Source organism: Mercurialis annua, linkage group LG3 (genome assembly GCF_937616625.2).
Source record: "Mercurialis annua linkage group LG3, ddMerAnnu1.2, whole genome shotgun sequence".
NCBI lineage: Eukaryota > Viridiplantae > Streptophyta > Magnoliopsida > Malpighiales > Euphorbiaceae > Mercurialis > Mercurialis annua.
The window spans coordinates 8,763,689-8,835,777 of NC_065572.1; the positions used below are offsets into that span (position 1 = coordinate 8,763,689).

Below are 72,089 nucleotides of genomic sequence, written 5' to 3' on the forward strand. Positions count from 1 at the left end.
AGTTTGAAAATATCCCTAAATTTTTATTTAAAAAAATAAAATATTTTTTGAACTTAAAATGAGGACATGTGGAAAATTTTATCTGCAATATTAAAGGATATAGAAATTTCTCTTAGGCATGAAGTAATATCATAGAGTGTTTCGTTATCGATGTTAAATAAAGGGGCTTGGATGTGTTGATTTTGAAACTTCAGGGGCTTAATTGAGATCCAAAAATCATAAAGGGCCTATATGCTCTCATTCTAAACCATAGGGGCATATTTGCTCCCACTTTTAACCATAAGGGCATATTTGCCTCCTTTTGGACACGTGAAATATGACATGGACATTCCATGTATGCGGAAACCAACGTTTCATTAACGTTGTTAAAAGCAGGGGCTTATATGGTCTGTTTTTGAAACGTTAGGGGCTTAATTGAGATCTGAAATTTAAAGAGTGTCTATTTGCTCCTTACCCTAAACGATAGGGGCATATTTGCCCCTTTTCCCTTCATGAAATAATATATAGGTGACCTTTTTTATTTTAAAATATTTTAGTATGTGCCCATTAAAAAGAAACACAAACCCTCTAAAAGCCGAACAAAAGTCTTTTTTTTTTAACAAAAAGCTAAATTGAAACATCAATATTTTCCAAGTTAAAGAGTGTAATTGAGCGTTTAGCACAGTCTGATACTTGACATAATTTCATCCATTTTATTCTGGAGGCGACGTGATAGACAGAGGGTAGAGTTACAAAACGTCTTAATTAAAGCAAACTAATTTGTGACTCTGCCAATCTGTTTGGTTATTTCTATATTTTCTGTATGTTTACTAAATTGTATCAATAATTTTAAGAAGTGTTAAGTTTCTACCATGGATTTTATTGATGTTATTGGTTTGAATACTATTGCTTCCGACGCTAACAAACCATTTAGTTTTTAGAGTTTGCACTTCAAGTGTTGGAAGCAGAAAATTGAGTTTTTTCTAATAATGAAAAAAGTTGTTTCTGTTTTAATTATGGATATGCCTGTTGTTGATGATTCTACTGTTGATGAAGCAAAGGACAAATAAATGATAAATTGTAGCAGTGGATGATCGATGACTAATGGTGCAAGAATTATATTTTAATGCACTTTGTAATTATTTGTAAGACTATTATAATGACAAGACATCAAAGGAGGTTTGGGAGGCACTGCAGAAAAAATAGAACACCGAGAAGGCTGGAACAAAAAGATATGATGTCAACTGCTACCTAAAATATCAAATGACAAATCTGTCGAGGCATAGTCCAACGAGGTGCAAAAAACCGCTCATGAGATTATTTTAGAAGGTATGGTTTTTGCCGTACAGGTTCAAGTTGATGTTTTAATTGATAAACTACCTCATTCGTGGAAGGATTTTAATAAATTCCTCAGGCACAAAATCAAGAAATTCTCATTGGTTAGTTTGATTGTGCCTTCGAACTGAGGAAGAAGCGAGAAAACAGGACCAACAAGATTAGGTGCTTGTTGTTTCCAACAACATCAGAAAGTTCAGTTCTGCGAATCTGAAGCCCAAAGGAAAAAAAATTAAGAATCGGATTTGCAACTCGAACACGAACCAAAATATGAGTTGTAACAATATTAATCAAAATGGTAATCCTTCAAGGAACCATATTGTGAGAAAACAACCAACTATCGGAAATGACTTGCTATAGTTTCAGTGTTTTAACTGTAGAAAATCGAGTCATATGGCACGCAAGTATCAACACATGCCAAGTGTTATTCTGCATGCTAACCTAACTGAAGAGCTGTTCACAACTATGATTACTGAAATGATATATGCGATTAACCTAGTCGGTGGATTAGATGGGTGGTGGATATACGCCGACGCTTCTTGTCGTGTTTGTCGTGAGCGTGCTATGTTTAAAACATACACTGCTATTGATGATAAGAAAGTGTTGTTGGGTAATACCCACACCACTACTGTTGTTGGAAGTGGAATTGTCAAACTGAAGTTTACTTTGGGGAAAATATTAATTTTGAAGGATGTCATGCACACTCCTATGACGAGAAAAAATGTGGTGTCTGCTATCTTCTTAACATGGCTGTGTTTTTTCAGACTATTAGTGGGTGATTTGTACACCATCACTAAGAATGGTATTTTTGTGGGAAAAAAAGTTATGCTTATGAGGGCATGTTTAAGGTGAATGTGGACATTATTAATAAAATTTCTGCTTCAGTTTGCATGTTGTCTGATTTTAATATTTGACATTCTAAACTCTATCATGTTAATAAAAGGACAATTAGCAACATGAGTATTTTCGGTTTAATTTCTAAAATGACTCAAACTGAATTTGAAAAATGTGAATTTTGCAGTAAAATAACTAAAACATCACACAAAACAATAATTAGAGAATTTGAACCTTTAGGTTTAATACATTTTGTTATATGTGAATTTGATGACACTTTAATAATAAATGGTAAATAATACTTTCTCACTTTTATTGATGATTGTTCTGATTTTACATATTTGTATATGATGAAAAAGAAAAGTGATGTACTTGACATGTTTAAGTTATTTGTAACAGAAGTTGAATATAAGTTTGATAAGAAAATAAAAAAGTTTCGCAATGATAGAGATACTGAATATGAATCAAGCATGTTTATGGAATTTCATAACCTTCACGGTATTATACATAAAAAATTGCACCTTTTTCATCTGAAATAAATAGTAAAGCCAAAAGAAAAAGGTCAAACCTTTCATAAAAGTTTCATAAAAATCCAAATCTTTCAATTTTATCCAATTTGTCCTAAACGCATGATTTCGTTACAATTTTGTTCAATTATGTAATTTTGCTCATGTGGCGCCTACGTGGCGTTGATGTGGCATGCCATACTTCAGCTCCACATAATTAAAATTGTGTAGTTGGACAAAATTGAAACAAAATCGTGTGTTTTAAGACAAATTGGATAAAATTGAAAGGTTTGGACTTTTATGAAATTTTTATGAAAGGTTTGGCCTTTTTTAGTTATTTGGCCAAAGAAAAATAAAGCATTTATAGAAGTTGTTGTGTCTATAATTCAACTCTGGTGCTACTTCTTATTGGTGAAGTGAAATATTGTTGATTGTTTGCTATATGGTTAATAGAGTTCTGAGACCTAATAGTAAGATTTCATCTTATGAGAGTTTGAAGAAAAGACAATCAGACTTGTCTTATTGGAGAACTTGGAGTTGTTTCGCCTATGTTCATATTTCTGATCCGAAACGAATCAAATAAGCAAGTAGAGCCTATGAATGCGTTTTCATTGGGTATGAATATTTCCCCTTTACTATGCTTACTAGGTCATAATCCTAGGTCGATGTCATTAGTGCGCACGCAGTCCTATTGATATCAATATGTAGCATGTTTTACCAGATTTATATTGGTTTCAAAAAAAAAAAATGTAATTGGAATCATAAAATATTTATAAATATAAAGTAATGCAATTTTAAATATTCAAAAATAAATATATACAAACTCACATTTTTTTGTTAAATTTCAAAATATTACGCCTTTACTATTGCGGTTGCACAGACCCCGAGATTCTCGAACTCGTCGGATTTAATGTAGGATTCAAACGTTAAAACATAATTCACATAATGAATCCTAATTGTAGACTTGACTCTAGACACAACACATTCACATATAGAATTAAACGAATCCCAACATTAAACCTTTCTTTCAAAACACGAATCTCGGTTCCTATATAAATTTGTAACATCTTTTTTAATCGATTTTAATAATCAATAACCTGATTAAAAAACCATATCATTTTGATAAAAAGATTATGTATCATACCAACATTCTTTTTGATCGTCTAAGACATCCACATTTATGTTTTAAAGTACATTTGAAATTAATATCGAATGTACCGTTCGAAATTAGGGCCCAAGTTCCCTCTCACTGTCGATGTGTGCTCGCACGGCACAACCTTGCTGTGTGTTCGCACAACAAAACCTTGCAATGCGATCGCACAGCTTAGCTGTGTGTTTGCACAACAGGTTGTGCGTCGCTTCTCGTGCCAATCCGACCTCCTTTCAACCTCCGAGAACAAATAATTTCATCAATTCGACTAGAATACAACTCGATTTTGTATCAAAAACACTTAAAATACCAAGAAATTCCACAAACCGATACGATTAACTTAAATAAACCAATTTATACAAAAATGAATCCAAATTTGTAATAATTACCTTAAATACTTGCGGATTATCGAAGAAATCGAAGTTATAACGTAAGAATTTATGAATTGAATATCTAGAAAACCTCACTTCATCTCATTTTCCCCCCTCTGGTGGCTGTGAAGTGCGACGACGAGGAGGGTTTCTATATATATATATATATATATATATATATATATATATATATATATATATATATATATATATATATATCTGTGTGTGTGTGTATATGTGTGTGTGCGCGCGCGTGTGTGCGTGTGTGCGTATTTGTATTATTGGCTAAAAACACGTTTTGATCCTTAGGTTTATCCAAAGTTTAAGTGACAGTTTGATACCCTAACCCGGATATTTGATGATCTACGGTACTTAATTATTAAAACTATCTCACTTTTTAATGAAATTTTCCCGATAAATTTCTAAAATTACATTGCAGATAATAATCTTAAAAATGTTATCCCGGGATTTATAATTTATTTTATATTAGTTTTTTCAAGATTTTTCTTAGTCCTACTTAATCCCACTTTAACGAGTTATATTTTTCAAACTTAATTATTATAGCCCGATAATTAAAATAGACCCCCCCCCCCCCCCCCCCACAAGTTGAATCTTCCTAAGAAACAAGATGCAACTTAGAAAGTAAGAACTGGTGTGTAGCTGAGCCAAGAAACTTCGTCAAAATATCTACGAGTTGAAGCTTTAAAGGAGTGAAGCTTGGGAGGATGAAGCCTATCTTTATAATGCTGAGAACCAAACGATGGTCGATGTTAAGATGTTTAGTGCACTCGTGAAAGACTGGATTGGCAGCTATATGTAAAGCTGCCTTATTGTCACAATGATGAACAGTGGGGGTAGACATTAAAATTTTCAAATCATGCAATAGATAACTAAGCCATAGTAATTTACAAGTTTTAGAAGCCATAAATCGATACTCAACTTCAACTAAGGAACGTGACATAATGACTTGTTTCTTGCTTTTCCTGGAAAGAAACAATTTTCAAAAAAATACAAGATCTAGTAAGAAATCGCCTCCGGTCTATGCATGATGCTCGATCTGAATCACTGCAAGCCTAGAGCTTTAATTGCCGATGTATGCACTTTCTTTTATGACGATTGAATGCAAAACATATCAAAAACTTCAAGATTGATAATCATCTTCGATTTAGATGATATTTTGAGATTTTAGGATCAGATTTCTATGACTTTGATAGCATATTGAATTTGGATTTGAGAGACAAAAATTTAGTAATTCTCATATGTGAACTTTTTGATAACCATCACTCACGATTCTCGATAAGGTATATTACACATCACCACAATTAAGCTACTGCCACATTATAATACAGCTGGAATAAAGATAAATATATATGTTAACGTTGATCCTTCAACTTTATATAAATATCAATTAAGAACAAATTTATAATTTTGAATAAAAACACCCACAATTTAACTAAATTGGCTCATTTTACTTCTTTAAGTGGACTACTATTTACCGCCCCAAATAACCACCCACCGCCCAACTTTTGACCAAACTACCCCTAACCTATTTTCAGTTTTTTTTTTAAATCAATTCTTTCAATTCAATTAAAAACCCAACGAATATTCAAGCGGATTTATAATAAAAATGTTAAAATCGACGAAAAATAAATCTAACAATTAATCGGTTTTAAATTTGTTCATTTAAAAATTTTTAAATTTTTTTTTAAAATTTTTTAATGGACAATCGCCCTAAGATGGCGATGGTCCAATGGACCATCGCCATGTCCTGGCGATGGTCCATTGGACCATCGCCATCTCCTGGCGATGGTCCATTGGACCATCAGCTTTGGCGATGGTCCAATGGACCATCGCCAGGAGATGGCGATGGTCCATTGGACCATCGTCCAGCTTTGGCGATGATCCATTGGACCATCGCCAAAGCTGGACGATGGTCCATTGGACCATCGCCATCTCCCGTCGATGGCCCATTAAAAAATTTTAAAAAAAAAATTAAAAATTTTTAAATGAAAAAATTTAAAACCGATTAATTGTTAGATTTATTTTTAGTCGATTTTAACATTTTTATTATAAATTCGTTCGGATATTCGTTGGGTTTTTAATTGATTTGAGAGAATTGAATTTTTTTTAAAAAAAATGAAAATGATTTAGGGGTAGTTTGGTCAAAAGTTGGGCGGTGGGTGGTTATTTAGGGCGGCGAATAGTACTACCCTTCTTTAATTGGAGTAATAGGAGAGAGAGATGACAAGTTGACAACTAAAGATTTATTGGCAAAAAAAACTTAAAAATATTTATAAAAAAAAAACGGAAAAAAGAAAAGCATCCAATCAAACCCCATCATTGATGAACACGAATCCAAAATTTTAAAAGGAAAAAAATAGATTTAGTGAGATTGGTTGATAAATAGCCACATGGCAACGGGCAAAAAAATGTCGGCAAGAACAAATAATTACAGAAATTGCCACTACCCGCCATCTTTAATTTGCTTCCTTTAATATCCAAAAACAGTCAACAACACATTACACACTCTCACTCTCTCTTCTGTAAAGAAAAAAAAATGGAGGGTCTGATCAAGGGCTTGATGGACGTCGCACTTGGCCGCGACGATCAACCCGACTCAGATCAATCGCGAGATGAACGGTCGAGATCCTCCAGCTGGGCTCAAGTAAGAGTCTGATCTTCAATTATTTTGTTTTAATCTGCTGTGATTTTGTTTCTTGATTTTTGCTTAAATGCGCAGGTGGTGTCCGGGGATCAGGATAAAGATGATGGCGGTGCTGATCAAGTGAGGCATCCTCATCGTCCCGCAAATCAGTGGGCCAATCAGAATGAAGGAGTCCAGCCTGAGAAGGAGTGGAATTCAAGACCTTCAAGCAGACCTAATAAGGTTTCCATTTATTTATTTATTTTTAACTGTTATTTTATTTTAATCATTTTTGGTAAATTATTTGAATCTTATAATTACATGTTATTGATAATTAGCCTTTTAAGATGGATCTATTTGTCTCATTATTGTATATGTGATTCTTGAAAATTGAAGAACATAATTAGACATAATTGTTTTTAAGAAGTAAAACAAGATTCAGATCATGCGTATAAGTGTTTGGAAAAATGTAAAAAAGAAGGAGTTCGATTTGATTAAGTTCGATTTTGCAAACTCTCGTGATTTCCAAAAGTCTCGGTTTCTATAATTCAATTCTTTCAATTTAAAGCATTTTGAAGGAAATGAATTCATCATGATATAAGATTTTTGCAAATGTGATTCTTGAAAGGCTTAATTACTTAAAAACCGCTCACCTTGAACTTTTTTTTCGTTTATACCCTGACCTAGGAAAACATTCATTTATACCCTGACGTATGTATTTATGTTTCACCTCTACCCCGAGGCACTAAATTAACATCTTTTCATTAAAAAAAAGTTTAAAATAGTTCTTCATTTTAACCTAAGCTAATTAAAGTTTAATTAGAAATGAATTTTTCTCTAAATGAAGGACTATTTTAAACTTTTTTTTTAAATGAAAAGAGGTTAATTTAGTGCCTCGGGGTAGAGGTGAAACATAAACACATACGTCAGGGTATAAATGAATTTTTTTCTAGGTCAGGGTATAAACGAAAAAAAAGTTTAAGGTGGATGGTTTTTAAGTAATTAAGCCTTCTTGAAAATAAGAGGATGTTTGTGTTTGTATTCCCTCTTTATTTATGAAGTATTTAAGTGCATCGATAATTTTCATTTTCTAGAAGGTATTTGTTATGCTAATGATATGAGAACAAAGCTGATTGACGCAGTGGTGTATGGCTTTGCACATTATGAGAAGGTTATGACCATAGAAAAATTGCACTCTAAATACTAAATTTTATGAGATTTTTTTTGTCAAAATGTGTATCACGTTCAAGTTTTTTATTAGCACTGAGAAATCGTTCATGTATCTTTACTCTTTGCTCATTGGATATTTCTACATACACCGAGCAGCATATTCATCCTCTTTATTTCGCAATTGCAGGAAGTTCATACAGGCTATGGAAGATTTGAAGGTGATCAGCGACATGGCTATGACCAAAACCAACCGGGAAGAAAGGTTGTTAATGAGGTTTGGGGTTTAATACTGTTTTCTTTTAAAAAGAACCTTATATTTTGTTGCCTTTTTTTGAGGCATTTTTGAAGTTTTTCAACTTCGCATGCAGGAGGGAGGGGAGAATAGTAACGATGGCTGGGAGACTGTTGGCAAAAAAAATCCTAAGAAACCACATAAGGTGAATAACGATCCTGCTTGTGTCATTCTAAAAGGCACATTTTAATTTTAATACAATCTTTGAGCTCTTGTGTCGTGTGCTTAGTAAAATTATCTCGTCCTGAAATTTTCCAGCTTCTTTCGAAGGAGGATCAGTTTTTGCTTTGTTAACGCATTAAATACTGAATTATGTGCAATATGTTTGTCCTACAGATTCAAAAGGATCAATGGCATGGATTTAAAAGACCTCCTAGTGAACAAGAATACTCTGATGAGGTTGAAGATAGTACCAATTTAGTACCCTCACAAGAGGAGCTTGCTGACTTTTCACAAGCTTGCAACAAGCTCTGGGAACTTGACATGAATCGTTTGGTGCCTGGAAAGGACTATCGAATTGATTGTGGTGAGGGGAAGAAGATCTATGAGAAGGAAGATATGGCACAAGGAAGCCTATTTAGCTGGCTAAACGAAGATGTACTAAGAAAACCTACTTTTTCCCGTTTTTGTTCTTTGCTTGATAATTACAATCCAATTGAAGGCGGCAAAGAAGTTATAACTTCTGAAGAGACGCAAGAGCAAGCTGCTTTTATAGAAGAAATTAGTAGAACTGCACCAATTAAATATCTTCATAAGTATCTTGCACGCAAAGGCATATTGTCTGAAGATTCCCGCGATTTCAGAAGAACATTGACAAGTCTCTGGTTTGATCTCTACAGTCGAGGTGGAACTTCTGCTTCCTCTTCTGCCTTTGAACATGTTTTTGTTGGAGAAATCAAGAACCATGAGGAACAAAAAGTTTCTGGCTTCCACAATTGGCTTCAGGTGCATCTTCTGATGATCTCATTTCTTTAGTTGTCTTATGTCATACTTTATTTCTTAAATTTACATCTATTTTAAATTTTCTACTTGTTCAGTTTTACCTTGAAGAAGAAAAAGGGACGGTTGATTACCAAGGCTATGTTTTCCCCCGGCAACGTGGACAGATTGTAAGTGATTTTATTCATACTTTGTTTTGTAATGTAATATAGGTATATTATTATCCATTTAATACTCCTAAAAATCTTCGTGAACTAACTCATTCATTCCTTCAGGATGTAGACAATTATTTGAACCATATAAATTTGTCTTTTAATTTCTTCTGTATTGTGCTGTTTATTTTATATTTTCCAAATGGACACCATTAACTTCCGTTGCGCCTAATTTCTCAACAGAAAACGATTCTGAAGAAGTCCTTACTAACTATTCCTGTTTTTGCAGCCTGACTCTGAAACCCAGTTGCTTACTGCTCAGTTTGAATGGAATGGAGTTCTCAAATCTGTGTCAAGCATTTTAGTCGGCGTGAGCCCCGAGTTTGAACTTGCACTGTACACCCTCTGTTACTATGTGGGTGGAGAAGACAACCATGTGGAGCTAGGTCCATACCCTATTAACATCAAGTGTTACCGCTTCCGCGACTGCATCGGCTCTGTGTTTCCTGTGGCAGAGTCTTGAGTTCTTTTATTTTTCTTGATAAGGGGAAGACTAAACTGAGAAATTATTACATAACATTTTCATTTAAATCCTCTTAATAAAATTTGCTCTTTCCTTAACAGTGTAGTAGAGATGTTATTTTACTTCAAGCAGTTAATAATAGTTCATAGCATATATAACTACTATCATCCTTGAAATTAGGTTAAAATTAGTGTTTCTCTGAAATAATAAATTTTTAAAATTTAAGAGAAAAATAACAATTTTGATCTAACATCATGGAAGGATATTAATAATTAGTACCCGTCCTGTAAAAATAGAAAAAATTATATTTTCACAAGAAGTAAAAAGTTAGTTAAATTATCCTTTTATTTTTTAAAAGTAAATTATAATTGTATATATTTATGGGTTTTTTTCACAAATCCCCTAAAAGTGTCATGATGTTATGTTTTTACCTCACAATATTGGTTTTAGCAATAATCTCTCAAAAAAATAAAAAACTTTCCACAAATCCCTCATAACCTAAAATTAACTCAAATTAAGAAAAAACATGACACTTATAACCCTCCACCTACTACTTCTTCTTCTCTATTTCTCATAACTACCACTGTCATCGTCAGAATCCCACCGCTTCTCTCCACGAGATCGTCCTGGGTGCTGCTTCTTGGCTACGTAATTCATCGGCGTCGCTGTATATTGCTCCTCATATGTTCACTGATTCTCCTCTTCTTCCCTAGCTCTACTTCCCTTATTCTCTGCGCTGTAGAATTTTGATCAATTGAGACTTGTTGGATCTGTTGCTATTGTATGATTGTGTTGATTTTGATAATGATGATGATCAATTTGAAGATATTGCTAATTATACCGATAATTTTAATTTTATAACTCCTTTACTAGCTTTATTTTATGTATATTACACATTGTGTATTTGTTCCATTGTTATGTGATGATTGATAATTTATCGAATACAATATTGACTCGGTTTAATAATATCTATTTACTATATTTTCTTTGTTAATTTGACAGGGTGAAGTTTGTTTCAAGAATCTAAGAAGAGGGAGTTTGAGTTGTAAGCAGAGTTATCACAAGTGAAAAGGAATGGAAGATTGTTGGAGCTTGAAACAAAAAAAAAGAGATTAATGAGCTATATGAAAGAATTGAAATTTTGGAGTTTGAAAAGGGTGTTCTGTGTAAGCAAGTGGTAGAAATGTGTTTGAGTTCAAGGAAAAAGAATGGTGGAGAGGGTAGTTATAACAGTTTGATGGAAAATTTAGAAATGGAAGTTATTGAATTGAGAAAATTGAATAAAAAATTGCAGATGAAAAAGATGAACCATTCTTGTAAAATATTTTATTTGGAGATTCGAGTGGCTTCTTTTGCTAAGGTTTCTGAAGTATTACAGAAAGATTCCTCAATTTGTTTGGTACATTCAAGTTTGTGTAAATATTATGTAATTCTTTTTAGAGGAAAATTTTCCTGCTGCCCGGGCAGCAAGAGTTTCCTGCAGTGTCAGGCTGCCACCTCACAAACTTTTCCTTTTTACCAAACTGGTAAATTTTCCAGTTCAGTCCTTAATAATTCTAGGACTGAACTGAAAAATTAGCCAGTTAAGTATTCCACACTGAAACTTCCCGCACGCAGTCCTAGATTAACATTGTATAAACAATTCTTTTCTTCAAAATTTAATCTTTGAGTTGTATAGTACTGCTAATCAAACATGTATCCTCATTATTTCATAATATAAAATTTAATCTACGACAATTTTTTATACTAACATTTATTAAAATTGTCTATCAATTTATAATTTAATATAAATCAACAAAAAATTAATCTACAATGCAAAAAAAATTATAAAAATAAATTCAACAAAAATACTTAATTCATTCAATTTTATTCTCCTTAGAACTTGCAATTGCATCCTACAAAAAAAATATAATTATTGTTATCATAAATATTGTAATAATAAAAAAAAGTAAAAAATTTATTTTTAAATTGTCAAATTACCTAAAGAAGTTGAGTGAATGAAAAAGTATCCGAATTAGAAAATGTATAAGACGTAGCATTCTGTGATAAATGTTCGGCCATCTCCTGAGAAGTAATAGACTCTTTGGATAAACATCTTTCACTTGATTCATTTAAACGAATTAATGGCATGTAAATATATTTGAAGTAACATATTAACTAAAATAATGTCATAACTCTATTACAATGTGTACCTGAGTCATATTTTCTGATATTTGTAATTCAGCATCCAATTTATTTTGTTCAATAAAGATGTCAGGGCTATTCTCAACCTAAGAAATTCATGTAGAAATAATATTTATAATTATTTTATAAAAAATCATATAAAATAAATAAATATATTTTTATATATGAAAAAATACCTGCAATTTGGGTTGTTTGATCTTTTTTCTTTTTTCTAAAGCACCTTTAATTCTTTTGCTTGGACGTCCAACTGTTGCTTTTGTCTTGACTTCACATATAACTGAAGAAGATATTTTATCATCTTTTGAATTAGATAAACTAGCAGGATCGCTACTTATCTTCATTTCCTGTAAATTCTTCAATAATTTTATGAAATCTTCACATGCATGTTCATACATATCCTCACTTTCTGATGCAAGTGTTAATATTTCTCGAAAATTATGACTCATAGATGAATATCTTTTTCCTATCAACTCTTGCGGAGTACTTCCAACCCCAATACTATAATTGTCCTTAATCGTTCCAACTTTTGCATCTCTTGTCCATCTCTTCATGATGTACTGTGGCGGAATCTGTTTGATATTTTTCTTATTAAGAACTTTCAGAGCATGCGCGCATAAAATTCCTACAAAAGTAAATTTCATACAACTACACTTAACAGTTCTTGTTGACATTTCTAAAGAAACCAAGTGCTCTTGATCCTTTTTACCACATTGAACCTTGTAACTAGTAACAAATTCAGATTTGTCAACTCTGTGCATAACACAATCCAAAACCTTCATATACTCATCTTGGAACATTTTATATACAGCAGGAGTGTATATTTTTGAAGCATGCCTTAACATCTCAACATTAACCTGTAAAACTGGAACCCTTTCTCTCATTTTAAATTCTGTTAACAACTCATCATATTCTCAGGCAATGTTTACACACAAATCATTATTCTCAGGCAAAATAAAAAACTAGGAAAACTTTCACTTGTTTAATATTAAGAATTTCTCATCAAACCCAGAAAAAAAAATATTCTGCTAGGTAAATCACACATGCAGCCGCATCTTCACTGCACTGCTTGTCACTTGAGGAACAAGTTTAAAATTACAATTGGTATCATGAAATTATTACTATTTTCTAAATAATACTTATGAAATTAACTATGACATCTCCATATATGAAATTAACCAATTCAATTCACTCTAAACAATATGAAATCAAAAAGAAACCCTAAAAATCGATTAAAAAATTGCTTCTTGATCATTGTTGACGCCGACTAGGAAAACCATCTCTGCAACCGTCAAAGCACAAGTTTGGCAAATAAAAACCAAAAGCGACGCTGTTAGTGTAAGCTCAACTACAAAAAGCAATAATGAACAGCGGTAGTAGATAACGGTAAAAAAAGGGCACAAATTGGGTTTCTCCGGCAAAGGACTGGAGAAGCAAGCAGCAAATGTCGAGTCTGCTTATGTGGATCTAAAACGGGTCAACAAGTCGAGCGGGTAAGGGTTGTAGAACGGATGATGGCGGTGGTGTTCTGTGAAATAACCATGAGAAGATGGGAAAAAGGAGAAATAGGAAGAAGAGTAAAAAATAAAGAGAAAATAATTATAGAGTATTATAAGACAAAATTCAGAGTAAATAATTAAATTATAATCTCATTAGAGTAAAAATATAAAGATGAAAAACGGAGAGTAATTCTTCTAACTTTTTAGAGGTGAGGTATATTTTACAAATATGTTGAAATTTTGAGTAGTTTTCCTAAATTTCTCAAATTTGAGTTACTACACATCTTTGCTTCTAAAAAAGAGCTTCAAATACCGTTCCGAAAAGATTTTGCGCACAAGAGAATTCTCACGCCATAAAAGTCACCAAATTTATTTCGCAAGCATAACAAGATTAAAATCATGAAGTTTAGAAAATCTCACAAAATTCTTATCATGCCAAACCATATCCAAATTAATTAACTTGAATTTCTATGCATATAAAAATAAAATATATATATCGATCAAATTTAAAATTTAATTTCGTACAACCAACCAGCATCACAATGAGAGATGTTAAAATTCTATTTTTAACAGTGAAATTGAATTCAAAACTAAATAACTTTTTTCGATGAATCTAAACTAATTTATTTGGAACTCAAAAAGTTAATTTGTTAAAAATATTTCTGTAAGGATAAGTTACTTAGAAGTATCATATGAATATATTAATTTAATTAAAAGAATTATTTAAATACTAAATTAATGGATTCGAAAGAGTTTAGATACCTATTATTCATGCATCAAATTTGTTCCCATTAGATATTTTTGAGTTAGCATGACCCGGTTTTAAGTTATGAAAAGGACTGATCTCGTATCAAAGAAAATATCATACCTCAGGAGCACCAAAAATATCACATTTGAACAAATATCTTACTGGAATTCAAAAGATATTTTTATTCCTCATGATAACCTTGCCATTTTATTAGAGGATAGAATCCTATAACTATTACAATGCAGTGATTTATGTTTTTGAACATTAGCCTTTGTTTTTTCTTTAAAAAAAATAGCCTAAGGAAAAAACTTAACTTTTTCGACTTTTTAAAATGTATCCAAACTTTTCAAAAGTTGTAAATTTATCTGAATTTTAACTAATTCATTAAAAATCTATTAAATTTTCCAAAATTAAATGCTTTTTTTAATTTGATTGCTTTCGGCTTTTGCACGCACCTAAAAATTACAAATGCCAATCTCTCTCAAAACATTGCAACTTGAACTTGAACAAAAGGTGTAAAACAGTTTGCCTATCGATTTTAAAAAAGAACACCTCCAAGCAATTGAGAACCACAAAAGTAAGAGCAAAAAAAAAAAGACATGTGAGGGACCCTTTGGCCCCAGATGAAATGCAACTACACAGAACAAGCTAATAAATGGTTTCTTTCCTTCACATGGAATAAATAGCAAAATCATCGGCAAAACACGTATTTTAGTCCCTATATTATCATAGTTTTTTAATCGAATTCCTCTATTACAATTTATATACATTTAGTCCCTAAGCTTTTAATTTTACAAATATTAGATTCCTCCATCTCAAAATGTGTTAATTTCGTTAACCAAAAAGATTGAGGAGATACTTTCAACAAACAAAAAAAGGACCCAATATAAAAAAATTAATGAAGCAAAACAAATAATTTTCTCTAATGGCATGTAAAATACACCCGCTTTATTTTTCTTTGACCGAAGGACCTAATGTTGACAAAACTCTAACAAATAAAAGTGGAAGAATCCAATTTAAAAAAATGTGATAGTGCAGGGATCTAATCATGCATATTGCCAAGATCACCTTATTTCATTTATGAAAATGAAACTAGATTCTCAATCAAGGATAGAGAAATAGAGAACGTAGACTAATATCTACCAAATAAAGTTGATTGTTTGATAAAGAGATGGAAACTAACATCAACCAAAGAAGGTTTATCCTACATTTTCACCTGCTTTTAAATTTTACCTTCACCTATACAAAATTGACACTTTCAATAGATATCACCACTGTAGTTTCTTCATTTCCGTTCACTTTCGTTCTTCGGTCATCTTATCGAACTTATGCACATTTCGTAAAGTATGCATGTAAGCGTGCACACGCGTGTGCGAGAGTCTAAAGTGTCTGTGCGACCAAGAGAGAGTTAAAGAGATAAGGTCTCACATCCACAAAGTTGCAAGAACAGGTAAACTCTGGCAGCTAATAATTCAAATTAACATAATTCAATGAGGTACAAAATTGTCATTATCAACAAGCACAAGATTCGAAATTATCTTTTCGATCAGTAAGGGCCACTTGCTAAACTATCAATTAAACATGTATACTTTCCTCTTTATACCCAGCAAGGAGAGTAACTGTCCCTTCATTTTTAGTACCCTCATTGATAAAGTAGCATGTATAAGAAAAGACGTTAGTTTACGCCTTCATTGAGCGAATATACTCATTGAAGTGTATCAAAGCAATCTGAATGCAAGATCTACCGTGTATGTAATGCCAACATCATCAACTGTTCAAACAAGACGTGACGGAAAAACAAATAGAGAAGGTTTAACAAACTAAATTATAGTACTAACAATACAAACCCTTCAAGGGTACGAAGTAGCCATTGATAAATTTATTTGCACCTCAAACATAAGACTAGTGGCATAGCTCTTGGTAATTTGATTTTAAGAAACAAAGAATTAAAAACTATAATGATTGCATATAGTTACATATTCCTACATGTAGAAAATGTTGAGCTCTTAGACCCTATGAACAAAGAAATAATTAAGACAGCATCACAGACAATGTTGCACCAATAACTACGCACGAAGTGTTGGCATTTCAAACATTGAGTTAATCTTTCTCATCCTTAGAAGTGAGTGTGATGAACACTAACTTCGCTTTTTTTTCTTCAAAAACAAAATTAACACTAACTTAGCTTCCGCATATAGGGAGACAAGCACCAGGCAGGCATTCAATCATACTGATTCAATCACATTCTAGGCCTAGAATATGTTCATTAGCATTGCTTCTAAAGGCATCTCATTTTTTTTCAACCAGGACTCAAAAAATGAACAATATGCATGACTAAACCACTTTTGATCTTATCAACAAATTTTAGACTGAGCAATTTCACAATTCTAATGGAGCCCAAAATCGAATGTCAGCAAACACCAACACCATATAGATCAGTGGATCAACTTAAGCATAGTTGAGCTAATACAAAAGCAAAATTCCAAAAATGATTGAAGTACTAAAGACTTAACTGCAGCCACATGCTTTCTCCATCAAAAACTCATACTTCTTATCCAAAGCCAACCAGAACCAAGAAATTTCGAAAATGTCTCAAGAATTTACTAGCCACATAAATGGAACATAAAACCAAAGAGAAGCTAACACTTTAAGGGTTTTCCCAGGGCACAAATGTAACGACAATCAACTATTAATATCGCGTCAATAAATTTTATTTTCTGATGACCAAATTGCAGAGAGTGTAATCTCAATGAATAATATTTTCTCACATGCCAACTAAAACAAATAAACAATAATAATTACAGAAACAACAAATGCAACAATAGTATTAAAATAATATTATTATCAGAAAGATTCATCTTCACATCAACTGACATCTGAAAAAGATTGACACCCTACGAGACACTAGATATGCATAAACTACAATTAGAAGAAGAAATGGGGTGGGGAAAGCAGATTATCTATCCAAAATCACAAAAAAATGTTGTAGGTAACTTCTGCAAGTTACAGCCTTTTGAACAGTCTCATTGCTCATGGTGATGAAAGGACCCAATTGAAACCATAAACAATACTGCAGACACAGCAGTAGTTTTGAAATATCGAAACGATTACATCATTCAAGATATTTCCATTCTCAACTTATGAAAGCATGCCAGAAAAAATTACTACACTTAACTTGATAGCCAAGTATGAAGAGAATTACAGAGTAAGATCATAATGGAAAAATGTCAAATATTATCCTTGAGTCAGCATTCCACAATCCAAGGGGAAAAAGTGATCAAGAAAACGGACGACCGACATGTGTTGACATTTGTTTTTTGGCTAAAGTAAATATTGCAAAGGTGTTAAAGTGTATGGTGAAAAATATTTTGAAAAGGGGAGCCGATAAATTTTGTTTTTTTGCACTTTTTCTCTTTTAAACTAGAGCCCACCAACATTGTCTCCTTCAAACCTTGAACCAGAATTTTCTTTATAAAAGAACATTTGCAACCTTCATTCCTTCCTATATCTCCTCTCCCTCTACAGTTCTCAAAACACCAAACAGAAATATGACTTTAACATTACATTCCTCAACTTCTTTTCTCAATCTTAAGGACACCAAAAGTCTCAAAACTTTAGATGACTTCTCTAGCACAATTAGCTTTGCACAAATCAGGCCATCATGTCGTCTTCGAGCAAGGAATTCAATGGAAGAAGCACAGCTCTCACATGATGACATCTTCATCATGGAAAGCATGAAGAGTAACAAGCACGAACAGCTACATGCAATATCCAATTCGCAAAGTAGCAACGACTCTAACGTACCAGTTTTTGTGATGTTGCCACTTGACACAATCACGCTTGGGGGAAATCTAAACAGGCCACGAGCAATGAATGCTAGTTTGATGGCCTTGAAGAACGCAGGAGCGGAAGGAGTGATGGTTGATGCTTGGTGGGGATTAGTGGAAAAAGACGGACCTCTAAAGTACAACTGGGAAGGGTATGCTGAACTTGTGCATATGGTGCATAAGCATGGTCTGAAGCTTCAAGCTGTTATGTCCTTCCATCAATGTGGAGGAAATGTCGGAGATTCATGCAGGTACTTGAGGATCTAATCTATCTTTAATGTTAGAGGATTGAATGGACTGAGACATACAATAACTTTAAACTTCATTCCTATCTCTTACAAAATCAGAAAATAATTGTTTAACTAGAACTAATTTTTGCATTACTCTCTATTAAATGGTTTCTCTTGTTGTTTTAGCATCCCCCTTCCTCCATGGGTGCTGGAAGAAATCAGTAAAAATCCTGAACTAGTCTACACGGACAGATCAGGTAGAAGGAATCCTGAGTACATTTCCTTGGGTTGCGACTCATTACCAGTTCTAAGAGGGAGAACACCCATACAAGTTTACACTGATTACATGAGGAGTTTCCGCGACAGATTTCAAGATTACCTAGGAGACGTTATTGTGGTAAGCTTCTAAACTTCAAGCCTTTAGAAGAAGAGTAAACACATGATATAATCACCAAATTGCATCAAGAATAACAAAAGAAACTACAGTAAAAAAAAGACAGAAGCCTAACACAAACAAAGTAAAATAGGCTGAAACCAGAATCATTAATCAATTTTGAGGGACAACCTTATTCACGGTCTATATACCCAATCATATGCATTAGAAAAGAAAAGAGTTACTGTTTTGTGAGAAATAGTGGGCAATAAACTGATAGATAAAAATTGCATGAACAGAGAGATAAAGAGCAATGAAAATATCATATTACGCTTAATCTCTAATCACATTATACAACCACCCAAAAAAAAAAAACAAGAAGGCTACTTTATTGCTTCATACACACATAAAACACATACTAATAGCACCCAGGATTACAGCTAATAAACAAAGAAAAGTAACCACCAAACTTTCCTCTTTTGCACTTAAGATTAGTGAATTTGATATGTAAGGCGTAAAATTAATGATTGTTTGACTATATCATATCTCCAAGGGAACAATTTAGAGTTTTCTATAATTTGATTACCAAGAAGCATAATGAGGGGTATAAAGAAAAAGTATCTATGATATTTAATGTATTCTTAATCTGTGTGAAAATAAAAAAAGGGACATATAAAATGGGACGGAGGGAGTAGTAAGGAAGTTGTTTCTTGAAGCTTAAGAAGTTGAGTCGATTTGTATTGCAGGAAGTTCAAGTGGGCATGGGTCCTTGTGGAGAGCTGAGATACCCAGCCTATCCAGAAGGCAATGGAACATGGAAATTTCCTGGAATTGGAGAATTTCAATGTTATGACAAGGTAAATTTTGAAATTTTGCATCCTAATATTTCTAAAGCGCTGATCCACCAATTTAAATGACCCATAGATTTAATGGGCTGTCATTTGATTGTCATAGTTAATAAAAAGTAAACCAAAATACAATGTAATCTACATAGTTTTAGAAGAACTAATTCCTAAACAAACCTTTGTCATGGACAGTACATGAAAGCTTCACTGGAAGCATCGGCTGAAGCAATTGGAAATAAAGACTGGGGGCGAGGAGGACCTCATGATGCTGGCCACTATAAGCAATTTCCTGAAGAAACTGGATTTTTTAAAAGAGAAGGAACATGGAAAACAGAATATGGAAATTTCTTCTTAGAATGGTACTCGGGCAAGCTACTAGAACATGGTGATAGAATCCTTGCAGCTGCAAAAGTATTATTTCAAGGAACTGGAGCAAAGCTATCAGGAAAAGTAGCTGGAATTCACTGGCATTACGGAACAAGATCCCATGCAGCTGAACTGACAGCGGGATACTATAATACTAGACACCACGACGGCTACCTACCAATAGCAAAAAAGTTCAACAAGCATGGTGTTGTATTCAACTTCACCTGCATGGAAATGCGAGACGGAGAGCAACCTGAACATGCAAATTGCTCACCAGAAGGATTAGTGTGGCAAGTCAAGAAGGCTACAAAATCTGCTGGAGTTGAACTGGCTGGAGAAAATGCATTAGAGAGGTACGATGCGGGTGGATATGCACAAGTTTTGGCAACAAGCAGATCAGACTCTGGCAATGGACTGTCAGCATTTACATATTTAAGAATGAATAAGAAGTTATTTGAAGGGGAAAATTGGCGCAACCTCGTGGAGTTCATAAAAAGCATGTCAGAACATGGTCAAAACAAAAGACTACCAGAATGTGACTCCCAGGGAACAAATCTTTATGTTCGTTTTATCAAAGACAAGAATGTCACAAGGACTAAAGAAGCTGCTCTTTTATAAACATATGCACATGTCAATGTATATTTGCACACAGCTCAGTATATTGTAGGCCAAGGAGAGAAAACAACTAGATCAAAAAAGTTACCATACATATACACTATACCATATTTTTGACATGATGTGTCAGACAATGAATCAATTGAAAAGTACAAAAATAAGATTAAATGTTCATGCGTACATTTATATAGGATGTTTCTCGTCCAAGTTAAGGACATTTTACAGTTTGTTACAATTTCACTGCCTACTCAAGTAGTCTGAGAGATTAGTTCCAAGCTTCATACTATCCAATTGATCTATATGCCTCTCTCAACAAATGTATGAAAAAAGAAATTTAAACTCATATACACGTCCTCATCTCCAAATTACTTGGAAAAAGAGAACAATTAGCCATGAAATTCATATATCCAGTCTCATTTCTAAATACATATGCTTATTCCACATCCCAATGACAATTACTGTGTTTAAATGTCACCTAGAAAATAGAACAGAACTATTCAAATTTTAAGAACAAATATTCAAATAGTCAGGACTATGAAATATATGACAAAGCATTTGATATGACAAAATACCATATCAGTAGGGTTTTTGCTACTTGAATGGTAACGAATACTCAAATAGTCAGGACTGTAGCATAAATAACAAGGCATTTAATATGTGAAAATACCATATAGGCAGGGTTTTTGCCAGTCAAATGGTCGAAGTGCATTAGCACAAGTTTGGATCAAATCGCATCATAATGATCCAAAACAGACATAACATAGTGCAATTTTCTAACAATAACCTGAAAATGACTCAATTTCATACTTCTGTAAAAACATTGACTGTGAATTGTAATATATTAGTACTTTGAAAACCTACTAACTGTTTATTAAGAAGTCTTTAACGCAAATAAGACTCTTCTCAAAATTGACGTACGAAAGAACAACTTCTGCAAAAACTTATTATTAACCCTGGGCTATATTATTGATAAAGCATCAATTGTACAAAATTCTCCACACAAATTTAGAAGAAAAAAACCCATGGTATAGTTCTGAAAAGGCCCAGAGAAGAGTTACTTTAAAAAAAAAGAGAAATTAAATAATAAATTCAAAAACAGTCATGTCACCCCTCTGGCCCATTCCTCTTCTTTCTTCCACTATTTCTGAAACATTTAAATACTGAAAGTTCTATTACTTATCCCATATCAGCCTTAACTTTCCATAGAATGTTTCAGGCCATTTTCATAATTTGAAATAATCATCCAGCATCAGGAAAAATCATTATAGCTGATTACTTTTCTGTTAAATGTGATCTGATACATTAATTATTAGCTGATATTTAAAAACAAATTTGTGGGAATATGAAGCATAGGTGACAGAGCATGTGACTCACTGCCGAGACAAAGCAACAAGCTCTAGATATCAAAAATTATAGGGTTAATCCCAATAAAATATCAAACGCTTGCGGGTTTCGTCAGTTATAACCAAAACTTTTAAAATCGGCTAGTTTAGCCCATTTTGAAATATTTGAAACATTTTTTAGTCATTCGTGAGTCAAACCCAAAATTAAAATACCTGTAGGTTTTCTAATCTACATTTGTAGCCTAAACATGAAAATGGCTGACTAAGATTCATAGCGAAGTTACCAGGAGCAAAATACATTTTCGATCGTGGTAGGGTACAGGAACGAAATATGCCACTAACCTTAATGTACAGTCGAAGGATAGGATTAGTTGGTATGCCCATGGTACAATAAAATAAATTAATTTGCTTCACTAGTCCTTAAATACTCTAAATTTTAATGATATAATGAACCATATAATATATTTTGAGAGAAATAAAAGATACAAATACTGAAATAAACAGTCATATGGTACGATATTTTGTATGATGAAACTAATCGATTTAATTTTTTTTACATAAATGATAATTAGATTTTTTAAAATTAAAAAATTCTAAATTAATTTATCTTATTAAATGGTGTATTTTAATAATTAATGGAACCTCTTATTAATTGAATTCTTTTTTCCTTAAAGGCTTGAGCAATAAAGGTATAAATATTACTTAACTAGAAAACTAAAAGGAAGAGAGAGAAAAGCTCAGACTTCTCATTGCAGCCACAGGCTTTCTACATCAGAAACTCAAAGCCAACCAGGACCAAGAAATTTGGAAATGACTCAAGAATATAGTAGCCACATAATTGAAACATAAAACCAAAGAGAAAATAAGACTTTAAGGTTGTACCTGGCATAAATGTGACGACAGTCGACTATTAATATCACGCCAATCAATTTTATTTGCTGATGACCAAATTGAAGAGAATAAACTCAGTGAATAATACTTTCTTACATGCCATCTAAATAAAAAAAAAAACAAAAATAAGAATGAATAATACAGAAACAACTAATACAGCAATAGTAATAAAATAATATTACTATCACAAAGATCCATCTTGATATCAACTAACATCCTAAAAAAATTGATACCCTGCCAGACTCACTAGATATGCATAAACTACAATTAGAAGAGAGGAACAGAGTGGGGAAAGCAAATTATCAATCCAAAATCACAAAAATATTTACTGTAGGTAACTTCTGCGAGTTACAGCCATTTGAACAGTCGCGTGGCTCATTGCGATGAAAGGAACAAACTGAAATATCCAATGCTTACATCATCCAAGATATTTCAATACTCAAGTTACGAAATGCCAGATATATCTTTGAGTCGGCATTCCACAATTGAAGGGAAAAAAGAGATCAACAAAATGGATGACCGACATATATTGAAATTTGTTATTTTGTCTGTATTAAATATGGCAAAGGTGATAACGTGTATGGTGAAAAGATTTTGAATAGGAGAGCTTATAAATTTTGATATTTTGCTCTATTTCTATTTTAAACTAGAGCCCACCAACAATGTCTTCTTCAAACCTTGAATCAGAATTTTCTTTATAAATAAACACTTGCAATCTTTGCTTGTTTCTACATCTCTTCTCCCTCTTCAGTTCTCAGAACCCCAAACAGAAATATGTCTTTGACATTACATTCTTCAACTTCTTTTCTCAATCTTAAGGACACCAAAAGCCTCAAGACGTCGGATGACTTCTCTAGCACAATTCGCTTTGCACAAATCAAGCCATTATGCTGTCTTCGAGCAAAGAATTCAATGGAAGAAGCACATCTCTCACACGATGACATTCTCATCATGGAAAGCATGAAGAGTAGCAAGCACGAACAGCTACATGCAAAATCCAATGTGCAAAGTAGTAATGACTCTAAGGTGCCAGTTTTTGTGATGTTGCCACTTGACACGGTCACGCTTGGGGGGAAACTAAACAGGCCGCGAGCAATGAATGCTAGTTTGATGGCCTTGAAGAATGCAGGAGCTGAAGGAGTGATGGTTGATGCTTGGTGGGGATTGGTGGAAAAAGATGGACCGCTAAAGTACAACTGGGAAGGGTACGCTGAACTTGTGCATATGGTGCAGAAGCATGGTTTGAAGCTTCAAGCTGTTATGTCCTTCCATCAATGTGGAGGAAATGTTGGAGATTCATACAGGTACTTGAGGATCTAATCTTTAACATTTAGCAGAGGACCGGATGGACTGCGACGTGCAATAGCTTTTAACTTTATTCCTATCTCTTACAAAAATAGAAAAGAATCATTTAGCTAGAAATAATTTTTGCATTACTCGAGAGCATAACTATTAAATGTTAGCCAGACTTCAATTCTGTTTCTAAAAATGGGTTGAGTAACTAATTCAATTTTTCTCTTGACATTTTAGCATCACCCTTCCTCCATGGGTGCTGGAAGAAATCAGTAAAAATCCTGAACTAGTCTACACAGACAGATCAGGTAGAAGGAATCCTGAGTACATTTCCTTGGGTTGCGACTCATTACCAGTTCTAAGAGGGAGAACACCCATACAAGTTTACACTGATTACATGAGGAGCTTCCGCGACAGATTTCAAGATTACCTAGGAGAAGTTATCGTGGTAAGCTTCTAAACTTCAAGCAATAGAAGAAAAGTAGACACATGATATAATCACCAAATTGTGTCACAAAAAGAAACAAAAGAAATTACAGTAAAAAAAACATAATCGTAACGTAAACAGAGCACAATGGGCTGAAACCAGAATCTTTAATCAAGTTTAGGAGACATCCCTATTCATGCATATGCATTAGAAAAGAAAATTGTGAGCAATAAACTGACAAATGACAAGTGCATCAAGAGAGAGTTAAAAGGCTACTAATATATCAAACTACATGTATTTAATCTCTAATCACATTATACAATCACCCAGAAAAAAGACAAGAATGCATTTGAAGTTGAAAAGGCCGCACTTAAAAGCAGATAGAAACGAGATCATAAAAGAATAGTAAAATTGAAACACAGAAAGCTGCTTTATCGCTCATACACACATTTGAAGTATACAGAAACAGGAGAAAGTAAAGTAGGAGATATAAAGTTGGAATTTTTCGAATAACTAGAAATAATTAACCTACTTCTAGAAAGCAGCAGAAAATAGCTTTTTTTATTTTTCTTCTCTATGGAAAAAAAAAACACAAATCCTGTATGCTATGAAAGATAGAAAATGCGAAGCTTAGGATTACGAGAACAATAGTTTTCATTAGTGATTAGACTTTAGTTTATCTTCTGTACAGCACAAAAAATTTAAAGCACAATTTCTAAGCTGATACTACTCACTTATTTTTAACCAGAAATCAACTCCTACTTTCCATGAACCTTCCAAAGATAAGCTATCCATAACTAGACCCCATCCTTCACCTATTATAACATTGCGTATTAAGCTTGTCAATAATGACAATTATTACAATTATTATTCCTTAACAGATGGCAATATGCCTTTGTATTCTTGCTTTGCCCTTTCCCAAGTCCCACAAGAGTCTAACCAAGGAAATGATAGTGAACAAATAGGTAGGGTTGAGCAAAAAAAACTGGCAGGCCATTTAACCGACTGAACCGATGACTTTTGGTCGGTTCGATTCGGTTATAACTTTAAGTTCAGTTGGTTTGGTTTTGATATAATAAAAAATTTGGTATTTGGTTTTCAGTTCGGTTTGATAATTAAATTACCCATATAACCAAACCAATTGAATAAACTAAAAACTTTATCTTGTATTTTATTCGGCTTTAACCGAACCGACCAAATTATCGACCTATTCGGTCGGTTTTGAAATTTTATTCCTTTTCTAACTCGGTCGATTCGGTTTCGGTTAGAATTCTTTATTTGTTCGGTTCAGTTTTAGCTATTCGGTCGATCGAGGAGATTGTCAGTTCGGTGAAACCGAACGAATACTCACCCTTACAAATAGGTTCTTAAAGAACACACAAAAAAACAGATTAAAAGAAATAGGGTGAACTAGAACAAGATATACATAAGGAAGAAAAGTAATTAAATAGATCCATTACTCAGCAGTCCTCAATGCCAATAAGGAAACCAGAATTTCAAATTACACAGGAGGCAGGTCACAAAAATGAATTGATTAGGTTGCCAAAAAATTTAGAGACAAATTCATCAAAAAAGATGTTAATGTGGAGGATATTACAATTATCCTATACCAACATAGCAAAAAGCAAAGTACATAACAGAAGTAGAAAAATAGAGGTCCTCCCACCAATTAGTAAAGAAGTCGTTTCTTGAAGCTTAAGAAGTTGAGTCAATTTGTATTGCAGGAAGTTCAAGTAGGCATGGGTCCTTGTGGAGAGCTGAGATACCCAGCCTATCCAGAAGGCAATGGAACATGGAAATTTCCTGGAATTGGAGAATTTCAATGTTATGACAAGGTAAATTTTAAAATTTTGCATCCTAGAATTTCTAGAGCGCTGATCCACCAATTTCATAACTGGTAGATTAAATGGGCTGTCATTTGATTGGCATATTTAACAAAGTAAACCAAAATATCATTTAATCTAGTAATCTACATAGTTTTGGAACTAATTCTTAAACGAACCTCTGTCATGGACAGTACATGAAAGCTTCACTGGAAGCAGCGGCTGAAGCAATTGGAAATAAAGACTGGGGGCGAGGAGGACCTCAAGATGCTGGCCACTATAAGCAGTTTCCTGAAGAAACTGGATTCTTTAAAAGAGAAGGAACATGGAAAACAGAATATGGAAATTTCTTCTTAGAATGGTACTCGGGCAAGCTACTAGAACATGGTGATAGAATCCTTGCAGGTGCAGAAGTATTATTTCAAGGGACTGGAGCAAAGCTATCAGGAAAAGTAGCTGGAATTCACTGGCACTACAGAACAAGATCCCATGCAGCTGAACTGACAGCAGGATACTATAATACTAGACACCATGATGGCTACCTTCCAATAGCAAAAACGTTCAACAAGCATGGTGTTGTATTCAACTTCACCTGCATGGAAATGCGAGACGGAGAACAACCTGAACATGCAAATTGCTCACCAGAAGGATTAGTGTGGCAAGTCAAGAAGGCTACAAAATCTGCTGGAGTTGAACTGGCTGGAGAGAATGCATTAGAGAGGTACGATGCGGGTGGATATGCACAAGTTTTGGCAACAAGCAGATCAGTCTCTGGCAATGGATTGTCAGCATTTACATATTTAAGAATGAATAAGAAGTTATTTGAAGGGGAAAATTGGCGCCACCTCGTGGAGTTCATTAAAAGCATGTCAGAACATGGTCAAAACAAAAGACTATTAAGGAACAAACCTTTATGTTCGCTTTATCAAAGACAAGAATGCCACAGGGACTAAAAAAACTGCTCTTTTGTAAACATAGGCACATGTCAATGTATATTTACACACAGCTCAGGATATCATAGGCCAAGGAGAGAAAACAGCTAGATCATAAAAGTTACCATAGATATACACCATATTTTTGGCGTGATATGTCAAACAATGAATCAATTGAAAAGTACAAAATAAGATTAAAGGTATTAATATTATAAGCATGCTGGATGTTCTCTCTTCCAAGTTAAGGACATTTTATAATACGTCATAATTCACTGCCTACTCAAGTAGTCTGAGAGATTAGTTCCGAGCTTCATACAATCCGATTGATCTATATGTGTCTCTCAGCAAATGTATGAAAAGAAATTTAAATTCATATATACATCATCATTTCCATATTACTCAGCAAAAGAGGAAAACAATTAGCAGCGAGATTCATATGTCCAGTCTCTTTTTCTAAATACATATGCTTATTCCACATCCCAATGACAATTACTGTGTTTAAATACCAACTAAAAAAAGAACAGAATTATTCAAGTGTCAAGAACAAATACTCAAGACAAGGAATTTGATATGACAAAATACCATATAAGTAGGGTTTTGCTGCTCATATGGTAACAAACACTCAAATAGTAAGGACAAAATTCCATATAGGCAGGGTTTGTGCTAGTCAAAGCATCGAAGTGCATTACTATGAGTTTGGACCAAATCGCATCATAATGATCAACCACAGGCAGTACATAGTGCAATTTTCTAACAGTAACCTGAAAATGATCCGTTTTCATACTTCTGCAAAAACATTGACTGTGTAAATTCTAATATGTTAGTACTTCGAAAACTTACTTACCTTCTATTAAGAAGTCATTAACGCAAATGAGCCTTTCTTCTCAAAATTGACATTAGAAAGAACAACATCTGCAAAAACTTATTATTAACCCTAGTCTATATTATTGATAAAGCACCAAATGTTACAAATTCTCCAAACAAATTTGGAAAAGGTTACCCATAATGTAGTTCTAAAAAGGCCGAAAGAAGAGTTACTTTTTTTAAAAGAGAAATTAAATAATAAAGATAAAGAAACAAAAGTTTCTACCAATAACTTTAAAAACAGTCATGTCACTCCTCTGCCCGTTCCTCTTCTTTCTTCCTCTATTTCTGAAACATATTAATATTAAAACTTCTACTACTTATCCCATATCAGCCTTAATTTTCCATGTAGAATGTTACAGGCCATTTTCATAATTTTAAATACTCATGCAACATCAGGAAAAATCATTATGGCTGATTACTTTTTTGTTACATGCCATCTGATACATTAATTATTAACTGATATTAAAAACAAATTAGTGGGAATATGAGGCATACATGAGGAGCATGTTACTCACTGCCGAGACAAAGCAACAAGCCACTCAGCAATGAGTTTTGGGTATCACAAATTATAAAACCTATAGGTTTTCTAATTTGCATTTGTAGCCTAAACATGAAAATGGCCGACTAAGATCCATAGCAAAGTTACCAGGAGCATAATACGTTTTGGGTCGTGGTATGGGTACATGAACGAGTGCGCCACTTACCGTAATAAGCGGAATTCTAAGGGTACGATTAGTTGGTATGCCCATGATACAATAAATTAAATTTATTTGCTTTGCTAGTCTTTAAATACTCTTAACTTTTAATGATATGATTGATAAGCTATATGTTATATCTTGAGAGAAATAAAAAATACAAATACTGAAACAAATAATTAAATGGCACGTGTATTTTACATGATGAAACTAATTGATATAATTCTTTTACACATAGAGATAATTAGATTTTAAAAAAATGTTCGATATTAATTTAAATCTAATGACAATGGTGTATTTTAATTATTAATGGAACCTCCTATCAATCGAAATTTATTTTTATTTAATAATAAAGGTATAAATATTATTTACTTAATTAGTAAACTAAAAGGAAGAAAGAGGAAAGCATGGTCATGAATCCCACATCTAACATAAACAGCATAATCGGAAAAATTATCAAGCCTGATAAAATAATAAAACTTAATCAAACATCAAAAGTCAGAACCTAGCTTATATTACACAAATTAATTTGACCATCGGCATAACAGTTTGTCATGAATGCTCATTTCAAATCCCTAGTTCGATACGAAAGGAAATATCAGATTGCAGATTGATAATTCGTCTCAAAATAAGACTGTATTGCAGATTGTGATCCGTTTCCAAAATGACTGGAGTCGAAATAAAATCTACATAAATAGGTGATCCGAAGCATATCTTAGCAGTTTTTTGCAGACAGAAAATGGTATTTCAATCATTCATCTATATATCCGGGTGAAAATGCCAAAAGATTAAAAGAAGCTGTGCATAAACTCAAAAAGTTGAGTCAAGTAAAGACATCTTAAACGAAATCTTCCGTTCAAGAAATAGTTATAATGAACAAAAGGCATGCAATGCATACATTTTTTACAACATTTCTGGACATTGACAAACTCTACTTACATGAATTTCAAAATACAGGCACAAGAGAACTGTCTATTTTCCGCATAAAGTTAAAAATTCAAGATCTCATTAGGTATTTTTCATCAACATCATAGCAGAAAACATTAACCAAATATAAAGAAAATGCAATAAGATATTCAAAACTATAATCTGCTACAAATGGCAAATACGAGCACCTTTTTGAAGGAAAATCAGACTGTCAGTAATTTTAAAATCCTTCTCATAATCAATCTCCGGTCAAAACGACGAGCTTCCCCTCCCCTCTTTTTTCGCGTTAATACGCAGGTGATGCCTTCAACCTCCACCAAAAACATTAATGCAGTCAATTATATAATCAATGCAATCAATCATATAATCAAGAAACTATAAGAGAAAGAACTGTAAGTACCAAACAATAACTTAGGCGTGTGAATTAGAAGAGGAATTGGAATTTGGACGGCGAAGATCATCAATTAATTGACCTAATTCTTTGCGAGCTGATTCTCTTCCGAACATAAACCCATACCTGACAACAAAAATTCAATCAAAAAAACATTACAATAATCAAACTAATGAAAAATAATAAAGGAAGGAGAATGACCAGAAGGAAACAGCGGAGAAGACTCCAGCAGTAGCTACTGTATGAAGTAGAGTAAATGTTTTCTCCATTTCTCATTCTCTGTCTTCTTCACATTCTATTTTATTTATGCAAATTCCTTTTTCTGAATTTTTTTTTTTCTTTTTCCTTGAATTGAACTTTAAAATTTTAAATGTTTTATTTTCTGTAGTTTCTTATTTTTTGTTTTTCTGATTAAAAAAAATTAAATAAATTCAATTCACCATATCATCCGTGTATTCGTGAATTAAATTTATTATATTATGACACGTTATTATGATAATATTATAATTTTATTTATTATTTCTTTACACATTTTAATAGTAATAGTGGTTTACGTTGAATTGGAATTCTCTCAAATTCATTTAAATTGCAGGGGTCATGTTCATGATCTCTATGTTCATTATAAATTAATGGTTAAACCCATCTAGAGGCTCTTGTACTATATCATTTTTGTTCAAAAAGCCCCTGTACTTATTTTTTATTCTTCAGGTCCCTCTACTTACATAATTTTAGATTTTCAGGTCCTTTTTTAGTTTTTTCCAGTCCCTCTACTTACAATTTTTTTGTTCCTCCAGTCCCTCAAAAGGACCTAAAAATCGGAATTTTGTCAAGTACAGGGACCTGAAGAACAAAAAAATAGTACAAGGGCTTTTTGAACAAAAATGACATAGTACAAGGGCCTCTAGATGGGTTTAGCCTAAATTAATTTGATTAAAATTGTGTTTTTTTAATATAAAGTTCATTTAATAATAAACGGGATAGATAATAAGCATGATCCCCTCAAATTCAAAATAAACTTGAAAAAATGCTATTCCGTTTACAAATCGATCTTACTCCATTACTCAATTAAAAATTGAGATTTATAATCCATTAGATGATACTCATAAAGAAATTTTATAAGCTAACATCGTTTTATAGCTAAACATTAACTAATGAAATTTTCCAAATCAAATGTTGAGTTTTTTCAAAGATAAACTCTAACTTACAATAATAGTTGTAAGCCCGCACATTTGCTGAATCAAGTTAGTATTTAATTTAAAAAGACTTAAATATTTAGTACAAGACTGTGTATATTAGATAGTACATGAAATATGCAGGATATTGTGCACTTAGAACTCATTCTCATATGTGTTAATCAAATGAGATATAATTTGACACATTTATAGATGGGTATTAGTTACACGTTTATGTGTTGAACGAAGTGTATGCAAAACAATACCTAAATGGTTATAAGTCAAAGTAGCATAGAGTTTGCTATAAATACATAAGGTAAGTATATAAAAATTTATAAGTCATAAGCAAATTGTTGCTAGTGTTACACTACTTGCAAGTTGTTGCCATAACTAGATCAAGAATTCAAAATTGAGACTTTGATAAATATTGTACTATATGTTTTGACTGTGATTCAAGAAGAGGTCTATCTCAAGAGCAAACACATAAAGGTTGAGTGTCAATCTTTATCTCTACTTATTCATGCTGCATTCTATTATTCTTAATCTTCTTGAAGTGTGCAATATTGTTAGTGTTTTAAGTGTTAAAACTCAGCTTTAAAGATTCAAGATGATGAACCATTACAAAGACTAATCTATATTAATCAAGGAATAAGACCCTAAGGAGTTTACAAGTTAAAGATCAACGCGTTTGATGTTGCAAATTCGTCTTGTGAAAGGAATTGGAGAAAACCATACATCCGGTCTACATCTTGAGAAATTCGGAATTGTTCAATTTAAGTCCGGAGTATTCAATCAAATCTTATTTGTGTGAACGAGTTAGAGGCGTTGTACTTTCGGCGTTCAAAAATTGCTTAGAGTTTTCACGAAAAGTGAATATACTCTAACTTTTCTTTTATATATTTGAACATGTGACATGTGACGTGATCCACTATTTTTAAAATTTTAATTTAAAATTGTACATTTTTTAAACCCCGGACCCTCCTAGCCCAGCTGCGCCAACAAATTTTTTTTTTTTTTGAATAACTAATTTATACTATAGAACAGTGTAGTCGGTTTTTTTCTATTCGTACGGTATCTTCAATAAAATGCTTATAAAATTAATTTGTAAACAAATAAAGAAAATTTAAAATAATTCCAAATGTAAATATGCATAATTCGTTACAATTTAATAGTTTAAATCTTTTTATTCCAAACTGTGAAATTTATTTGTAAATGAATTTCATACAAATGAAATCCAATGTACAAGGGGAATTATTCTAAAGAGACTCCAATATTCCAGCAAACAATAAAAAAACAAATGTCTGCCTTATAATGCAGAAAAGCTGCACTTTTACCTTCACAAAATTTACAATGATAAAATTTTGTTCATAGGTAGGGCTGTAAATGAATCAAACTGCTTACGAGCTGTCTAAAGCTTAACTCGAAAAAAGTTCCTCTACTGGAAAAAAAATAAAGAACATTTATTATCACCCCTAATATTAAGTACAACACTATTTCTCACCGAAATTCAAAAATCTAGAGTTTCCATCTCGATATTTAGTCATTAGATTACAGAAACCCCTTGCTGAAAGGGCAATATCGGAGGAAAAAACAATGAATTTTTAAAATTTAGCGAGAAAATAATAATTTTGACTAAACTCAGAAGTGATAATAATTTTCTCAAAAAATATGCAAGACTCTACCTAGTCGAGTCTGATGCCTCAGACTCGCAGATTTTATATGATGAAGCTGAGATCAAAATCTGCAGGCAGAAAAGTGTTCGCTTTGTGCTCAAATTAGTCATAGATGCACACTTTTAATTTCATACCTGTAAAAAAAATTAAAAGAATAGCGAGTCAGCAAAATGAACATCACCTTTTCGTTACGAAAAATGAATACAAAATACTCCTATATGCATACCCTGATCGGTTTTCTTTCTGTCCGTTTAGTCTGGGATGATTCAACACCGTTACTAGAAGTACTGCAGCTTTCAGAATCTTGTACTGCAAGCTTCAAGTTGCCAACTATTTCGGGCATAAATGGTCGTTCTTTCGCATTCTTGTTAAGGCAGCTATCCGCCAACTTGGCTATTCTTTTTGCTGCTGCGATAGAGTAATCATTTCTCAGTCGCGGATCTATTATCATGCTGAACTTTTTACTGTCAACTGGGAACTGTTTTACCCAATCAAGAAGCTTGTGCTCTGATGTTGGTCGATTTCTGTCAAGAGTTCGCCTACCAGTGAGGATTTCGTAAAGCACCACACCGAAACTCCATATATCACTGTGGCTAGTGAGGTGACCTGTCTCGACATATTCTGGGGCCGCATAACCATATGTACCAACTACCTGATATCAAAACCAGTCTACAAGTGAACATATGCATAAAAGCAATGAAAGAAAATTAAAATTCTTGCAATGTAATGAAACAACTTCATCTACATATAGAAGTTCTTTCAAACAGCAACACCCGAGAGCCTGAGAAACCAGCTTCTACTATGTTGGTTCTGAGGATAAATCACCTTGGGGGAACGAGAAACGCAGGCTAAAATGATTCATATGCACAACACACACCAAAAAAAGAAAATAGATTGAGAATTACATACCCCCGTGGATACATGAGAATGATCGCCTGTTGGCCCTTCTCTCGCAAGACCAAAATCTGAGAGCTTTGCCTTAAAGCTCTGATCCAATAAGACATTTGAGGATTTAAAGTCCCTGTATATCACCTGCAGAACTATAAGTATTAGCAAGTTGGTAAGAGAGCTCCAAATTCATAGATCACGGCGCACTTTAACTTTAGCACATTTACAGGCGATGATACCGTCAATTCAGTTTAGCTGATCAAAATAAATAACGGTACCTGGACTTCGAGTCCACCATGTAAGTAAGCTAATCCTTCAGCTGCATCAAGCATAATCTCCAATCTTGTTTTCCAAGGCAAAGGCGGCAAAGCTTTACTAAAGAGATGATCTTCTAAGCTCTTGTTAGGCATATATTCATACACCAATAATCGTTGAATCCCTCGTTCATTATCTACAGAACAGTATCCTAGAAGTGTTACTAGATTTGGGTGACAAACAACTCCAAGAAATTGAACTTCTGCAAGCCATTGTTTGTGGCCCTGCATCAGTAAGTATAATCATCAAAAGAAACTAACATTAGTCCCTAGAAACAAAGTTCAAGTACAGAATTATTCTCCCCTAAATGTATACAATTGACAGCAATGAGTTACATAATCAAAAGTATTCTTCATACTGTTTTACCCTTTATTTAGTTGTGGACTGCACCCCAACCTATATGGAATCATCTTCTCACTAAGAAAAGATAGTGGTGGCAGCATTTTCAAATCATTAACACATTAGTCAAAATTTATAGCCCCTTCATCATTTTTAATTGGATTCCAACGCGAATTTTCCGAACAACTCATAGGTTCTGTCAAGTTCTAAACCATATAGATGGAAAGGGAAATGCCGAAATGGAAAACAGCAAAACAACATCTTTTACAAGAATAAGTTATAAATATAGCATTTCAGATTTTCGAAAGTATTCTTAGAAACGTGAACAAAATGTCTAAACATAAGAGCCGGGAAGTTTTCGTGCAACATAAGTTCTAAAATTCAAACCAATTATAGGAACACATTTTTTTGTGACGATGACTCATTACCCCGAGGATCACTGTCAAATGCCGGAATGTTGAGCCCCCGTAAGCCCACATACCACGCAATTCCAACAGTCCAGTCTCAACCACTCCATTTATTAAAAAGGGCATAGCCGGGGTTTAGACCCGCGACTATAACGCCCAGATGGCCGAGGCTTAGACAAGTACACCAAACCACAGGAACACATTTTCTTAGCCCTATAATTCTCCACCGAACTTTTACAATTGACCATTGGAAACCCAACTTTGCCTAACATTCTTAGTCATAGGTTCTGTAAAGTAAGTCCAACGCCAACTTTTTAACACTTACCATTTCTTAACTTACAAAAAACAACACAACACAACAACATTACATAAAACATTCACATAAAACTCCATAATATGTTCAAAAACAATGAAGTAAAATCACAATTAAGAACACAAAACTCCATAATTTCATACCTGCAACCCATGCTTGTTAAGCTTCTTGATAGCAACAATTACAGAGTCACCTTGACCATCAGCAGGCAAAATTGAGCCTTTATAAACACTTCCAAACCCGCCTTCTCCAATCTTGAGCAATCTACTAAATCCTTTGGTAGCTTCACCGAGTTCTTCAAAAGAAAAAGCTCTTAAATTATGCTCTTTTTCCTTGTATAACTCACTAATACTTCTCGGTGAAGGTAACGATCTTGATGTATGACTTGTCGCTAAAGTATCCGGTTTGGTTCGGTCTCTTAATTCTGGTGCTGATTTTGATTTTCCTTTATTTTCCTTGGACTTCTCCTTAAATATATAAAAACACTTCATCATAATGGGTGATGAAAAACAACGAGCTGCAGCTCAAATGGTATAAAACGTCGTTCAATTTCTCTCGGAAGAAATGAGCCGTTCAATTTCTTTCAGAAGCGCTCCCCTCGCTAATTATCAAAAGAAATGGGTGGTGAAAAAGAAGATAAATTTTGTAGTGATTGAACGAAAAAACAGAACCCAGATAGGAATTTAAAGGGAGAGTGTGAAAAAAAATGTTTGATGAGGAGAAATTGAAGGGAAGTAACAAATTTGTAAGAAGAAATGAAGATGATAAAGAAGCCGTGGAGTAGAAGAAATTGTAGATAAGTTCTAACTAGAAAAGGAGTAAAGGAGCTATAAATGAAGAGAGGGAGAAGAAATATGGAAACCAGGTGAGAAAACTAAGAAAAACTGCTCAAAATGAGGAAAAGGCATTATACATACAAATTATTATATAATGTAGCGTTTGTGACACGTCATTTTTACAAATAAACCAACATATATATTTAATAATACTCCCTCTGTCCCAATAGAGTTGTCCACTTTGAAAAATTTTTTTGTCCCAAAACTATTGTCCACTTTCAAAAATTAACTAACTTTTACATTCAATTTTACTTTATTACCCCTATTTAAAATCCACTAATAAATAAATTGAAAGTAAATTGTAAATAAATTGTAAGTGGACCTTATATTAAATAGAGATATGATAAGAAAAGTAATAATTTTTTTATAAAATTCATGCATAATAATTGTTTTTTTAAACTGTGTGATAAATGCAAAGTGAATAACTCTATTGGGACGGAGGGAGTAAAAAATAGAATCATAATTGAACAATTATTTTAAACAGAAATAGATGTATTCTAATTATTAGCGTGAATTAGTAAAAGTTAATTTAAAACTTTATTTTTAATTCAGCTTTCTAGCCGTAGAGATATGAAAAAATTTCTATTAGGCCAAGGCTTTTTTTGGCAATAATTGAGTAGTTTAATATTGGATTGACTCATTAACTTATGATAAAAATAACATGATAAAAATATTGCATGAAATAAATACTCTAAATATAAAAATGTCAAATAATTCACAATGCAAATAATTTTTCATGCAATGGTTGTACCTCTTTATCTTGTAATAAGTCGATGAGTGTTTTGATATTAAAAAATTAAAAATTATATAATATAATTACTGTGTCATGTTATTCGTATAATAAATTAATAATATATTAGTCATGTGAAATATTTAATAATAAAAAAATTAATAATAAAAATTAATTTTGATAAAATATCAAATATTTACGGATTTTATCAATAAAACAGATTACTACAATATAAACACGACCTGTCTGAGGCATTTAGACACTCCTAAAACAGGAAGCACCAACCAATGCAGAAAAACAGAGAAGAGGAAGCTACAAGGAAAAAGAAATGGCGTGTGGGAAACGTTCAAATTGGAAATACAAAGACTGAAAACGACATAACTAGATTTCTTTGTTTATTTTATTTCTTTTTAGGAAAGATTCAAGTTTACCCCTAATATTTATGACAAAATATGGATGAACCCCTTATAATAAATTTGTCTGAAATATACTCTTAAACTTTTGAAAATGACTCGATTATACCCCTCTTTCGAATGGTGTTAACCATTTTTTTCACAAAAAGGGCATATTTAAGCCATTTTAAAACTTTAAAAATCTATTGTGAGGGGCTTATCAATTTCAAAAAAATAATAATTAAAACACCGTTTGGATTAAGGATTTTATGCAATATAGAGTCGATGAACTTATAAATTCCACCATTTGAGTTAAATATAAAATCTATAGATTAATAAATATATATTTAAATTATTTAAATCATAATACAATCCATCATTTATTTTTCAATGATGGATTCAAACTTTTTTATCTGAAAGGTGGGTAATTAAATGATGAGTTTTGGAGGGTGGGGAATTGTTATAATCTATTGATTCTCGTGACATGCTTTCGCACCAAACGATGATTTCCATAACATATAGGGATTTTACAAAAATCATAAATTTTGTTTTTCTAAAATCCCTCCTTAAGAGTGTCTTTACACTTTACAACAAATCTTATACTCCCTCCGTCCCGTTTAAGAAGGGACAAATGAATTTTACACAAAAATTAATAAAATAAGACAATATTTCATTTTGTCATGTCTACCCCTATTAATTAGTATGGTTTCTTCTAATAATAGAATATATGTATTGTAAATTAAGTTGTATTTAATGCATATTGAAATAACTAAAGGGATAAAAGTGGAAGTTCAATATAAATTGGCACAGAAAACACGATATGGCCTTCTTAGATGGGACAATTAAAAATGGGATATGTCCCTTCTTAAACGGGACGGAGGGAGTACCATAAATCTTTCTATTAATTTTTTTCAATAAACTCTTATCTGATTTCATTCTTTTTCCATCTTTTAAAATTCCAATGCATGTCTAAAATTTATTCGATGCGAGATGTTTAGCTCTAAATCTTAAATCATAAATTTTTAAACTATAATTTTAAATCTTAAAGCATAAAATGAATCTTATATCATAAATATTTACCCCTGAATCATCGACTTAAATTTTAGATTTTAAAATCTAAATCTTTAATAATAGACTATAAATAATAAATCTTAAACTTTAAATTCTAAATTTTAAATCATAATCCTTAAACCTAAACACTAAATAATAAATAATAAACGATAAACTATAAATTATAAACCATAAAATCTAACTCTAAATTTTCAAAATTTTGATCTTAAATCCTAAATTTTAAATTCTAAACCATAAATCAAAAAACATAAAGTATAATTAACAAAAAACCTACATTGAATATTATAATTTAGAAATATAAATTAATGTTATATGATAAAAAAAAATTGAACAATGATTTACAATCTAATCACACAATTACACTGTACAAATTATTATGTAATTTCAAAATATAATAAATTTTTAAAATGATTCAAAGTTATTCGGTCAATTTTTTATTAAGTTTTGGGGATATATTATATTATCGAATGTAAGTTTAAAATAAAAAAAAATACACCTATATGTAAATTTTTTTTTTATCAGTTAATCAACTTCTTTTAACCCTAAATAATCAATAATTATATTATTTGATGATAGATTATAATTATTATTTTATAATTATTAACTATTATAAAATTTTATAGAAATACAAATTAATTTTTTAGGTAAAATTATTAATTAGTATTTATGTTACAAAAATTTACTAAAATTTTAAAAATACACTATTAATAATATTTTTAAGGGTTAATTCTTAAAAAAATCACGAATTTTAAACGAAGTTTCATTTTAATCATGACCTTTAAAAGTTGTCATTTAAAGGCACGAACTTTCATTTTATTTCAAATCTATCACCAAAGTAAAATTCGGTGTAATTTATCTGACTAAAAATTCCTAATCCTAGATACTCTAACTGAAAGATAATAAGATTTGATGTTGATTAATAACTTGGGTCTTTCATTAATAGTTTAGTGAAGAATTTAGTCAATAAAAATACACTGAAATGATGAATTTGAAACAAAATGAAAGTTCGTGCCTTTAAATGACAACTTTTAAATGTCATGATTAAAATGAAACTTCGTGTAAAGTTCATGATTTTTTTAGAAATTAACCCTATTTTTAATTTCAAAGTTAAATATTTTACTTATATTATGTGAAGTATTAAAATTGTATTATTTTTAATTTTAATTTTTAATTTAAAAACTTACAAATATGCCTTTAATGTTTGTCTTTTGAATAAATATGATCATCGTGGCATATATGTCTCAAATATGAATGTTTATCCCATACAATCGTTGCGCTATGTCATTTTAAAACAAGTTAATGAACATTTGTAATTGAAAATCTTTTAATTCGCTACTAGAAAACAGTCGATTAGCGACGGATTTTGAATCCGTCACTAAATCCTAAAACAAATTGTCGGGATTCATCCCGCCAATTTTAGCGACGGAAATTCCGACGCTAAAAGTGGCAAAGTGATTCCCGCCAATTTTTCTTTCTTTTTAGCAACGGATTTTGTAATCCGTCGGTAATGCTACTTTTAGCTACGGATTCCACAATCCGACACTAAAGGTATTATTTTTATAAAAAATATTAATTAAAAAAAATATTAATTAAAAAAATAAATATTAATTTAAATAATATTAATTAAAAAATAATTTTTTTTTATTTTTTTTTTATTTAAAATAATAATTAAAAAATAATTTATTAACTATTTATTTAAAAATAATTAGTATGAAAAATAATTTCTTTATATTACGAGAGTAAATTGCGGGAGTAATTTTTTGTTACTTTAATATATATTTAAATATAATATACATAAATAAATATCAAGAATATGAGTTGATTGAGGTGGAGATATCAGCGGAGGAACTACAATGTTAAGAAGATTGGGTGGGAGAAATGTGAAGATGGGTGACCTACTGGGAAGTTGGAAAATTTGCGAAAATTGCGGGTGGATGACAATGTGTAGTGTATAACGGGTGTGTGGGGGTTACAGAGTACGAACGATTAAATAATATTTTATTTTACGATTTTGATTAATTTTTTTAAAAAAAAAAAAATTAGCAGCGGATTTAAATTCGTCGCTAATTTATTAAAAATTCCTTGCTAATTTTTTTTATCCCGTCGTTAAAATTTTAGCGACAAGAAAAATTGTGACGGACTGTGCCCGTCGCTAAACGTGATTAGTGATGGATTTTTTCCATTTAGCGACGGAAAATCTGCCGCTAAATGGCTGTTTTTTAGTATTGATTATTACTTATTTTTTTATCATTTAATTTTTTACATGGCTAATATATTATTAACTTATTGCACGAATGACGTGGCACAACACTTGTGTTGTAGAATTTTCCCTTAGATATACCTTTAAAGTTTTTAAAATGGTCCAATTATGCTCTTTTTATGAGACGGATGCTTAACACCATTTAAAAGAGTGGTATAATAGATTTATTGTTTTATAAGTTTATTATGAATTGAAGGGCTTATCCATACTTTGTTATAAGATAGTAGGGGCAAAATTGAATCTTTTCTCTTTCTTTTTCTAGTCAATGTAATTCTTTTGTTTACTATTCATGTCTACATAATCGGATCATCAAAGACCGATTTCAGAAACAAACATCTTCGAAGACCGAGGATTATGTTTTCATTTGATTTTTTCTCAAATTGTTTTCATTTGTTGTTACTCAAGTTTTGGGCTGATTTTTAAAAATTTATTCCTTCCGTTCCAATAGAATTGTCCACTTTGAGAAATATTTTTGTCCCAAAACTCTTGTCCATTTTCAAAAATAACTAACTTTTACATTTGATTTTTCTATATTAGCCCTATTTAAAATCTACTAATGAATAAATTAAAATTAAATTGCAAGTGAACCCTATATTAAATAGGGGTATGACAAGAAAAATAAAAAAAATTTACAAAACCCATAAACAATAATTGCTTTTCTTAAACTGTGTGATAAAGGCAAAGTGGACAACTCTATTGGAACGGAGGGAATATTATTCTTATAATGGATTCATTTCAAAATTTATTTGTTTTTTTATATTTATAAAATTAGTAATAATTAATTTATATTTGAGCAATGCAGCATTTGAATGATAGATTTTAGAAAAATAAAATTTAAATTTAAACAAATGCATATAACAAATAAGGAGAAACCATGAATATTCAAGAACTTTTTATTCCGCAAAATTGAGCTCTAGCATCACCAATTTAATCTCCAGTTAAAACCTAAAATTATTTACATGTTGTACGCTTTGGATAAGAAACATGTAGCGCAACAACAACACAAAAATCAACTCTTTTTCTCTCCAATTGAAAATCACGCGCCAGTAATAGTACGTCACATTATCATTGGCCTTAAATTAAAGTATGGCATATCAGAGGATGATTTTAAAAAAAAAAAAACATGTTATTCTCTCCTCTTTAACTCTTCATTATCAATAATATCGCGCCACATCATTATTTAGCCTAAATTAAAATAAAGTACGTCATAGAGTGACTTTAAATAAAAATTAGACGGTTTTTTATATGCTTAACTATTTGATTGAAAATCATGGACTAATAATATGATGTGGCATCACCATTCGCCCTAAATTGAAGTACAATGTATTGGAGAATGATTTTAGACAAAAATCATGTGACTCGTTTTTTTTTTGGCAAAAAGTACAAAAAAACCCTCGTAGTTTTCACAAAAGTACAAATCAGCCCTTTTATTTTTTTGGGGTATAATTAAGCTCTCTTTGTTTTCAAATAGAACAAATAACCCCTTCCCTCCAACATCATTAGAAACACTCGTTAACGGCTGACATGTCTCTCATAATCATATAGAAAAAAAGTTCAAAAATAATTTTAATATTTAAAATATTTACCAAAAATTTGAGGGGGTAAGTGTCCCAAAAGTAAAATAAAAGGGTTTATTTATTCGATTTTAAAATAATAAGGGTTTAATTGTTCAGTTTTAAAAACACAGGGGCTTAATTGTGCCCAGATAAAATAAAAGGGCTGATCTGTACTTTTAAAAAAAACTCGAGGATTTTTTTGTACCTTCTGACTTTTTTTTTTAACTCAACTTTTATTAAAGGAAAAATTTGTGTGTATATATATATGGCTGTATATATTATTTAACCTCTAAATTTTACTATTTTATTTCATGCGACTTCTAAATTATTTTTTATTCCATTGGACCTCTTAACTATTTTCTTTAATCTATTTAACCCCTAAAGTTTACCATTTTATTCCTTATAATCTCTGTACTCATTTTGTATTCCATTATTTTAACTATTTATTTATTTTATTTAACCCTCAAACTATACTATTTGTTCTATTTAAACTCTTAACTATTCTTTTTGGCTATTGCACATTTAAATTTTTAATTTTTACCCGTTTAACCTCCTAAAAAATACAACTATTTTATTTTTCAATCATATTATGTCTAGAATAAATGTTTAAAAGCATATAAATTAATTTATATACAATGACATATGGTTTTTTTGAAAATGAATTTTTTAAAAAATGTATTTTTTTAATAATATTTTTATAAATTGTTGACGATGGTATAAATTAGATATAAAAAGGTAGAAATAAATAAAAAATATTTAAAGTTTATCAAATAATTAAATGATATTACTTCTTGAATATGCAAATGTTTTTTACATTTTAACAATGATAAAAAGAGTTTGTCTCTTTTGATTAACGATATTTATAAAATACATAAATTTATTATACTTTGATAATATTAAATGAATATTTAATTGTTTAAAAAAAAATTTAGTGTGTTTCGTAAATTTAACTCAAATTTTTAATTTTAGAAATTTTAAGATACCAACTTTTAATTTTTTACAATTTCAAACTTTTCAAATCAATTACGAATTCTTTAAGTTTGTGTTTAAATTGTAAAACACGGTTAAATTCATGATTTTTAAAGTAATTAATCCTTAAATGGATTTTTAAATAATATATAAAATACACCACTCTTTATTTTAAATGTAAGAAATATATTCATACATTTTTTAAAATTAATACATTGTGTGAGAGGTTAAATGGTCAAAAAATAGTTTAGATGTTCATTGGAAAAAACACTTAGTTAAGGAGTTAAATAGAACAAATAGCTTAGTTTGGGGGGTTAAATAAAATAAAAAAAAATAGTTAAGAAATTCAAAGGAACAAAAAATTAGTTTATAGGTCGCATGGAATAAAGTGGTAAAGTTAGGGGTTAAATAAAACAAAAAAATATTTAAAAGGTTAAATGAAATAAAAAAAATAGTTTTGAAGTCACATGGAATAAAATAGAAAAATTTAGGGATTAAATAATGAATTAAGCCTATATATATGCACAAAAACTAAACCGCAAAAAAATGTCATTCTCTTCACTAAATTTATGACTGTTAATGAAAAGGTAAATTATACAACTCAATTTAAACTTAAACATATGCAAGAATATATATAAAAAAAAGGTAAACATTAATAAAAAATTATATAAAAGATTAGATGTCACGATCCGATTTTTCGAATCGAGACCGATGCTAAGGAATGGGAGCGATAGTTCCAAAAGCCGTAGCAAACCTGAAAATCTACTATATTTTTTTCTAAAAAATCTAAATATAATTAAACATATATACTTGAAACACATGACCTTTTATAATATAAAGTGATCATAGTTGTAAAAGTATTTAACATTAGTATTTGTAAAATTATAAAATACTAGACTAATGCGAATATCTGGAATTTAAAATTTCCTTTACACGCTCCGCATAAAATATGATTCCCGAGAGCATAAAATTTCGGAAACTTTCTGCAAATAAATTCTGCCTTTTTTGAAAAATTGGAGGGACAACAGGATTAGTAGTATAAAACTAAGTAAGTTAGAAACATTTACTTAAAAATATTAAATAAAATACAAACACATATCAAATTTAAATATCCTACTTCTAAAATTATGTATTTTTCTATTATTCGTGAATTTCCTCTAATTTCAATATGTCAGATCTTTATATTTCTTATGGCGCAGTTCTGAGAGATTTATAGCTCTACCGAGTTCACCGTCCTATGGTACGGTCCCGAAAAATTCATAACTATATCGAGTTAACTCACTAGATATATGTCCCGAGAGACAGCTGAACTGAGTTCACTACTCGAGAGATTCGCTCCACGAGATCCATGTCCCGAGAGATTTATAATTTTATTGAGTTAACCTTATATCTAAAATTTTTTAATCCCCCTTTACACTTTCAATTTCACATACCTCTACGTTCGATATCACTAGGACATAATTCTATTGTAGCCCAATAGAAAGCTCATTCCGACAAATTCTTATCAACAATAGCAATCATTTATATGCAATGCGATAGAGTAAATATTCACATAAAATGCAATAAATTAAACGTTTAAATAATAAAAACATTGCACTTCATAAGATTTCAAAGTAAACATTCGAACTCATTATCTGTTTGTTATTCCCAAATTTTACTGGTTGTCATCCGGATCCCGAGATTCTAGACTCATCGGATCTAAATATAAACCATCTATCAATAACTATCAATAAAACATAACTTAATTCTAGACCCAGACCAATATTAAACAACACATATTATTTATCTCTATACTTATTTCTGATTTGTTAGTTGATTATCGATTTGAGCTCTAGTTTATAAAACACTTTTCATACTTTCATTGACTGAACTCAAATTTTCTAGGTCTAACATTTAAATCTCATATTTTAAATGTTACAGTTGCATAACTAATTAATTCCAAATTTCAACTAATAAATTAGTAAGATAAATTAATTCCAATCCTAGAAGATTATCACTTCACACACTTTCACAACCATTACTCAACTCTAATACTTAGTTGATAGATTCTAACCTTAACTTAGACTCCAGCTAGCCCTAAATTTCCCCTAACTGCTATAAATAGAATTGCCAGTCAGGTTAACCAGAGGTGGAACTAGTACGTAATAAAAACAAATGTCAAACCTTAAAATTACTAGTGTAGGCCGAACTCCCCCCTCTCACACACACACACACACACACACACACAGACGCACACTTCATAGTCAATTTCAGTCTAGAAAACAAGCATATATGCTTTAATTACTCAAGAACAAACTGTTGTGTATAGATCCAAAGCTGGATTCCACATCCGGTTCACTAGAAAACGAGACAAGAACTCGTAACGGTACTTTTGAGGACCCTGTAATCAATCTCTATCACTTTTCACGTGATGTAGGCCAGATCTTTAAGTTTTAACCGTTTAACTATTTTAATTACTGTTTCTAATGATTGCCATAATTGTTATAACTGTTAATTCAAATGATTATGTCATGCGTAGACTAGATCTATATTGGAAACATGCTTTTTAGGATGTTTTACATGTTTCAATTGCTCTCACATGCCAGATCTGATAAGATTTGTAGGTAGAATCACATGTTTAGCCATAGACTACGTTTTTTCCATGCTTGATAGTTTTTGACATATTTTGCACTAGATCCACTTAGAAATATGTTTTTAGGATATTTTTGAGTGTTTAGGACGTTTAAGTTTCAATTCCAGTACCTATTTTGTGCGTTTTAAGCTTTTATAGAGTGTTTTGTATGAAAAAACAAACCAAACGGCAAACTGTCGTCGTCCCCCGCACTGGCGCCATTGTGTCCCCTGTTCCTCGTTCCCAGATCTTCCAGAATCAAGTCAGATCTTATATTTGTAAACTTAGGCCCCTTTTGAGTCCATAAACATGTAATTAGTTGTAGGACCTTAATTTGGGTTGTAATGGGTCTGTCCCAATTTATTTCGGGCCTCGAAGCCCACATTTGTAGTCTGTCCAGTCAACAAGGCCTTGAAGCCCAAACTCGACGAAACCAGCAACTTCCATATGCGATTTCGGGTTCGTCTAAACATGAAATCAACCCTAGTTTGAACAATTGGATCCGTGTCAATGAGACAAAGAACTTCTGCATTCTGATCAAGTCCTGATTCCGACAACATTGACAGCCAAACAATATCGAGTGTCAGACACTTTGGTTCGACAAGTTTAATCCAACCTTGTATATATATCAATTGTTCATGTGTATGCTTGTAATGTTTAAACGCTTTCCAAAACATGTCCAAATACAATATAAACAAGATAAAAGACTTAAACATATAAATTAGTAATCAAATTCAGCAAGTCTAGCAAATCACCTAGGAATCGTAGGATTACCATGAAAATGTAATTAGAAGGTTGTATAGGTATTCAAAACAGCTTAAATAAACTTAATCTCACTTAGACATTCGGTTTTAGGCTATATGCATGTAAAATGATCCAGACCAGCCACCCGTTATTTGATAGACATTCCAGGGTTAGATTTATGCTTAGGAGCACTTGCTACTTGCCTCACATGCTAGTCCAGATCGAGTTATATGCGTGTCAAACATGATTTATTGCTTTCCTTTATTGCTTTCATACGTGTTTACTTTCTAGTATATTATCCTATGAATTACATAAATGTCGAGATGAGAAATAATCAGATATGACCAGTAAATAAAATATAACCGATAAGAAAAGTACAAGAGTTTCGGTAAAATGTCCACAAACCTTTTTTTTTTGGTCCGATATACGATAATCTCACCCATAAGCGACTGAGGTTATCCAGTCGGTAGAAAAGGCATTTCCTAGCTGAGCTAGGTGACGATTCCATTTCAAATCTTTCCAGATCCGAAGTCAACCATAAATCTGGGCGAGTATCCTCGGACCTCGCTCTGCTCACAACAACTCGTTAAAATGATGACAAAATTATAATATTATCATTAAAATTTGAACATACTTATTACAAATTTACCATCATTTTAATAAAGTATTGTAGAATGATTGCTTAAGTTTACAAATGACGAGATAGACCCGGTCTACCTAATAATTTCTCCTTTATTTTGTCCTTTTAACAAAATAAAAAACAAGATGTTAAATTTAGTCATTATTTTGTGTTATAATTAGAAACTTATGCCATTGCCTTTTCCTTCTTTTCTTCCTCATCTTTTTCTTTTGATTTCTATACTTTACCAAAGCAATTGTTTTCTTTTAAATATATTCTGATGCTTACTTTTTATGTATAGATAAAAAAAATAAAAAAATTTAAAAAATATTTTTTATTATCATCAAATTTTCATTACATTTTTATTTATAAATTTTTCTATTAAATTTTTAAAATTAAATAAACATTAATTATTATATGAAACTAATTAAACCAGTTGAACCATAAACCTTTCGTAAAGCCAGTTTGATATCCGATCCAAATTTAAAAACATTAGTAATCAAATGCCAAGCTATTCATGTTATGACTACAATTATTTTAGTGTGGATAAACTTCAATAAGTGATTTATTTGGAACAAAGGGTTAATTCATCCCCTCAACTTGGCACGAAATATCAAATGAATCATTTTGAAAAAAATTGGGTTAAACTAACCTACAACTTAGTAAATCCGGATTAATTTGACCCACAACTTAGCAAAACCAGATCTTTTCACCTTCTGACATAAAAAATAAGAGTGAATTATCTAATTAAAAAAAATTAATTTTAATTAATTTTAAATAATCTTCATTCACACTAATTAGAATCTTAAATTTATTACTAATTTATCATTTTTTTTCCTCTTCCCTTCCACCACCATCGTCCATCACCACCTACCTCCAAAAATTAGAAACCGACACTAGCCGCCGCCTCGACCCTCGTTAGAGGAAGATCTGCTCCTCCAAAAATGAGGAGCAACAACTCCTCGTGGAGGAGCCAAAGATCTGCTCCTGAGCAGACCATCTCCTACAAAACGAGGAGGAGCTCCTCGTTTTGGAGCAGTGCTCCTCATTTTATAGGAGCTGCTCCTCCGACATCGTCTTGGATGAGTTATTATTCCTCATTTTGGGTTGTCGGCATCGAAAGAAGTTGACCGAAAAAGAAGGAAAAAATGATTAAAAAATCCCTCAATTTTTATTTAAAAATAGATTGATTTTTGAAATTTTAAAATATAAAAACAAAATTGAAATTTAAAAATTATTAATTACATCAGAAAATAAAAATATTAAATATTATTTTAAATTTTTTATCATATAAAATCGGAAGTGTGTTTCACTCTCAAGAGAAAGTACAATGTAATCTTTTTTGTTAATTTCGGAATTTGTTTGTTCAAAAATTTTATAAAATAACTTATTTGATATTTTGATGCGAAGTTGAAGGGGTGAATTGACCCCGTATTCGATTTATATTGTCTAGAATCTTTGTGAAAAAGAGGATAGGCATTTATTTGAAGTTGCAAGTTGCAAGTGCAACCACAAAGATGATGTAATTAATGAGGTAATGGCATTATGCCATCTGCCAACTACCACTCTTGCGTCATTCTGTATTTCACCGTTAACGTCCATTTGTTACTTACTTAATTCCTCGCGTGTCATATAAAATTGTATCCCATCCTGTCCGTATCGTTTTTTTTTTGCTATTTTAAATTTCCTCTGTTTCAATTGAATTGTTCACTTTATTTTTATAACATAATTTAAAAAATCATAATTATTATTATAAAACTCATAAATTTTTTTTTATTTTTTTTATTATACCCTTATTTAATGTAGGTTCCATTTTCAATTTACTTTATTAGTGGAATTTAAACAGGGATAAAATAGAAAGATTGGTTTATAAAATTGTTACTTTTTGGAAGTGGACAAAAATTTTGGGACAATTTTTTTTTGCCAAAGTGGACAACTCTATTAGGAGGGAGGGGATACAAATTAACAAACTAATAAATTTACAAAAAAACTCCTGAACTTTTTAAGAAAACATAAGACAACTTTTTTATTTTTTTTCATCCAAAACGACCTCTTAATTTTTTTTGAATAAACAACTCCTTCCGTCCAAAATCTTTGTTAAATGATGATGTGACACATATGGAAAAAGTTCAAAAACAACCTTAATGTTCGAAAAACTTACCAAATTTATACTTACAATTCTTTTTTTTAACACATTTCACCATTCTTTTCTTTTAAATATATATAATTAAATAAAATTATAAGTTAAAACCACTTAAAACTCAATTAAACCAATTGAAACCTAATTAAACACTTCGAAACACAATTAAAATAAATAGAAATCTAATTAATACATTGATACTTAATCAGATGACTGACTCAATAATCATCTGATTAGCAGTGTTCCGCATTGTAGCAATGCGGAACACTGCTCAGATACCCTGCCATGGCAGAGAATCTTACGTTCCGCATTCTACAAATGCAGAACGTATTAAAGTGTTCTGCATTTCTAGAATGCGGAACAAGGTCTATAAATTTGGCCTCCTCTTTAATTCCGCACACAAAACTAATTAGAAGAAGGGGTTTTGAGAGCAAAATATGGGAGTTCGAGCGAATCGATAGCGAATTTGAGCGAAAAAATTTATTTTCGGGGTGTTATATTTCAGAGTTCAACGAAAAAAGGTTGTAAGGTGTAATATTTCAGAGCTAAACCGGTCTATTTGCGAGGTGTTATATTTTCTGTCTAATACTAATTATTTGTGAGGACTACAAGAAGTGCGTCCGTTTATTTTTTGTCGTTATTGTTTTAAATAATTTTATTGTTAGTAAATGTAAAAAAATTATAATATAGAAAAATGTTAAACTTTAATTATAGTTTAGAAATGCACGTATGGTAAAATTGTAATAGTTAGTTTAAGTAAGTTTTTTAATAATTGCAATTTTTAATATTTTTATGGTTAAGAAAATATTAGATATTAATATAGTTTATAGAAAAATTATAGTCGGCTAAAATTCTTAATATAAATAGTTATTTTATTTAATTAAACTAGGGTATGTTTATTTTTTTTTATTTTTAAGGTATTTAATAAAAATTATTAGAAATAAAGTAACAGTTTTTGTAATTGATAAAAAAGCTATAAATTTAAGAATCGCATTTTAAATATAACGGTGACATATTTGTTTTTTTATTATTTAGAAATTACGACCCTCAAGTAATGCAGCAGCGTGATATACGAATCAAGACCCTCATTGCTGGAATTTGGCAAACATATGGAGTTAGGCCTCCGTATAAAGAACTTGTAATGCGAAGGAAAAGGCAATCACTACTGTTACAGGGCTGGTATGATTCATTCGGTATGGTTCACAAGTTCATGAACGAGATGGTTCATGCCAATCCTAGATCATTGTGGCCTGCAGAAAGTATAAATGAATTTTCAACTATTATGTGATTTATTTATAGAACTAGTAAACTATGTACTAACTCTAATATTATTCAACTTGTGATACGTAGGCGCTGAGGTGTACGATGACGGGATTCTTCAGCCGAATGTCGTAACATTCATCAGAATGTTCTGGACTTTCTGCCCCGACAATTGAAGGGTTTCCAGAGCTACCTGACGGGGCACCATATTTGGCGTGCCCAAGTGCCACTGATTTATTACCATATTATCGAGTAGCACTAGCCGGATAGAGTTCTTCAGCGGTTCGGAATACTGCAGCCTATTTCTCTGCCCGCCATGCAGGATCGGCGTCTTCATAACATCCAGTATCAGGGAAACAACAACTGTGTGGAGTCGATGATTATGTCCAGATTTGGAACAACGGAGCGGCTTACGTTGTTCAGGGCTATTAGTAGCATCCACCACCCTACCATTTTGAGTATATGGAGTGGTACCGGAGCCGCAGCCGGCATTGGATTACACATGAGAGCACAGCGGCTAAACAAAGTGTACATAAGTTTTTTATGATATTTTTTTCATTAAATATATCTTACTAATATATTCACTGATAATGTATTTGTTCGATTTAAACTGCGGGATACTATAGAGATGATCGCCTTGCAGAGAGGGACGCGTGCTTCTAGGAGAGGAGCGCTACGACGTCACACTGTCCCCACCAGAACCAGCAATTCCGGCATACGTAAACTACTATTGTCAGTTTGTTAGGAGCAGTTATTTTTGAGGTAAAAATCAATGAATATGTAAACTACTTTTGTCATTGTACTAAAAAAAAATTGATTTCAAAAAAACAATATTTGTAAAATTTGTTTTTCTCTCAAATTATTATAGTATCTGATCTCAAAGTTTTTCTTTCTTTTTTTCACTGTTCTTTTAGGCAGTTTTTTAGGATAAACCTATTTTAAGGTTCCTGAACTATACATTTTTAGTTAATTAGGTCCCTCAATTTTTATTTGGCTTCTTCAAGTCCATAAACATTCATTTTTTTGGTTTATCAGGTCCCTTAACTTTTATTTGATTTTTTCAGATTCCTAAACTTTTGTTTTTTGATTTCTTAGATCCTTAAACTTTTTTTTTACTTCATTAAGTCCTTAAATGGATCTCCCTTTAAGGGCCTAATGAACCAAAAAAAACAAAAGTTTAGGGATCTGAGGAAGGCAAATAGAAGTTGAGGACCTGATGAACTAAGAAATGAAATTTAGGGACCTGAGAAAGCCAAATAAAAGTTGAAGGATCTAATGAACTAAAATTATATAGTTTAAGGGCCTCAAAATTGATTTAGCCTTTTTCTTTTATTATGGTTTTGATTACATATTAATAATCAATTTATATACTACTATTTGCTGATTTTACCTCTAAAATAACTGTTTATAAGATACTTGTAACTAACTAATTAATACGCTAATTGCCTGGTTTGTAACAGCTGATGACTTGGCAATCTCGATATGGCAATCCATATGAATCACAATCTGCCCCAATATCACTCTATAATTAAGTGTTCTTCACAATAGCCAATACTCAAAAATTACTTTATGAAAGAATTTTAATCCTAAAATAAAAGAGAGTTCATATTGTAATATTCAATAAAAAAAATATTATGCATTTTTTTAAATTAATATTATAAATATTCACCGACTTTACACATTTTGTCATTTTAATCATGTCATTTGAAAATCGTCAATTTCATACACCAACTACCAATTTTTCTCAAATCGATAAACTATTTCAATTTTTTTTAATATATTTACGACTTTATCTATTTAAAAATATTTATCTCTTTGTTTAAATGTTCAATTTTAAATATCCACTTTATGTTTTAGTCATATTTTAAGTTCAATTTATTGAAAATCACCCCCTCTCCACCCATAAAAATTTATTCTTTTATAAATTTAGACTTTATTTCAATAAATTTATCCGTTTGATAATTTTTTCGGTATGGATTTTAGTGTTTTTTGCTTGAAAATTTATGTTTTTATGTTTTTGTGGTGTGTTTTCTTAAATCTCTCAAGAATCTATAGTGACTGTTCAAACTTTATAGTCAATTTCTTATATATGTAGGATTTTTGGATGGATATTGTTGTAACCTTTTAGAATTTCATTGAAGTTGAGGATCAGAAATAATAAATTTCAACGGATCAAGCGGATTGTCAGTCAAATCGGAAGGATAAGAGGAAAAGAAGTAAGCTAGACGATGACTTTCTGTTATAAGAAGTAGGCACCAGAACCAGTTTCCGGTAGTGGTTACGGTAAGACTGCTTTGAAAAGAGAAAAAAACTCCTAAATCGAAGACCCGCTTCAACGGAGCTCTCAAGTCTCGTTCGGTCCTTTCATGTGGAATCGATGTCTAGATTTGTCTAATTTCGATTTTTTTTTGCTCGTATCTTGGGTTATTTGTTAGTAGTTTAGAGCAAAATTGAAAGATCATATATTAACTTTGTTATATGACTTTCCAATTGTAATTTACTCTTATCTTTGAAAAAATGATTATATGCATACGATGAATGCAAGATCGACTTTACTAAAAAAACTAATTCCATCTTATATTTCCACTATTTCAATAGAGTTGTCCACTATATTATTATTACATAGTTAAAAAATTATAATTAAATAACAAATGTCTATAATATATTTTTGAGGTTTTTACACAAATACCGGAAAAAATAAAAATATTTACACAAATACGATAAGAATTTTTTTAACAGAAATACAAAAAATAATTATAAAAATATAAATTTTTAAAAATATTTATAAAAATATAAATTTTTAAAAAATATTTATAAAAATTGATTTTTATATAAAATTTCAAATTTTCAAATTTTTGTATTTTTTGATATATAATACGCATATAATTTGTATACTATCAATATATAATTTTTTAATTCGTATATAACCCGCATATAATACAAATTGTATACAATTCAAAAAAATTCATATATGAAAATATCATATTTGAAAATTCAGATCAGATCTGATATTTTCAGATTCGATTGCATATTTAATCAAACAAGGAGGTGGTGATAGTTGTGGTGTGCGCGAGCAGAGAAGGAGGGAGCGGCGGCGGGCGGAGCAGTGAACAGCGGCGGCAAATAGAGCGGTGGCGGCTTGAGAAAGTAGATGAGGATGTTGTTGTGTAATAGCCGCTTGTGGTGGCGGCGCTGGAGGTTGAGGGAGCTGATGCAGCGGAGTTGTAGGTGGAGGTTGCGGGGAGAGCGAGTAGAACGAGTTTGTTTACTGCCATTTTGGTTTTGCACATAAGAATAACGATGTCAATGGGAGAAGAGAGAAAATAAAACTAGGGTTTGGGTGGAAAAAATGAAGAAAACAAAAAAAATAGTATTTTTGTTAATAAAAGATAAAAGGTAATATTTTTATTAAAATAATGATAAGATAGTATGTTTGTAAATATTTTAGCTTATTGTAGTACAGAGTACAAATTTTCCTACATTTTTTCTATTTATTTTATAATATTATTATCTATATTTATGGATTGGGTGTATACTATGATTACTAGGGCTGTAAACGAGACGAGCTGCTTAGGTACAGTTCGGTGTTCGGCTCGATAAGAGCTCGGTTCGTGTTCGTTCATATTCTAAACAAACGGAGCTCGACCTTGATTTTATGTTTGTTAATATAAACAAGCTGAACATGGTGTTCGGCTCGTTTACGTTCACGAATAGCTGGATTAGTAGTTCGTGGAATAACTCGGAAACAAGCTCGAATAAGAGGCCGTGAACAAGTTTGTGAACGAGCTCGTATATAATTCGCCAACAAGCTCGTTTAGATACTCGATTAGGTTTTCGCGAACTAACTCATATTCAAATTAATTTATATAATTATCTTAAATAATCCAAAAATTACATGGAGTAAACAAAATTACGTAGTTTTGACATATCTTATTAAAACTACGTAGTTTTGATATAAAAAAACTCATAATCCTAAAAGTAAAAATGATTTTCTAAATTATAGAAAGTAAATTTTCTAAACAAACTAATTTTTTAGGTCTTATTTTTGTATAATTAATTTGACCTGTATTAGTGTTTGTTCGATTAGCGGCTAAACAAACGGGTTTGCGAACGATCTCATTTAGTACTTTGAACTTGTTTGTGAGTTGTTTATGAACGAACTCACATATTACTTATCGAGCTCATTCGCGAGTTGAACACAAAATGAACATAGATATTCAAAAATTTAAATGAACCGAATATGAACATTTTTGACTGAAATGAACCGAATATGAACACCTTATTCGCTATCCGAATATGAAAATTTTAAAGCTGGATTCAGCACGGTTCATTTACACCCATAATGTTGATTAGTATTACTATTTGTGGAATGAGTGGACTTTTAGCAGGTAAGGAGGATGGACATTCACATGTAAAGTTATTTGATATCAACTTCCGTTCCAATATTTTCCATAAATTTCCGCACTAAAAAGGACAGTCACAAGACTCAAAACATAGCCAATATTTGTACTTCTTCATTCAGAAATATTATCTTTGACTTTTCACATAATTATTAAAAAAAAAACAATCCATCTAGAAATCCTCCACCTTATATGTAAAAAGAAAATTCAAAAAAAATTTATAAATTTATTTAAAAAAAACTAAAAATATTTATTAAAATTACCTCAAAAACTGAAAATTTATAAATGTACTTAAAAAATTATTTTTTTATTCCGCAGTTTCAGATACTTGTAAAAGTTTCAAAAAATATAATTTGAAACTGTTTTGTAAAACGTTTAAAATACAATTTCTAATAGACTTTCAAACGGTTAAAAAAAACAATTTGAAACTGTTTTGTAAACCGTGTCAAAGACAGTTTGTAATTGGATTTCAAACGGTTTATAACGGGATCTTAAAAAATAATTTGAAACCGTTTTAAAAACTGTTTCTATTACAGTTTCAAAAGGTTTCAAAAAATTCTCAAATTACATTTTTGAAACCGCTTGTAATACAGTGTCAAACAGTTTAAAAAAGGGAGTATTTTTACAAATTTTCAGAGTGAAATAAATCAATTTTCATAGTAAAAAAATAAATTTTCAGAAAAAAGGTAAAAATAATTTTTTAAAATACGGAATATTTTTGCAAATATTTTTTGAAAAGGAATATTTTGTATAAATTTCTCAAAATTCGAACATATATAACTTGTTTTTTTTATCAAGCTATGTGTACATATAAAAGATTGTTTATGAAGAGTCATTTTTAATTGAATTATGCCTCGGCAATAATTAATTTCAATTTGACTGAAGAAATTCTTCTTTTAGTGTCAAAAATCTAAATGTTGATATCTTTTCCACTCTTTATTAGAGAGCCTCAACTTTGAAAAGCCTTATTAATTTACCATTTTGAACTTTTATTTGAATTGATAGATAAATTATATATATTTTTAATTATAAATTATTATTAGTATGTTATATATATATTTTCATTGATTATAGTGAAATGCATTAAAAATAAGAAAATTATTAATATATTATATAAGAAAAACTATTGTATTTTTATAAAGTAATTACTTTTGTTTAAATAAATTAAGTTTTAAAATATTTGATTTATTGTATAAACTATCTACCAATTTAAGACCGAAAAAATACTATTTTCTATTTCTTGGTCAAGAAAGCATTCAAGGCTCTTCTTTTTTCAGCAGTGGAAACATGACTTCCTTACATTAAATATTTTAGTCAAATGGACCGCTTTAAATTTTGCTGCTTCCTCATACTTCTTGATGCCAGAATATATATAATATCCATCACATTAAACTTTGTATATATTGGTAAAATTTCACAATAACTATTTATAGTAATAGTTATGTGTACTGGCTTGATGACTTTGGCTTCACTTGGTTTAAAATTTGATACTTTTTTTGGTAAATATACTTTTTGAGAAATTAATTATTCAGATGGTCGTTTTCCGGAAAAAAAAAATATTTTTACTTGATTTAGATACTTACTTAAAAACAATACTATATCTTCATTAACTAATTAAAATATTATTATTTTTACATTTATTAGAAAAATAGACTTATCTAGATTTTATTAGAGAAGTTATTCTCTAATCAAGGAGAAATTGAACTCTCAACTTTCTGAAAAATAAAATACAAAAAAAAATCAAGCAAGTGAAGTGTTAGGGTAAGTCTAGTTTAATCCAATTCTAATTTTTTAAATAGAGAATTAAAATCAAATTCATTTTACTTTCAAAATGCAGGACCCATCTTTTATAGAAATTGAATCAAATTGATACATATAAGGCATATGAATTTTGAGTTAATATAAAAAGTAGTATAATTATACAACAAACATTTTAAGATATCTTACTCAAAACCCAAACCAAAAAATAACTAAATTGTTCTCTTAGTGATATTCAGACGCATTTTAACTTATCTCCTCCAAAATATCTTATGCATATTGTGTAGAGGTGTTTAAGTATTATAAAAAGTGGGGTTTAGGTATTTCTCAGGTTACATCAAAAATCGAAAGTTTTTAAATGATAAAACACTTCAAAGTACACATTAGGCTAAATCAAAAGTTGAGGAATTAAAGTGATTAAATGGTTAGACTTAGGTGTTCAAAAATATATTTAGCCATTTGATCTCTGAACAAAGGCATGGGTTTTTGCAGTAATGAAGACAGCAAAGAAAACATGGCATATGAAATTAGATGTGAAATTAAATGTGAATGCAAATGGCATATATCATGTGGATCATCAAAATGTGTAAAAGCTCCTTTTAGGAGTCCAACCACAAACCAGTAATGGAAAAGAGCGGAGAAAATACAAGATAATTCCGAAAACGAAAAATCTTTTCAATAATATTAGATATTTAATTGATAGGGTACACATTTATATTTTTTTTTAAAGAATTTGTTAGTATTTTTATAAAATGGGTAATATTATCAAATACTTTTGTAGATTTCCTAAAAGGTGAGATACTCAATCATCTGGTAACAAAATTAAAAAAAAAATCATTTTACCTTTTAAATTTATTACTCACTCCGTTTCTTTAAAAAAGAACTCAATAATTTTTACACATAATTTTAAAAGTATTTTTTTCTTTTTTTTTATTCCTTATTAACGATGGTTTTGTAATATATGTATAGAGTAACAGTTTTCTCCCCATTCCAAATCGATATGCATCATTTCAAAAGAAATTGTCTCAAATCTTATGCACTAGATATTTACCTTATTGAGTACTTGTCAAGTGTACTCTCATTAATTATAAAAAATATATTTAAAAGATAATAAAAATCACAAAAAAACAAAAATTATCACTACATAAAATAAGGGTAAATATGATTTTTTTTCATGTATTAACTCATTTTATTTAGAGAATTAAAATTTTTTAATATCCGTATTTGTCCTAAACTGCTTATCAATTTAGAACGGAGGGACTAGGGAGTAATTAATTTTTTGAAAAGAAAGAGAGATAAAAAAAATCCATATTAATTGGCACATAAAATACGATATGAACTTTTTAGATATGATATATAATAATATGATATATTTCTTTTTAAACATGATAGAGGGAATATATAAAATTAAATCAAATTCATGACTTTAATAAAAAAAATACTTTCAAATTTGACGACCTAACTAGCTTCACCTCCTCAAATAAAATGGGAGAAAATGATTGTAGTATTACATATAACTTGGAGTTGATGTGGTAGAAATTTATTGGCAGTTAATGGTAAATAGAATCAAAATGTTAAGTATGATGGTGTTTTTTTTCTTTTCCAAAATCACGAATTTAATTTAATTTCATCATATATGTCAAGTTCAAAGGGGCACATAAACATTTGTTATACCAAAATTCAGCTCAACTCAAATTCAATTAAATTTCATTTTGAGACATTCAGTTTTAATTCGCTAAAATAATTTAATATCAGATAATATAAAATTTAAAAATAAATATAATTCAAAAATAATAATTAATCAATTAATTCAAACACAATTAGTATTTAATTCGAAATAGCTCAGGTTCGACATCGATTCAATTGACATCAAAGTTAATTTCAAATATTTTTGGGATCACTTTCAAGTAATTCACAAAGTGAATCAACTCATTACACCTTTAACGTTTCCTGTCACATTTCGTTTCAGAAAGAGATGATAGCAATCTTTTTTTATTTTCTATTTATCAAATTTCTGAAAGTAATTCAGAATCAAAATATTTATCCAAAAAAAATTCAAGAATCAAAATCCTCCAAAACGTGCCTCAAATTTCCAACATCTATTTCTACATCATTTATAATCGACTAATAGACATGTAAACTTTAAATTTAATTTGTACATAAAAAAGTCCATATAAAATCTCCCATCAAGAAATGTTTAGGAAACAAAAGGAAAAGTAATGTACTTCAATCCCTTGAATTCAGCCCCACAAACTCAGTACTATACCACCCAAATGTAAGTAAAATTGAATGAATCAATCTCAAAAAGAAATACATATAAATCAAATATATTATAAAGCTGAAGAATAAAAGAACAAAAATCACATAAAGGTGATTAAAGATGCTATGAACTAATACACACAGAATACAGATTTAGGTTTTTCTTCGGTTGGAGAATAATCTCTATCGTTCTGGTAATACCCGTGAAGGCTTCTTCCAATTTAAGCTATCATATTAGCTACAACAATACTGTGGAGGAAAGTATTTGGGGAAGTCAGTTTTTACCGAAATACAACACCACGAAACTGATAGTAGAACGCCAGATCGCTACCTGCTAACAACATAAAAAGCGGCTAACTGTTTCACTACTGATTTTGAAGTATCTTGACAAGCCGGTGAGTCGGACAAATGTAACCAGCGTTTTAAATAGGATTCCACAGTAATCTGCGATTCTGAGCTGGAGGTGCTAATCCAGGAATATCCCGAATGTCCTTGTTGTTTGGGTTCACAAGCTGAAAATTTAATGAAACCAAACATAAGTACATATATAAGTACAAACAAAAGCTCAATTGCTTAAGTCGACTAATACAAACAGTAAATATACAGAATGTCCAGCCTCTAGTCTCAAGTTGACTTGGTGGCATTAGCAAATAATAGTTTTTTAGTATCAAGATATGCAATGTAAATTGATTTAACATGTATCAATGTAAAAAGTTCAGTTGACAATTTCGGAACTCCTAGCGATAAAGAATCTACATGATTACCACGAGTATGCAAAAACTGACCAAACCGAGCCAACAAATTTGGTTCGGTTTAATTTGAAATTGTAAAAAGAATTCTCGGTTATGAAAGTAAATTCAATTCAATTAAATATAGTACAAACCAAACCAAAAACCCCAATTGAATTCAGTTTGGTTTTAAACGTTTTAATTCTTTATATATTTGGTTCAATTTGGTTTTAAAAAATAAATGTTGGTTCGGTTAGGTTTGAACCAAGTGCATACCCCCGATGCCAACTACTTGAACATCAAGATAACTTTTCCAAACACAATTTTATAATATTGCAGCTACATCTTTGGCAAGTAGTCACACCTCAAAATATGATGGAACCAGTTATATCAGTCTATAAAGGCTGTATAGAGAACTTCTCAAAGCTAAGAGTTTTCACAAATCAACATGCTTTTAGCAGAATCTTCTGCAAGTTAATTTAACATGAAAAGTATCTATATATTATTATCACTGATTGGTAGGTTTATCTGGTACTACTAAAATGAATCTTTCTTATAAGAATAGGTTATGAATATAAAATTTTACGAGCTTCATAAGCATTTCCGGAAACAGAAACGAAAAGCGGAACATAGGACCCGAGAAATTTTTGTGCAATATAGATTAAAATGATAGAAATAGATTAGGGAAGGACCCTGATGAAATACTCCAGATCATTAAATTGTAGATAGAATGCAAGATTTGATGGGGGCACCAATCTAAGAAGATCACAAGTCTTAACTTAACTGTTCACATCGATCTAGCTAATCACCACACACGAATATATTAATTCTCAACTATGCTAAAACTAGACCTAGAAAATCTACAGAAAGTTCAGGTACTACTAAATAATTTTTCTTTGGTCCACTAAAATAAATCAAGTTAGTAGCTACTAGCTGGTCTATAACAAAAGAAATTAAACCATCTTATTCGAGCTTAAGAACTATTTCAGTGGACAACTCAAACATATTCATTTTGCACTTGGACAACTCAAACATATTCATTTTGCACTTGCTCTTTATACCATGAATCTTTTCCTTCAAATCTTCCTAACATCTTGATCTTTGCTACTGTAATTTAATGGACATGTTTCATCATCCTCTAACATGCTCTAAAGTCTAAATTAACTGGTCCATTTGAAGTTCTATGAAACTCTCTTCTACTTAGGTTTTTCCAATAAGAGCTCATGGTTGCATGGACTTGTCCATTTAACCTATATCCTCATGTTACAATTAAAATCTTCCTCAACCTCATGTATGATAGAGCTCTACAAAATCAAACGTTTGGGACCAATCTACAAACAATTTAAGGTCAGTTACTATTGCCCCCTGAGTTTAGGTCCGAAATAATGAGTTTTTTTCTTCAGTTTTGACAAATCGCTATTTCTTCCTTGACTCTATGAATTATATAACTAAAATTTCCCTTATTAAGGAGGGTTTTAGTTGAAAAAAAAAAACTAAAATGTGAGAGAGTTAGTAATTTTTTTAAACTAATGGGAAAAAGAGTAGTTCGACCTAAACTCATGGGGATAATAAATTAATGATTATAAACCCTAAATTTAACTACTGGAAGCCTAGAAGTAGGTGTGTTCTCCTCTTAAATTTGAATTGATACGGTGATGTCCCTTGTGGCCTTGTACAACAGAGCTCAGGGCATTGAAATGTGGGATTTCAACAGATAAATTTCTATGCAATTTAATCATGGGAAACTAAGAACTATATGCATTTTTTTTTGTGATTTAATAAGGTGAAGCAACAAGATGTGAGATACATTCCATTGCCTTAAAAAAATCAGAAACAGAAGCTACCACTTCAATTCATAGATTAAAGGGTTAAATGCAAATTCATACACCAACTTTGACCTAATTTGCAATTACAACATAAACTTTTAAACTTGACAATGTCGGTAACCAACTTTCATTTCTTGGCAAATTGGTACACCGACCAATCATAAAACGACAAATGGCAGTTTATTACAATGTCCACGTTAGTGTTTTTTGAGTTTGGTGTATCGATTTGCCAAAAGTGTAAAGTTGGTTACTGACATTGCCAAGTTTCAAAGTTTATGCTGTAATTGCAAATTAGGTCAAAGTTGGTGTATGAATTTGCATTTAACCCTAGATTAAAAATGAAAATATTTTTTGAATTTGTGCTAAGAACCAGACTGCAGATTTACTAGATGCATTACAGTCTACAGACCAGATATAGGTTATGTTCCTCACCCAGCTATGATCTGTACAGCAACTCTTAGTGCTCCTAAATTCATGACTATAGGAAATGTTCATGGGTTCTATCTATAATCCTTAAAGTATCTTATACTGACAAACGGTAACACTTACATGAAGCACTGATAAATTTGTCTTGAAATAGGTGCATTTTAGGCAAAATGACTTATAGCAGTAATGAGGTCAGCTAAATTACGGCCTATACTTGGCCTGTTCAAACAAAGTCTAGGCAGCCCCTCAACATTCCAAGTCAAAAACTCTCGTTAAGAAAAATGAGTTATCCATTATCAGTCAAGAAATAAATACCAAAATTACCTAACTAACTGCTTTTATTAAGCGTTGCAAAAGTCATGGCCTTCAAATTTTTAAAAAGAAAAATCAGGACGCTTATCTGTAAATCTCTTTAAGATGGATGGGTCCAGGAATACTGGCATCATAGAACCAACTTGAGGCACAAAAGTTATGGTCATAACAACAAAAAAGGTCTTCCTAAACAAGTTCACTCATAGATGAAATGAATTCTAGATAATAAAATCAATTAAATAATCAGAGCAACAAGAGAAAGAGTAATCTAAAACTTTCAAGCCGTACTTTGAAGATTCGTACTTTAAAGGTAAAGACAAGTGAACAGATGTACCTTTACAATGACGATAGCTACAACTCCAGCGACAATAAGGAAGAGCATTGCCATGATGCACTTGTCAGTTGCAACCTGAAAGAAAATATTCCAGTAAGAAATAATAATTAAGAGCTACATCTAGGTTGGAGGTTCGACAAAAATAAAAGGAAGTGGATATTTTAGAAATTGACCTGCCTACCAATTTCTTTGACCAGTTTAGAAGCTTTTTTGATTGAGAAATGGATAGAATCAAGCTCATTAACAATCCTACTCATTTGTTCAGTCTGCACAGGAAAATATTCTTAGTTTCCCAGCCATTGCATGAGCATAAATTTCAGTATTTTTTAAGGAAATATTTCTAATTCCAACTTCTCAGACATTATACAAGTAAATGACAATTTATCAGATGCTATGGTACCTGAGCCTTAAGTGCTGCTGCAGTATCTGTTCCAACACCAATGGTCTCTTGAACGATCTAGAATAAGCAGCAATAGAAATTTACTTTTAACCAAATTTAGAAACAGGAACAATCATTCTAATTTCTTCATTTTCAATTTTTGTATTTTGCACATTTAAGCTGAGACAAAAGTTTCCATATCTAAATAGTAATAACATTTGTTGGCCTTTAAAAACGACAAACCTTTTTACCCCTCTCAATTGCTTGATCTGTCTCGGTCATCATTTGATTGCCATTATCCATTAACTGCTGATTGGTCATAGCTGCAAGAAATTTAGCCCATCTTAGACTGCTATAAATGAAGATCAGGCACGCAGTAGCCATTCACTCCCATCATATAACAATGCATAAATCATTAAATGCATAGATAGATTCTAAACCAAACAAGGAGAAGCTAAAAAGCCTTGTCTCAGATAACTTGTTGAGCCTACGGAGGAAGTTGATAATAAAGTAAGCACAGTACAGATTCTATCATGCCAGAAAGAAATGAATTTTCAGGCCACCATTTCTATCCAGACTAATATTGTATTTGAAACAAAAGCCAATTAGTTGAAGGCACAAGGAGTTTTGAAGTTTAACAGAATATACAAAGCCTAAATTTATTGAAATCGATTACAAAGATTACGTCATGATAGATTATATATCATAACTGATGACATTTGTAATTATTTCAAGTTTCTTTGTTGTACATTATAGGCACGCAATAATTACTTTAACGAGTAATTGTCATATATACCCTCATTAATTATAGTGGAATGTATTCAAAAGATACAAAAGGATAAATAAAGTTACTTCTAAATTAAATAAGGGTAATTGTAATGCTTTTTTTTATAAATTAACTCATTTTACCAAGAGAAACTAAATTTTTAATAACCATATTTGTTCTAAACTGGCTATCAATTTGGCACAGAGGGAGTATTATACATTCAGCTGCCCCTTAGACTATGGAACTGAGAGGAGTAGATAATCCTACACAATCCCGATATTTGATTTTGTCTTGCTGTCCCTCTTTCTGTCTAATCCACATTGACAAAGTATCTCTCTTATTTTCCAACATATTGTTCGATAGAAATTCTTTGGAATAACTTTTTAAATATCAGAAAACAGATCATTGTCAATTTATGCTACAGCATAATTGTTACCCCTTCTGATCTCTCTCATATTCCAACCATTGTTAGGCCCATTTCACCTGATAATTCTAGGAGCAAGATTGTACCCTAAACCAAACACAAGAAACCTTTTTCCATTAAAAACCACAATAAGAGTTTTGGCTAATATGGTAAGTTGCTTTCCATTTGCTTCAAACATATGCATCTGTTGATGTCTACAATATTGAGTCATACAAATACAAGTTTCTCCTTTAGTCTCTCACTCCCTAGGAACTCAACTCAAGAGTCTAGCCAATGCAGTTTTTTATTAAAAAAATTAAGAAGTATAATACATCTATCAATTTCAATCAATGTGAATGAACTTCAGAATAATATGTGCTTCAAATATTGCAAAATGACAATTTTTTTTAATTCCTTTCGAAGCAAAAGCATGACGGTAATTGATACAATTTGGCATAGTACAGAAGGAAAAAATTCCTGAAGCACCATAAAAACAGCAAGGTAAGAACACGTGTAATGTAATTCCTTTCCTTTATATACAGTGACAAAATTGACCAATAACTGATTGCACAGATAAATATCTGACTACAGGTTACAATATTATAGTAAATGATTCAAAGAAAACAAAACAAAAGTTCCGAAAACAAATTTCAAAATTCAAAAAATACACCTCTCTAGAGTCTGCTACCAGTAATTGGTATATCTGAAGAAAGAAATATCCCAATTCTATAAAATGACCTACTAATTTTCTGTAAACTCAGAAAACCCACAAACAATGCCTAGTCCTAGAATTATAAAAAAAATTAAGGGCAAAACACAATAGGATGATGCAGATGTGAAGCAAGAGGATGAAGCAAACACTAATAAAGCATACAAAAGACAAAGCAAGACTGAGGAGGACTACAAAACGCCAAGAGAAACAGAAAAGGGAATCAGTATGATGGAAACTCTGAGAGTAATCTCAATCATCGCAAAACTTTTGTTGTTTGCTCCCAAACGGTATACGTAGAAAAAATCTATAAAAATAATTGTAACTTACCTGAAGCTAGCAACACATTTTCTTCATTTAAATCTTCACCTGGCCCATCAAAGAGATCAACTCTCTTATTGTTTTCTAAATTGGTTGCATACCTGCATAAGCGTCAAAACAATGTTAAAATCATTATTTTCAGCAACAAATGAAACTATTATGAGTACATACATATGATAAACGAATATGTGACAGTTGACTCAAAAAAAGTCAAATGTTAGTCAAGCAATCAGCTATTTCCTTTTCTTGTTTCAGTCAAAAGAAATACATTTCTTCACTTTTATAACTAAATAGCACAAAAAGGAAAGCTAACTTCGGTAAAAACTGGAAATCTAACATGAAGAATCAAACTGTAATGAATATGAGCCAAATAATCATGTGTACTATTTCTTGATTTTCAGCAGCTAATCGATTTACTTAATTTACAAATATATTGAGGGTGATAAAGGATTATAGTAGAATACCAATAAGACTAAAAACAAAATTAAATACAATTGTACAATTTTACGTGCAACCACATATAATGGTCTTGGAAAAAACTTCATTACAAGATAAACTAAGAAGAAAAGAATCCCAATATTCAGAAAGGCATGAACAATTATCCTAAATCCATTTGTTAAAAAAAGACTTTGACTTATTCATCACAAGCAAGAAATAGCAAGCAGAAGCACAGTATTTGAAGAAACATAAACTCTTTTATAGCAACAAAACAAGTGCAAAAATCAAGAGTAAAACAAATAACTGAATATAACAAATCAACCTTCTATCTGCATAGGTCAATCTCTAAATATCAGATTGAATTTAAACGTACTAACTTCTGAAGAAATGGAACTTACTGCTTTTTAAGAGCAACATATGAATTCAGCTCTTTTATCTGCATTAAAAAGTCAGCAACTCTTAGATAACTATGGACATGAAAAGGGATGACAATACAAATTATGCATCAAGTAAGAGAATTATATTTTATTTAAAAAATTAATAAAATGATCAAAACACAGTGCCGACCATCGATTGCTTTTTGTCATTCAGCATTCTATTTGTGTTTGGGTCATTTCTACCCTCCGAATCCTTCACTTCTCTGTCAAAATCTTTGATAAGCCTAAAACATGAGAACGCACCAGTATTAGATAAGGGATGAAGAGAAGAGACTAATGAAAGATATGTAACAGTACCAGTAGAATGTATCTCCCTTCAGCAGGGAGGTGTTTTTTCTATGGAAAATGCACAACATTACTAGCACAACATTAACACCTATAAGCCAACAAGAAACAGTGTCCCTAATAACTCAACTCATAACAATTTTACGATCATATAATCCTCTTATATGAGGCTGTGCATTGTCACCCAACCGCATATGCATGTATGCATATACAGTCAGATGTAAGAGTGAGAATGTTCTACACTCGACGAACATTGACCAAAGAATGGTGCAACCAGAAAAGCCTTGCATTCAAGATAACAACCACTTGAGGATAAATTCATGTCTTATTGGTCATGAAATACATGGTAAAAAGAATTGGGATGTAATTTTACTCCACAACTGGCCTATCAAATTTATTTACCAACTAGAGATTTGGAGAAATAGTTCCTTAAAATTTCAATCTATGCATAAAATATGAACTTTTTTTCCTGACATTGTTTTAACTCTGTCTATAACGGCTTTATCAATTATACCTATAAGCCAATAAAAAACAATCCTCCTTATAGATCAACATAGAATACTTCTACGAGCATAAAACGAGCCTAAATAAGTCTCTACACTATCACCCAACTGCATACACGTACAATAACAAGTACATCAAAAAGAACGACTTATAAGCACCAGAATAAACTACAGATACCTCTTACAATCCCGTAGCTTGCCGGTAAGCTCTTCCAGTTGACGACTCTGCCTGTTAGCATCCTTAATCTTCTCCAACTTCTGAAATCCATTTCTGCATAACATTATACAACCACATTATACACGACCATACATTTAACTATCAAACCACCAAACACATCCATAAATATGATAAAATCTAGCAATCTCACAATATACATAAATGCAAAACGACAACAAAAATAAAATTAAGCTTACGACAAAGCTCGAAAAATGTCAGCTATTTCGCCATCAATCTGACCTAGCTCTTCACTAACCGCCGATATCGAATCCATTCTATCGCAATTTTAATCAAATCTCAACAAAAAAATCCTCAAATTCTAACAAAATTAACAATCAACATCCAATTATGATCCACAAAATGCAGATTCTAATCGTTGATTTTTCAGATGTATGCAGCAAATGATAAATTGATTCGCATTTCTTGAAATGCGGATTAGATCCGCACAATGTAGGTGAAAAATGAAGTAGTAATTAATTCTCGATTGATTAATTAATTAATTGATGGATTGATGACTTCAATCAATCAATAATTAAATCAATCAAAAACAAATTAAATTTTGTATATTATTATAACTGGTTCATCCTCGTGATATACAGACAATGTTTGAATTTTTTAAAAAAATATTGGGTTTTAAAATGATTGAGAGGGGTTTTTGTTTTGTGTTTTGGCTGTGAAATTGAAAGGTTTAAAAATAAGTAGCGATTTCCTCGGATGTTTTTATTTAATTATACCGGGAAATTAGGGAGGATGGGCCCTGTGTCCCCAATTTTTTTAATTTTTTTAATTATTTCTGAAAGGTTGATTTTTTTTTTAAGAATTAAAATTAATTTGTATTTCGTTTTTTTAACGTCGAAATAATTTTAATTAATCAAATCAAAAGCAGTTATATTTGTAAAAAATTCGGAAGGAAAGTGACATAACCTGATGATCTGACATGTAATAAGTGTTTTACGCTAAAACATGATTTACAAATAGTCTCACGAACCAAAAAGACATGTTATCTAACTATTTTGCTAATTCTGAGCAATCTTCCACAACTAAATCAGGCTCCACTAAACTTGAATTCCTGATCTCTAAAATCACCTCCATCGCATTTGACTCAACTATGACATTCGACCGACCCTTTAGCCAGCTGAGAGCCTCTTGGATACCCAATATTTCGGCTAGCCGAGGAGAAAAGACCCCATCAATGTTGCATTGCTGAGCTTGCACAACGTCCCCCTTCCAATCCCTAACCACCACTCCTAACATGTTCTTGTGTTTTCTCACAAAGATAGCAGCGTCTGTATACACCTTAACCTAACCATAAGGAGGTGCTTTCGATGTAGCCCGCCCATTATCACTTTCTACCACTGACGACCGAAGCTGCTTGCCAAGACGAGAGCTAGAAAATAGTAGCTGAAACAATATAACCAGCAGTCCCCGCCTTCTTCTTCCAAATAATATTATTTATATTAAGCCATAATTACCAACAGACCACCATAATTAAGACCTGCTCCTCCGTTTTCAAATTTAACATCCACCACTGCACTCAATCCTTAAACGATAAATCAACCCTCTCCAGCCTGTTTAATTTCAGCAGGCCCCAAAATTTTTTGCTAGATGACACCTGCAAAACATGTGCAATAAAGACTCCTGAGTCGAGCTACAAACTGAACACATGGAATTGATAAAGACTTTTCGACTAGCTAGAGCATCCACCGTAGGCAAATACCCAACACAAGCTCCCCAAAAAAATTACAAACATAAAGAGGTATTGATAAACCCTAAAGTAAATTTCAATTAAAATATGGGTTGCATTCACACCACCAAAAATCATTTTATAGAAACTTTTAACTGAGAATTTACCTTTAGGATCAAGACTCCACCACCATCTATCTTCCACATCTTGATTGCTAGCAGGGATACTTAAAATACGTTGCACATCTACATCATCAAACACATCCCTAAGCAGCCCTATATCCCAAGCATTACCATCCACATCCAGTAACTGATTTACCGTTGCACTTGCAAGGTTAGGGGGCTGTACAATACTCACATAGGCAGTGTCTGGACCGATCAACCATGGAGATCGCCAAATCTTCGTTTTCTTACCATTACCAATTCTAACTCTAGACCCAAGCTTTATCCCCTCTTAGACCTCAAAAATGTTTCTCCAAACATAACTAGGCTTAAAACCTAATTTTACTTTAAGAAAATTAGATTGCGGAAAGTACTTAGCTTCAAAAAAACTCGCCATAAAATTATTCTCCACATTAACAAGGCGCCACGCTTGTTTGACCAACATTGCCACATTGAACTTACATACTTTTTTTTAGCCCCATACCTCCAAACTTCTTCGGCATACAAAGTTTGTCCATTCTAGCCCAATTTATGCCCTTCTTCCTTACTTACTCTCTACCCTACCAAAAAGAGTTCATCATCCTCTCAAGGTCATCACAAAAGGTTATTTAGAATGAGAAAAACGTTCATAACGTAATTTGGCATTAATTAGGATCTCCTTACCACCTCTAGATAGTATTTTAGATTTCCATCCTTTGATTTTATTAAAACCAAAGATTTTCTTCTTATTTCTCCCAACTAGTGATAGCAGCCCCATATAACCTCCACTACCCATAGCTTCCTACACACAGCTTATCACAAATGCCCCCACGCACTTCACCCTTTACATTGCCACTAAACAAGATATTGGACTTATGAAAATTAACCTTCCGATCTGATAAAATTTCATAACAGTCCAACACACCCTTCACCACTATTGATTCCTCAAGCGAAGCTCTAAAAAAAAGCAATCATCAGCAAAAAACAGATGACTAATGGAAGGAGTACCACAACAGATCACAGCTCCATGTAACTTCTTCGCTTTCTCCTTCTGAGATAACATCAAACTCAAACCTTCCGCACAAATAATAAAAAGATAAGGAGAAAAAGGATCTTCTTGCCGCAAACCCCGAGAAGGCGTAATCGGGTCCATATCGACACAATCTCCTATGCTCAAATATTTAACTACAGTTCATAATAAGACCCACCCAACGGCTGTTAAAGCCCAAACCAAGCATCATTGATTCAATAAAATTCCACCTCACTCTATCGTAGGTCTTACTCATGTCGATCTTGAGCGCTGCCATACCAAACTTGCCTCGCCTCTTCTGTCTCAAATAATGCCCAATTTCATAGGCGGTGAGAAAATTGTATGTGATTAATCTATTTTCCACAAAAGCATTTTGATTCTCATAAATAATAACAGGCGTCAATTTTTTCATACGTTGCTAGAATCTTAGAGATAATTTTGTAGACCACATCACATAGAGCAATAGGCCTAAGATCATACATCTCCTTAGGAATTTTCTTTTTAGGAATTAAAACAAAGGTTGTATTATTCATTCCATCTTTCAAGCAACCAGAATCAAAAAAATCACGACACGCATTGACAACATCACTACCAACAACATTCCAATAACTTCTATAGAAAGACGGATTAAAACCGTTAGGACTCGGAATATATCATTATGCATGCTAAACACAGCCTTTCTAACCTCGAGAGCATTGATAGGACTATTTAGCAAGTCATCATGAACATCATCAATAGAAGGATCAATATCAATAGCATCTTTTGAGTTCAAATTAGCATCAGTAATAGGTTCGAAAAATACTATTTATAAATAAAGTGAATTTCCTCCTTTGAGTTCCTCCACTCACCCATCTCATCTTGGAGTCCCACAATCTGGTTGTTCCGCTGCATAGTAGAGGCCGTTTTGTGAAAGTAGCGAGTGGATGCATCCCCCTCCATTAACCAATGACTTTTAGCCCTCTGCTTCCATTAAACCTTCTCCTCTAATAATATATCATGGTATTCTTTTGATAATCTGTTGTAATGTTCCATTCCCGCATTATTATTGCGATTCTAGAATTGCCCCAGGCGTTTGTTCAAAATACCAAATCTCTTCTTATACTGCGGCCCGTGTTTCCACTCTAAGATTTCAAATCCTCTCGGACCATGTCAAGTTTCCGCAAAACATCAAGATTATTCCCACTCCGCAGCTGTTCACCGCCATGTTACATCAATCTTTCTTCACTATCCAGACGATACTGAACCTGAAAGACTTCTCACGAGACTTAACCGTCGACCCATGAGTCGAGAGAATGATGTGTAAGTGATTTGGCGTTGTGGTTTTAAAATTATGGACTGCCGATTCCGGAAATAATTCCAGCCAGTCCTTTGAGCAAAGAACTCTATCAAGCCTTTCTTCAACTCTATTACTCGGATTCCTCCCTCTAGCCCAAGTGAATATATAGCCCGTAACTCCAATATCCTCTAGTCTACTCTCTATTACTGCATTACGGAAACCATCCATCAACGACACAGGTTGTGCGACACCCCCTTTTTCTCATCTTATGAGAAAATATCGTTAAAATCTCCAAACACACTCCACGGCAAATTACTGACTAGACTCAGTTTAGTTAACAACTCCCATGAATATTTTCTTCTCGATCTATCCGGAATGCCATAGAATCCTGTCATACGCCAAGACATTCTCTCTATCGACTTAACTTCGACATAATATAATTTTCACACGCATCCAAAACATATACATCAACCGAACTCCCCCACATTAACGCTAAACCTCCTTTCTTGCCAACACTATCAACCGTACACAACCCATCGAACCCCAACACATTCTTTAGGGTCATCATATGAATATCAGGCACCAAAGTCTCACACAAAAACATAAATAGCGGTTGTTTCACCTTGACCAAGTTTCTCAGGAACCTAATCACACTACCACAAAAAATCCAAGAAATGCAACTCATATATGTTTGACTGAAGATCGATTAGCAGTCGCAATAGTGTCACGACCCATTTTCATAGATTGTGACCGACGCTAGGGTATGGGTATGGTTGTACCAAAACCCGTAGCAAGGGGCAACTGAGACTCCAGCCTAATCTACCAGTATATATAAAGGCAATATTTATCCAAAATATACTTGATCAAGGACAAGCGGGAGCTCATGCTGCAGAAGCACAACAGGAGGAGGAGGCTCACGATGAGGCATTTGTTCAGGGTAGAGGAAATGACGCACTACCAGCAGTAGGTAGATCGTGGACGGAGTTATAATTTTT

General features: G+C 31.8%; 5 protein-coding genes, 1 long non-coding RNA gene and 1 pseudogene across 9 annotated transcripts; 3 read left to right on the forward strand and 4 right to left on the reverse strand.

Moving 5' to 3' along the window:
- Positions 1–6,665: 6,665 nt before the first annotated feature.
- Positions 6,666–9,993, forward strand: LOC126673383 (uncharacterized). Of its 3 annotated transcripts, none has more exons than XM_050367509.2 (7): positions 6,666–6,840; positions 6,916–7,062; positions 8,177–8,251; positions 8,358–8,426; positions 8,618–9,226; positions 9,319–9,390; positions 9,662–9,993. In XM_050367509.2, exons 1-7 carry the CDS (start codon positions 6,733–6,735, stop codon positions 9,893–9,895), a joined length of 1,314 nt encoding a protein of 437 aa, XP_050223466.1. In that variant the 5' UTR covers positions 6,666–6,732; the 3' UTR covers positions 9,896–9,993. The 3 variants fall into 3 exon arrangements, with proteins under 3 accessions (XP_050223466.1, XP_050223465.1, XP_050223467.1); XM_050367508.2 differs by having other exon boundaries at positions 6,667–6,840; positions 8,177–8,263; XM_050367510.1 differs by lacking the exons at positions 6,666–6,840; positions 6,916–7,062; positions 8,177–8,251; positions 8,358–8,426 and having other exon boundaries at positions 8,579–9,226.
- A 1,862-nt stretch (positions 9,994–11,855) lies between these two features.
- On the reverse strand, positions 11,856–14,046 carry LOC126673386 (protein FAR-RED IMPAIRED RESPONSE 1-like). Its single transcript, XM_050367513.2, has 3 exons — positions 12,256–14,046; positions 12,088–12,165; positions 11,856–11,959 (listed from the first exon to the last, which is right to left on the reverse strand). Exons 1-3 carry the CDS (start codon positions 12,958–12,960, stop codon positions 11,876–11,878), a joined length of 867 nt encoding a protein of 288 aa, XP_050223470.1. The 5' UTR covers positions 12,961–14,046; the 3' UTR covers positions 11,856–11,875.
- A 1,266-nt stretch (positions 14,047–15,312) lies between these two features.
- Positions 15,313–26,625, reverse strand: LOC130015337 (uncharacterized). The gene is made up of 3 exons (XR_008790425.1): positions 26,536–26,625; positions 22,805–26,336; positions 15,313–15,712 (listed from the first exon to the last, which is right to left on the reverse strand). It is a non-coding gene; the product is annotated as an uncharacterized LOC130015337 (long non-coding RNA).
- Positions 17,767–20,759, forward strand: LOC126673385 (beta-amylase 3, chloroplastic). Its single transcript, XM_050367512.2, has 4 exons — positions 17,767–18,401; positions 18,567–18,777; positions 19,500–19,610; positions 19,791–20,759. Exons 1-4 carry the CDS (start codon positions 17,872–17,874, stop codon positions 20,580–20,582), a joined length of 1,644 nt encoding a protein of 547 aa, XP_050223469.1. The 5' UTR covers positions 17,767–17,871; the 3' UTR covers positions 20,583–20,759.
- LOC126673382 (beta-amylase 3, chloroplastic-like) lies at positions 23,588–27,442 on the forward strand (annotated as a pseudogene).
- Positions 27,443–32,498: 5,056 nt separating this feature from the next.
- Positions 32,499–36,159, reverse strand: LOC126673384 (probable serine/threonine-protein kinase PBL19). The gene is made up of 5 exons (XM_050367511.1): positions 35,419–36,159; positions 34,180–34,440; positions 33,923–34,045; positions 33,240–33,665; positions 32,499–33,147 (listed from the first exon to the last, which is right to left on the reverse strand). Exons 1-5 carry the CDS (start codon positions 35,767–35,769, stop codon positions 33,142–33,144), a joined length of 1,167 nt encoding a protein of 388 aa, XP_050223468.1. The 5' UTR covers positions 35,770–36,159; the 3' UTR covers positions 32,499–33,141.
- Positions 36,160–58,932: 22,773 nt separating this feature from the next.
- On the reverse strand, positions 58,933–67,641 carry LOC126675250 (novel plant SNARE 11). Of its 2 annotated transcripts, XR_007639712.2 has the most exons (11): positions 67,162–67,641; positions 66,926–67,018; positions 66,090–66,183; positions 65,921–65,958; positions 65,094–65,185; positions 63,129–63,208; positions 62,907–62,963; positions 62,680–62,772; positions 62,507–62,581; positions 59,212–59,392; positions 58,933–59,129 (listed from the first exon to the last, which is right to left on the reverse strand). XR_007639712.2 is itself a non-coding variant. In XM_050369860.2 (10 exons), the coding sequence occupies exons 1-10, from the start codon at positions 67,236–67,238 to the stop codon at positions 59,303–59,305; spliced, it is 789 nt and encodes a 262-aa protein (XP_050225817.1). In that variant the 5' UTR covers positions 67,239–67,641; the 3' UTR covers positions 58,933–59,302. The 2 variants fall into 2 exon arrangements, 1 of the variants encoding a protein (XP_050225817.1); XM_050369860.2 differs by having other exon boundaries at positions 58,933–59,392.
- Between the last annotated feature and the right edge of the window lie 4,448 nt (positions 67,642–72,089).

Bases quoted from the DNA above. Each gene is read 5' to 3' on its own strand.
- LOC126673386 (XM_050367513.2), bottom strand. From the start codon at position 12,960: ATGAGAGAAAGGGTTCCAGTTTTACAGGTTAATGTTGAGATGTTAAGG. The intron at 12,166-12,255 runs GTATTTTTTCAT...TGAATTTCTTAG, and splicing joins TCAAACAACCCAAATTGCAG to GTTGAGAATAGCCCTGACAT. The intron at 11,960-12,087 runs GTACACATTGTA...ATTACTTCTCAG, and splicing joins TATCAGAAAATATGACTCAG to GAGATGGCCGAACATTTATC.
- LOC126673385 (XM_050367512.2), top strand. From the start codon at position 17,872: ATGACTTTAACATTACATTCCTCAACTTCTTTTCTCAATCTTAAGGAC. The intron at 18,778-19,499 runs GTAAGCTTCTAA...TTTGTATTGCAG, and splicing joins ACCTAGGAGACGTTATTGTG to GAAGTTCAAGTGGGCATGGG. The intron at 19,611-19,790 runs GTAAATTTTGAA...TGTCATGGACAG, and splicing joins AATTTCAATGTTATGACAAG to TACATGAAAGCTTCACTGGA.
- LOC126673383 (XM_050367508.2), top strand. From the start codon at position 6,733: ATGGAGGGTCTGATCAAGGGCTTGATGGACGTCGCACTTGGCCGCGAC. The intron at 7,063-8,176 runs GTTTCCATTTAT...TCGCAATTGCAG, and splicing joins CTTCAAGCAGACCTAATAAG to GAAGTTCATACAGGCTATGG. The intron at 9,391-9,661 runs GTAAGTGATTTT...CTGTTTTTGCAG, and splicing joins CCCGGCAACGTGGACAGATT to CCTGACTCTGAAACCCAGTT.
- LOC126675250 (XM_050369860.2), bottom strand. From the start codon at position 67,238: ATGGATTCGATATCGGCGGTTAGTGAAGAGCTAGGTCAGATTGATGGC. The intron at 66,184-66,925 runs GTATCTGTAGTT...CTCATGTTTTAG, and splicing joins AAGCTACGGGATTGTAAGAG to GCTTATCAAAGATTTTGACA. The intron at 62,773-62,906 runs GTACCATAGCAT...TTTCCTGTGCAG, and splicing joins CAGCAGCACTTAAGGCTCAG to ACTGAACAAATGAGTAGGAT.
- LOC126673384 (XM_050367511.1), bottom strand. From the start codon at position 35,769: ATGATGAAGTGTTTTTATATATTTAAGGAGAAGTCCAAGGAAAATAAA. The intron at 34,046-34,179 runs GTACCGTTATTT...ATAGTTCTGCAG, and splicing joins ATGGTGGACTCGAAGTCCAG to GTGATATACAGGGACTTTAA. The intron at 33,666-33,922 runs GTATGTAATTCT...TTTTGATATCAG, and splicing joins ATTCTCATGTATCCACGGGG to GTAGTTGGTACATATGGTTA.